A 72089-nucleotide genomic window follows, 5' to 3' on the forward strand; every position below is an offset into this window, starting at 1 on the left:
ACTCGATGCGCATAAATAGACTATTGAGAAAAATCAGGGTGCAATTTTGTTTTAAGAACACCAGATCACCAGATGGCGCATGGAACAGCAGTCAGTATTGGTGATGGAGCCACTTCATCCCATTGCTATACTGAGTGCTATAGTGATTCTTATAGCGATTTGCAGAGCAGTAGTTATGATTGCGATATTATGTCCCAGCTGTATATTCAGATTGTTACACCAGGGTGGAGGGGGGAAGCTTGGACATAATATCGCTATCATAACTACTGCTCTGCACGCAGCCAAATCGACAGAGTGAGACGTGGAGCCGGACACTGCCATACGGTATGTGCCAGTAATTACTGTATATATCATTTTGGCAGAACATGAAATGTTGATCCCGCTCCATTACCAGTGACTGACCGGCTATTAATGGCAAGAGAATACAGAAAGTTTCCTTTCAGCCTGGACGGGGTTAAATAAATAAAAAAGACTTAATGAAAATAGTAATGCACTCCTCCTTCTGGTTTTGGTTGCATATAGAGCTATAGATATATTGTACATTTATAAATTAAAAATACAGATAAAAATACATATACAAGTAAAATAGGAATGGATATAAAAATAAAAATTTGAAATAAAAAATATATCGCAAAATCCATGTGTGAGATTCTGCATTTATTGTATAACACATATTAAAATTAAAAATAAGAATAAAAATATATATAAAATATATACAGTAGAAGTAGATATATGTACACCAACTAGATGCCGATTAATCAATTGATATCCATTTGATCTTGTAAATGAATAAAAAATATTAATTGGTTTGATAACTATATATTGATTTATATAGAGAAAAACAAATAATAATAAATAAAAATATATATGGAAAACTGTATCAAGATAAAAATAAATAGATATCAATTAATCAATATCCATAAATATATATACAATCCCAGTGAAGATTGATGGATATGATACTATTTAGGTACCAATAAAATGATAATAAATGCTGGCAAATGTACAGTATTTCTTCTTATATGGTCCGGACCGACAGTACAGTATTTGCGGAAACTTTTCATGGAACATTTTTGAATCACTTGTGTCGGCACATTGAAAGGAAAAAGCAGAGCATCGCACTTGAATGTGGACCAGCTACCCCTGCTCTCAGCGACTCTAAACCATATATCACCCTATAGTAAAACAACTCTTATAGAAAGGGGTCACAATTTAACTTTGTGCAGTTAAAGAAAATTTTTTCCTAGAATAAAAATAAAAACCCAAAAATGCTAAAATAAATAAATTACATGAAAATAAAGCCCCAATAAAGCAAAAAGCGCCAGCTCTGCCATGCAGGTAAAGCCACCGAAGGATATGTCTCTGTAGAGAGCCATGGGGGTCACTTACAAACAGATACAGTAAGTCATTTATTTAATGGGCAGTAGACAAAAGCAGTACTTTTAATGACTTGCACTATTTTTTTTTTTTTTTGAACAATAGTTTTTATTGAAAAAATTTTATAACAATAGGTTACATAACAAATGACAGCATTCACATATACATCTTGGTATAGGTAATAATATGGCAGATACGTAGCTAATACAAAAATACAATATTTTTCACAGCATACGGTTGTAAATGTTGAGCTTGAGTAGGTAGAAAAGTTGTATGGGTACATATATATACAGGAAGGTTTGGAGAAAAGACAATATAAAAGTAGATAACTGGAAAGGCTGTCATGAAAATCATCATAAATCCATAGTAATCTTACATTCTAATGGAGGCACTAGGCGGCAAATTACATCTTTTGTGGTTCAACCAGACTTCCCATCTTTTCAGGAATGTAATTTTCGAATTGTTAGAAGATGCCCATAAACCTTCATATAAGCAGCTATTATCTAGAGATCTGCAAATCCTATTAATGTTGGGGAGGTCCCCAGATTTCCAGCAGGCAGCTATTTTTAGTCGGGTTATGAATATTAAATGACTAGCTATGAATCTGAAATGATAGGGTAGGTCTATCAGTCCTACAGACAACAAGGCCATCTTAGATGAAGGTTCAATAGGGAAACAAGCTAATGATGATATAAAACTAAATATTGAGCACCATAGGACTTTAACAGTCGGGCAATCCCACCACATATGTAAAAAACTACCTATCGCTTGACCGCATCTCCAACAGTCTGGGGATGAATCAGGAAAGATTTTGTTAATATATATGGGTGTTCTATACCATCTATAGAGAATTTTTCTCGCCCCTTCTAGATGATCAGAGCATTTAGACAGCTTGGGTACAGAGGTGAAGGCTTCAGACCACTCTGTGTCCGATAGGTCAGAACCTAATTCAAGATTCCATAGGTCTAGGATATGTTGTAAGGGATTAGCGCATGACTCTTTCAGTAAGGTATAGCCTTTAGTAATGCCTTTATCTAATTTTTGGGTCATGTGTATCCATTGTGAGAAAGTTTGATTGTTTGTAGCATGTGAGAAAATTTTTGAGGATTTCAGTAAGTGTCTTAACCTTAGGTATTTGTAGAAATCTGAATTGGGGATATTGAATTTTTTATGAAGATGGGCAAATTCCACAAACACCTCATCCTTCCATAGTTGTTTGACTTCAGTAATGCCCAGCCTTACCCAATTGTCTAGTCTAATGTCTGGGATAGCTAGTTCACAAACCTTCAGGGGCATTGCGAAAATTGAGGTATTAATTAATTTATCTATCCTAGCAACAGAATACCAGGTGTTTAGAATTGTTGTCAGGGTTAATAATGGGGAGTTATGTTTGATACCAAAAGCCGCTACAGCAGAAAGACGCAAGTTTATATTGCAGGGACCCATAATAGTTTTTTCTAGTGCTACCCATTTTTTTGTAGAATCATCCTTAAGTAAATATCTCAGTTGGTCAAGTATAGAAGAGGCATGATAATGCTTAATAGAAGGTACATTAAGACCTCCTGTTTTGAGAGGTTTATTAAGTATAAGGGCTTTCACTCTGGGTCTGAGTTTACCCCAAATGTGGCGATTGATTAGAGATTGGAGCTTGTTTATATAACTAGAGGGAATAGATATAGGAATATTACGGAACATATAGATAATTTTGGGTAGAATAACCATTTTCAAAGCAGCTATTCTCCCTAACCAAGAAATATGTTCTAACCTTAAATTGTTCAAGGAATTATTAATTTTATCATATAAGGGCCAAAAATTGACCTTGAATAGTTTGTTAGTAGGAAAGGCAAGTTGAATACCCAGGTATGTCAAGGACTCGTTTGCCCAGGAAAATTTATATAATCTGGAAATTAGACGTTTAGTAGATGGGGGTAAACCCAAGTCCAGAATTTGAGATTTATTTACATTTACCTTATAGAAAGAAGCTTTTCCAAACTTAGAGATGATGTCATTAATGGCAGGCAAAGCTATATTTGGGTTTGATGTAATAATTAAGACATCGTCTGCAAAGAGACCTATGCGGTGGTCTACTTCCCCTACTTTTATCCCTTTAATAAGTGCCGAAGATCTGATGTGTTCTGCGAAAGGTTCCATTGCAAGCGCAAATATCAAGGGTGACATAGGGCATCCCTGCCTGGTTCCATTGTTAATATTAAACGGGGTGGACAGAAAACTAGACGAATATATAGAGGCGCTTGGATTGGAGTATAAAGACATTACTGCCGATAAGTAGAAGTTCCCAAACCCAAACTTTTTCAATGTTGCGTAAATATAATCCCAGTGAATTCTGTCAAATGCCTTCTCTGCATCCAGGGATAGGAGCAGAGAAGGAGTTCGGGTATAATGTGCCACATCTAGTAAGTCTATAAATCTTCTGGTGCCATCTGATGATTGCCTGTTAGAAACAAATCCTATCTGGTCATTGGAGATTAATGAGGGTAATATATTGGACAACCTTTTTGCGAGAATTTTCGCAAAAATCTTTATATCAGAATTTAAAAGTGATATGGGTCTGAAATTAGCTGGAGTGTCTGCTGGTTTACCAGGTTTTGGTAAAGTTATGATCAGTGCACTTAACATGTCCTTTGGAATTGACTTTTGTGTTGCTATTGAGTTAAAGGTTCTATTTAGGAAAGGGTTTAAAATATGCGAAAGAGTCTTATAATACTCATTTGTGAGGCCGTCTGGTCCAGGGGATTTGTTATTTTTGAGGGAGTGGATTGTTTCTGAGATTTCTGAATGTGTAATTTCAGCATTTAGGGATTGATTTTGAGTTGGCGTTAATGATGGGAGAGACACACCCTCGAGGAACTCATTAATGTATTCAGAAGTGGGTTGAAGAGTGTCTGTTGAGCTACTTAAGTTGTATAACTTTGCATAGTATTTTGCAAATTCATCTGCTATTTGTTTGGGGTTGAATAATTTTTTTCCTTGAGAATCATACAAAAAGGGAATTCTAGTTTTGACTTCTCTTTTTTTTATTCTATTTGCTAGGATTTTTGAAGCTTTGTTGCCTTGTGAGTAATGATCTGCTTTGATTTTACGTAGGTGAAATTCATGCCTTTCATGTAAGTGAAGGTAAAGATGGTGTCTGGCCGTTTTTAACTTGCTAAGAATTTTCGGGTCTAGAGAGGATTTAAGTGAATCCTCTAGGGACTTAATATCAGTTAATAGTTTATCCAAGGTTTTCTTTCTATTTCTTTTTTGGATGGCCACGTGTTTTAACAAAATCCCTCTTATGAACGCCTTGTGTGCACTCCAAAGTGTAGTATCTGAAGTCAGGTTGTTGTCATTAGTCCTAAAGTATTCTTTAAGCGAATTTTCCACATCTATACGAATACTCGAATTCTGGAGTAGTGAGTTATTGAGTCTCCAAGGGGAATAAACTCTATTGTTGTACATATCATCTAATATAAGGGTTATAAATGCATGATCTGACCATGTTATATTAGAAATGGATACATCCAATACTTTTTGGAGAAGCCATTTATCTGAGACAAACAGGTCAATTCTAGAGTATGTGTTGTGTGGATGTGAAAAAAAAGAAAAATCTTTTTCATTTGCATGGTGAACTCTCCAGATATCATGTAGACCTTCTTGAAATAAAAAATCTTGTAGATAAGAGGAATTATTGGAAGGAGGATGAGCTGGGAGCCTGTCAATTGATGAGTCAGGGCACATATTAAAGTCCCCACAAACTAACAGAGACCCTTGTTTGGCTTCTTGAGCCATTCTAATAGTGCGCTTGATAAAATTTATCTGATCAGAGTTTGGAGCATATAGATTTACTATCGTGTATCTGGAGTTGTTTATGTCACAGGTGATTATAATATATCTACCCTCATTATCTAATAAGATATTGTGACACTGGAATGCTATAGTGTTTTTAAAACCTATAATCACACCTCTCTTTTTTTTTGTGGCTGGAGATATAAAGATGTGTGGGAAAGAGGGGTGACAGAATCTATGGGAATCCTCCTCATTAAGGTGAGATTCCTGAATGCAAATAATGTCAGCTCTCTGTCTTTTCACTTCGTTCCAATATGTGGAGCGTTTAAAGGGGCTGTTCAAACCTTTAACATTTGTTGATAGGATCTTTATGCCATTGTTAGCCATCTTGAGTCTTCAGATGAAGTAACCCTGTAGACTTCAGAATCCTGAGAAAATTGTGAAAAAGAGACAAAGTGAACAGGTGAAGAAAAAAAAAAAAAAACAAAGTACCCCAATGTTACCATTTGGTGAGTGAGGGGACCGTGGAAATAAATCCTTGTTTTCATATTTGTTATGAGCTGAAAATAGACCCCCTGTATGTAACCTTAAAAAATAATAAGTTAAAATGTAAAACATAACATAAATAATAAATAACAATAACATATTAAGGGTCCAACAGTGACCGTAAAATTAGTGATGTCTATCACTTAGTATAAGAGGCGTAAAGTGAACAATGGATTAGGGAAAGTAAACACCTAGATGGAAAAAGTGTTCTGTAAAATAGAACAGCAGGGTGTGGATCCCCGCAAGGCTTGAAAAAACATAGCAATTTAATCAGAAGCAAAGGTAGTTATATTTACTGTCCCGGATTGAAGTCATGGTGGGATTCTTCCAACTCTTGTCCATTCTGGAGTTAAGTTGAGATGACTCTTATCAGCAGGAGGTTTATTAGGAGAGGCAGTCGTAGCTTTGTCTTTATCTTTGTCTTTGGTGCCCTCTTGTGGTAGAATAATGTTCCATTTGGAAAAAGCTTCTGATGCTTCTTGAGGAGAAGTTAGGACATGTGAAGAGTTTTGGTGTCTCACAATAAGTTTGACAGGAAAACCCCATTTGTAGGGGATATTGTTATCTCTTAGCGCTCTGGTGTAAATTTGAAATTCCCGTCTCCTGCTTAGTGTCGCTGGGGATAAATCTGTGAATAGGAGTACAGTACTGAATCTCTCAGGAATATCTTTTTTCTTTTTTTGAGCTTCCCTCATCAGGGAATCTTTCAAGTGGTAAAAATGGATCCTAGCAAGGACGTCCCTGGGAACAGAGGCAGGGAGAGCTTTTGGTTTAGGAACCCGGTGTACCCGGTCAATGATTAGCTCTGACTCAAGGGTATCTGGAAGATATGATATAATAAGATCAGAAATAAATTCTTGCAGCTGAGAGTCTGAGACGTTTTCAGGAATATTTCTAAATCTTATGTTGTTTCTTCTGGAGCGGTCTTCCAGATCCGCAATTTTGAGCTTAATGGCTGCTATATCATCCTCAACCACGTTGTGATTATCAACTAGCGAATTGTGTGCTGTGACAAATTCCTCCATTTTTTCTTCTAGATGCGCAGTTCTTTCTCCTATGGCTACTATATCAGCATGGATGACCGAGATTGTCTCTTTGAAATCTCCATGAATGGATCTTTTTAAATCTGCCAGCATGTCCTGCATTGCATTGACAGTGAGACCAGGATCTATGCCTGGTGAAGGAGGGTAAGTATCAAGGGGAGGAATAGATGTATGATGTTCACTCACCCTTTTTTGTTTTTTAGGCTCCTGTGAAGCTGAAGGACTGGAGCTTGCTGAAGATGGAGTCCCTGAGGAGCGCTGGTCGGGTGTCGCTGCCGGAGAGACACGGAGCTCTCCCTCTGTGTGGCGGGAGCCGGCGCCATCTTGGATCGAGCCTGGAGCAGGGTGGAAGAACGCAGTCATTTTCTGTGGCTGCGTTCCCTTCTTCTTCCCCCTCGTCATCATCAGCCGAGCTATGGGAGCAAGTACCGTCGCGAGACAGGTAAGTTTTGAACTAATTGCTTGTTTTTTTTTGTCGCTTTAGGCCGCTGTGTGGGGATCCACGGACGGAGCTCAAGCTCTAAGCGTCCTCTCCTCCCGGCATCCGGCCACGCCCCTGCACTATTTAATAAACATATATATTGTATACTGTACTGTACATTGTAACAAACTTTCAGAACAGGAGAGAGACTTGTGCTGCTGATGTGCTTAGTTTACAGAGGATTGTGAATATTGCATGCAATTGTAACAAACCCTCATCTGTGAGAAGTATTAGGTCACTCTTTACAGTCAGAAGCTGAAAACCCCTAGAGACCGAATACTTCTTGCAGTTGAGGGTTTGTGACAATTGTATGCTATTACTATTGTGCCTAAATGTGTACTTGGGGGAAGGGAGCACAGATGGAGGAAAGCCAAGGAGCGGGCAGAGATGAAGGGATGTGGGGATACTTAGTAGGTGCATTTGTGAATGGATGATAATTGCTGATAAATAATTAAAATAATAATTGATAAATTATAACAATTAATAAATTGACTGCTTTTTTTTTTTACTTTTTCTATTTTATTATTATTAATAATATATATAAATATATATATATATATATATATATATATATATTATTACTATTATATAATTATATATTAGATATATTTTGTTGTATCCTTGGACATAAATATGTTACATAGCTAAGTAACTCAGCTCTGCTACACTTGCATACATGTTATCAACAGCACTGTTCGACTAAGCAAATCCAAGCAGGCAATTTATAAAAAAAATTTTTTTTTATCAAGAATCAATTATTATTTCTATTATTTTATGAAATACCATTCATCCATATAGTTAATTCACTATCCCTCCCCAATGCATCTACTGTATATATCAACAGTCCATCAATTCATCACTCTTCTCCCCTTCACCGCAATATCACTTCTCCATGTCATGCTCCAATACAACCTGACATCGGTAATCTAACATCACAACAAACCTCTTATAACCCGGCATCAGCGATCTGACACCTTCCTCTGGAGCGCTGTGAATCCTCCGCTCTCACACTCCTTTATGCAGCATGCGGCTGCTTCCCCAGGCTGTCAATCCAAGTCGCCCCCTCCTCACCCTTCTATCCACAGCAGCTTATCAGTCATTTATAATCATTGCAATGAGGTATCATCTGTGTATCATGCTTAACATGGTTTGCCTCAAATATTAAAATCTATAAGTGTGAATACAGGTGTGAGTGTCCCTCTATATGGGTGTGTGCGAGCTGCTGTAGCACTGTGATGGAAGCACGGGGATGAAAGGGTTAATGGGCATCATGACAGGAGGTCAGGGGGCGCTCCAGAACATCCAGGGTCAATAAAAATAAAGGACAGTATCTCTGCCTCCCAAAAAATGTAGACTGCCATTTTCTTTTCTGACTGGTCCTTATATACCCGTAGGTGTGTTTTCATTGGTTCCAGGAGTCACACGTGCAGCGTCCCACTACCTGTGTGTGGGCACTGCTTAAAAGCATTTTTTACCTTGGCAACAGTATTAGGTTTGTAATGTTTGATTTTGTATTTATGTATCTGCAAAATCCCTGTTAACAGGCAGATTAGGTATAATTTATACATCCCACCACTAGATGGGGATAAAGCTTAGGTCTTATATATATACCTAGGTCAGGCCTAGTTAGAGGTCTCTCTGAGGAGATCAGATCAGAGTAGAGGATAATGATAGTTGAGTAAAAATGTAGATCAGAAAAGAGCAGATCTGAGGAGGTCAGATCAGATTAGTGGGAGAAAATGTAGTGAAGACTTCATTACACAGATTAGTGAGTGGAGCCAACTTCGCTAGGAGGTGATACTAAGATGTTAGGCGCAGAAGAGTGTTTTCCTTCTGTGGCCGGACTATAGACTTGCATCCCTGACCAGTAGGAGAAGAGTTTGCCTCCCTGGAATAGAAACAAGCTTCCTAAGGAATCATCGGTGATAAGAGCCATTATTGAGGGCCACAGACACCTTTGCATGGTGGAGGTTTTATAGCTTCTGGCAGCCACACCAAACTTCTGAGAGACAGTTGAGTTTTCCTGTCAAAATTTTCAGCTCGTAGGGAAAGACAAGGAATAGGATCCAGCACATCAATAGGAACCAGGTACACCTAACCCACTGCTCCAAAACTAAGAAACCTGAAAAGCCTAGAAACAGTGGATTTGCAGAACCAACTCTGTACCATCAAGAAACTGCATTTTTGTACTGCTGTAACCTAAGACACCTAAAGTAAAAGTTGTGAGTTGCATCTTACCACTGTCTACCTCCTTATTACCATTATTGGTTGTACCACCATTAACGGTACTGGCGTCACGACAAAAAACACCAAGGGAGTCAGCCGCAACAAGCACCCCTAACATCAAGGGCACCTCAACCACCATCTTGGCTGATGCTTCCCTACCACAAAGCGTGCCCCGGAGGATTTCGTGCTGTCCACTAGGGATGAGCTTGAGGTGCCATATTCGATTTCGCGATATTTCGCGAATATTCGTAAGAATATTCGTATTATATTCGCCGAAATCGAATATTCGTAAATTTGTCAATATAACGTGAATATTATGCGATTTATTATTCGCGTGTTGCGAATTTCTAAATGTCTTTAGTGTTCACTGTTCAATTTATACAATAAAGGTTTCGAATATTCTCTATATTGCAATATAAAATCAGACGAATATTATAAAACACAATGTTATTGCAATATAGCCTAGCCAATATTAGTAAAAATTAAATTAAAGATTTAGAAAATACTAAAGCACTATATCCGCTGTGTTTTTTACGAATATTATCGATATTGTAATATATCATTGATTTCGACTAATGCGAATATTCTAAAACCTGATATATCATCAATATTTTGAATATTCGTAAAAAAACAAATAGCTGAAACGGCACTGACATTTTCGTATGATTATGCGCATGCGCGTGATTTGTTCCTAACCGGAAGTAACCGCCGGTTTCATCCAGAATCCAGCGTGCGTCTGATTAGTTTACATCTCATGCGATTGGAAAGATGGTGGCGAGCAAGTTTTCCAAAGCTGAGAAAGAGATTCTCATCATAGTAAGTATAATCAAATTGAACATTCGATCGCAAACACGCTTGTTTGGCATATCTTAGTAATATTCTTATGTAGGTTTATTGAATTGAATTTTTCGGATGTATTTGTATGTGGAAACTATTTTCGTATGGCATTCAAATTCGGATAGCACATACTTTGATTACATATAAATGATAGGTTGAAACAAGTATTGTTGACATTCAAAAGTAATAATTTTTTCATATAATCATTAACATCTACTCATACTAGATAAAATGTGATTTTATCTATATTACTAAAATAAATAGTTAAGCATTTTTGATCTGACAAATGGTTGGTCTGTCATCAAAACACTATCTCACTTGCATCTGCTATATATTTATATGCTATCCATACATACATGTGGCCGACGTGTCATTATGTATGGATAGCAATGCATACAAATATATATATCAGATGCACATTGTACATCTAATTTCCTGCCTCAGACAATATACCCACACTGCATACCAACAAACCCCCCCTCAAACGCACCCCCCCACCCCTGACCACCCCGCACCCCCAACACACAAACACACACACTCTATTCAAACAGCGGTCCTCCAGTTGTTCTTAAACTACAACTCCCATTATGTCCTTCTATAGGATGATAGCTGTAGGTTGTCATGGAATGATGAGAGTTTTATTTTTGCCACAGCCTGAGGGCTGGTGGTTTGGTGGTTGAGATAATGATGAAATGGTGGTGGTCAGTTACTGCGGCATCAAGGCAGCGCACGGCGAGCGGTTCCCTGTAATTAAACTACAACATGCAGAGCTTTTAGTTAGACTGCCTCTCGCCGTGTGCTGCCTTGCTGCTGCTGGAACGTTTCCCTCGCCACCAGTGGTGTAGATGCAGGCCCGGCAGCTGTTCCATCAGTTTTGTTAACTGTCTATACTGTCACTGTGTTACATAATTTCATTGTGTAATACTGCCGAGGGGGCCATAACAAAATCTTTTAGTCCTCCTTCTTCTGTGGGATGGGCCTTTTCTGGGTCAGGACCGCAAAGCAGACGCTTCTCCTGCTTCCCGGATAGTTACACCCCTGGCCGCCACCATTATAGTAAATGTTGACGGATCGTCATTCTTGTCGCTGTGGCGTATTTACAGGGGCTGCTTGGGGGCCCTGACCCAGAAGGGGCCCATCCAGGAGGAGGAGGTCTAAAAGATTTTTTCAGGGCCCCCTCAACAGTATTACACAATAAAATTATATACAGTGACAGTATAGACAGTGTATAAAACGGATAGAACAGCTGCCGGGACTGGTTTGAGGATGAGGACGAGGAGGAAGAGGATGATGACGGGGTAGTCACCACCCCACACAGGGCGGGTAAATATGTGCTTTTGTTGTTTAAACTTATTCACACACACACGTATTAGTTTAGTTATATTGGATAACATAAAGTCCCACACTTACAGTTCATTACAAGCAGGGTAACAAGACAGTACTATCGCAACACACTACAGTCTGTCACCATTCTGGTTCCCTTCTCAGATTGTTCTGCGTTGGGATGGCCTGTCCACACTTTATCTTAACAGCCTTTTTAACAGCACCGTTATGAGAACATAGGATGGAGTACGGGTGAGACATGTCCCACCCAATGTCTATGTTAACTATTTAAACCCCGTTCAAAAATCAATATTAAAGACAAAACTCCAGAAACAAAACAGGTGTGCTTATTCCAGACGTACTGATTAACGTAAATTTGTTTATATTTTTCACACTTTTCAATCTTGTCGTTGCAATATTATTTAAAAATAAAATGATTATAAAATGTAAAAAAATAATAAGAGCCCTATCATTTATACCAATAAATAAAAATTTATGATACCAATCAAATATCATATGTAAATTATGACCTCAATGACATAGACTATTCATGGACTAATGTTAGGTAAAAAAAAATTTAAATCTGATTTTATATAGACGTTCAATCGGAAAAATGTATTTTTCATATTATTTTTTTCACCTACAATCGCCAATAGTCAACAGCTTTATACAATATTCACTAAATTGCATTTAATCTGATGTCAAACTAATAAACCCATATTTAAAAATTACATTATATATATATATTATATATAATTTATATTTTTTATTTTTAACAGTAATTAAAGCCGTGAAGGTGAAGGTCCTTCAGAAGGGACCATGTGGCACTACTGCGGCAGTTCAGGGAGCAGCACTGCCGCAAGATCAGGGAGCTGAGGGTGCAGTACTCCCACCAGATGGCGGTCTTGGAGGAGCAGCACAGCAAGACAGTGGAGGAAATCCTCAACCTCATCAATGTGCTAAAGGCCTTGCCTTAAGGCCAATTGTTAATTTATTTTATTTATTTCTGATTTTATAAATATATTATTTTATTTGTTAATATATATATTGTGTGTTTGTTTTTATTTTATTAATTAAGTTTTCCTATTAATTTCAAAACATTAGTTTACAGTAAGGCCCCTATACTCCATCACAAACTCATCAGTACACTGACAAACATCACCTGCATGTACATATAAAATTGGCATTATTTGTCCTACACAGAAGTTCAATGCATATTGATAATAGCAGTAGTCCTTGATAATCGTTGAGTATATTGCCTACACATAATTATTAAGCAATTGGATAATATCAGCATTTATGGTTGGTGTAGGCCTTATAATCCACCGTTAATCTCTTATTTAGAAATAATTGTGGATACCCCACAAAAAAATAAAAATAAAAATCAGTAATTATAAGTAAAATGGTAAAGGCATGTTGTAAAAACTAGACAGCACGGATCCTTTATAGCGCACTTATTACAACAAAATTTAAATGTCCTGGCATTGCTTCCGCCAAACAGACCGAAAAATGTGATTACATGACTCAGAGTATAAGAATTCTCCAACTGGTGAGGAACATTATATAGTACGTATTTTTTAATAATTTTTTTTTAAAGCTGTGTCTATATATATTTTGCATGTGCAAATTATCATTAGATTATTGTCAATATTTAAAAAAAATATATAAAAGTAAATATCCCTATATACATGTGTCATTCAGGCTTCATTAACAAAACCGGATTGTCACATGGATGAGTATAACGCCAGTCAGACCCAACCATGTAGATAGGCCAACACGGAAGTCAGCCATCCCTTCCAGGACAACAGACAACACCATGTTAGAACCTTAATCCGTAGAAGAAAAAAAAAACATAAAAAAAAAAATTAAAATTTTTCATTAGGTTCATCAATAAGTCGAGTACTATTTTTATTGCACAAGACCTTTTGACAAGGGAAAGCCACATGCGGTCCACAACTTGCTACATCGTGAACCACAACACTGGCGGCCCAAACCCAATTTTTTAAAATAAACAAAAGATAATAAAATAAAATAAAGTAAAATAATAAAATTTTGTAAATGAAGCCAAACAACACAGGATTTTTTTTTTTAAATAGTATTATTTATATACATATTTTTTAGTCTAAATATTGACAATACATAATTAACACAGCACATGCATGAATATGAACAATCCAAACCATGTTTTGAGAATTCTACACTCTAGACTTGTTATAGTGCAAAGTAGAAAATGTGATCCATGCTGGTTGCCTACGCACGATTAAGAACCTTCATGTTTTACAGTTAACACTGTAGTAAAATGCAGACTCAAAAGTTATGATTCATAACTCTGCAGAATAATTGAATTAAATAACCCTTAAGTACACTGTTATTAAAAAAATATATAAGGTCGTAAAGGTCTCAAATATCTTGTTTGTACATGGATTTAAATTAGGTCTAATGCTCCCTGAACCACTAGTTCACATTTGATACAAGATGCATGATGCCATTGTCTTCTTCTAGACTGCTCATGGCATCACGGAAGAAAACATTAATTAATGTATTAATAACCCGGTCACTTGATCTGTTGATTTAGTCTTGTGACCTGATTCTTTCAAAACATAATGTTGCTCAATGCTGAACATAGACTTGAACAACTCTAGCAACGCCAGAATATAGCACTGGACCAACAGGCTTGTACAGTAGACACTAGGCATGATGGGTGAATCACTTCATCTTCATCTTTTTTTTGTTGAGCCTATCACTCTGGAACATGTTAAATCTTGAATCATTCAAAATCATAAAATTCTGACATTGCTCCAGAGTCCGATCTATAAGCTCCCTAGCATGAACATTTTTTAAATAACAAAATCAAAATAATATTATATGTTTTTTCATAAGGGTATTGTCAACAAATGTTCAGTACCAATGTCTTGAGTTCCCTTTTCATTGTGTTTTTAACAAAAACACCTACTTTCAGCAGCAGCAGCAGTAGATCGAGTGTTATTAGGCCCCTAGATGACTCAGATAGATCAGGAGTCAGAACAGGCGGCAGCATCCACCAGAGGTTTTTTGAAAATGGTATTGAATGAGGCCCACATATAGCTAGGCCCAAATCAGCAGGACATGAAGCAGCAGCAGTAGATCGAGTGTTATTATGCCCCTAGATGACTAGGATAGATCAGGAGTCAGAACAGGCGGCATCATCCACCAGAGGTTTTTTGAAAATGATATTGAATGAGGCCCACATATAGCTAGGCCCAAATCAAAAGGACATGAAGCAGCAGCAGCAGTAGATCGAGTGTTATTATGCCCCTAGATGACTCAGATAGATCAGGAGTCAGAACAGGCGGCATCATCCACCAGAGGTTTTTTGAAAATGGTAATGATTGAGGCCCACATATAGCTAGGCACAAATCAGCAGGACATGAAGCAACACCAGCAGCAGCAGTAGATCGAGTGTTATTATGCCCCTAGATGACTCAGATAGATCAGGAGTCAGAACAGGCGGCATAATCCACCAGAGGTTTTTTGAAAATGGTATTGATTGAGGCCCACATATAGCTAGGCCCAAATCAGCAGGACATGAAGCAGCAGCAGTAGATTGAGTGTTATTATGCCCCTAGATGACTAGGATAGATCAGGAGTCAGGACAGGTGGCAGCATCCACCAGAGGTTTTTTGAAAATGATATTGAAGGAGGCCCACATATAGCTAGGCCCAAATCAAAAGGACATCAAGCAGCAGCAGTAGATCCAGTGTTATTATGCCCCTAGATGACTAGGATAGATCATGAGTCAGGACAGGCGGCAGCATCCACCAGAGGATTTTTTAAATTGGTATCAAATGAAGCACACATAGGAAGAATACGTACCTGGTATTTTACTTTCCTTGAGTACGGAGGCAGCACATCACGGGTTAATACCATTCCCTTCAGATTGTAGGACCGCCCACCTAGATAAATCAGAATAATTAATTAATTAATTAGCTCCCTAATATAGGGCGGCAACCAGAATGCATCCTTGTGTTAGAAAAATAGATCCAGACACAAAAAATTCATAATGAAAATATTTATTAGGGAGGGTATTGATGTGCTGCCTCCGTACTCAAGGAAAGTAAAATACCAGGTACGTATTCTTCCTTTCCCTTTTCGTACTCCGGCAGCACATCACGGGATTTGTATAGATCCCAAAGGGGGGGCTTCCGCATCTAGTACTGCACTCAAAACCCCAGTGCCAAAGGCTGAGCTCTTGGTATAGATGTCCAGGCGGTAGTGGTTCGCGAAGGTCAGAGTTGAAGACCAGGACGCTGCGTTGCAGATGTCTTCTAGAGAAACTTGCGCTTTTTCCGCCCAGGATACTGCAGTGGCTCTTGTGGAGTGTGCCTTGATTGGAAACGGAGGAGCAATCCCGTCAAGTGCATATGCTTCCATAATCGTAGACTTAATCCACCTTGCAATGGTATCTTTGGATGGACATTGCCCTCTTCTTGAACCGGCATATAACAGGAGCAGGTTCTCTGCCTTTCTGAACTCCTTGGTTCTGAGAAGGTAAATTTCAACCGCCCTCTTAACATCTAGTGTGTGTAACGCACTCTGTTGTTCATCAGAAGGATCAGGAAAGAACGCTGGAAGGAAAGACTCTCTGTTAATGTTAGAAGAAGATGAGACTTTTGGTTGGAAGAAAGGCATGGTACGAAGTAGCACTCCGTCTTGAAGAATCCTCAGGTACGGATGTTTAGAGGAAAGGGCTCGCAACTCTCCCAACCGCTTTGCTGATGTAATTGCGATTAGAAAGGACACCTTATAGGTAAGCCATTTGAAATCAGCTTGCTGGAGAGGCTCGAATGGAGAAGTCGTTAATCTTCTGAGTACCAAGGACAGGTCCCAGACCGGTATGGGTTCTCGAAAAACAGGTCTTAACTTCCTTATTGCTTTAAAGAACCGGACGATGAGCGGGTGATGAACAAATTTACTTTCGGTCATGGCATTGATCGCCGTCATATGTGCCCTTAGTGTATTGGGTTTGAGACCCTTTTGAAAACCGTCTTGAAGGAACTGCAGTATAGAAGAGATGTCGATGACTGAACAATTCAACTCACAGAGCCATTGTGAGAATTTATTCCAGATCTTGGCATACTTCATATTTGTTGATTGCTTCCGAGAGCAAAGAAGTGTATTGATTACTGAGTCTGAGAGTCCTCTTTCCTCTAGCGCAGATCTCTCAGCCTCCAAGCTGTGAGGTGTAGTCTGTCCAGATGCTGATGATATAGACCCTCTTGAAGCAAAAGATCCGGAACTAGAGGGAGCTTCCAGAATTCCCCCTTGGAAAGATGGAGAAGAAGGGGAAACCACGACCTTCTCGGCCAGAATGGCGCTATTAATATCGCCTGAGGCCTCTCTGCAAGGATCTTCCGAAGGACTCTCACAATGAGAGGGACCGGAGGAAAGATGTACACGAACAGGTGTCTCCAACTGAAGGAAAAAGCGTCCAGCCGTGTGGGTTCCTCCCACCTGTTCAGAGAGCAAAACCTTGGCAGCTTTTTGTTCCTTCTGGACGCCATCAGGTCCCATGCTGGCAGACCCCATTTGGCCACTATTTGCTGGAATATGTCTTGATTCAGCTCCCATTCTGCCGGTTTGATCATCCTCCGACTCAAGCGATCCGCTTGAATATTGCAGCAGCCTTTGATATGCATGGCTCTCAATTCTAAAAGGTGGGACTCTGCCCAGGAGAAGATCTGCTTGCACAAGCCTAGGAGAACCGCATTCCTCGTCCCTCCTTGCTTGTTCAGATAAAATACCGCCGGGAGGTTGTCTGACCGCACAAGCACTGGTCTTCCCTTTGTCTCTGCTGCAAACTGGTGGAGAGCCAAGTGGACCGCTTTCAGCTCCCTGAAATTTGAAGATTGCTTCTTCATCTGTGGGGACCAGAGGCCTTGAACCCATCTGTCTTGGAGGTGTGCTCCCCAGCCTTGGCCAGATGCGTCTGTTGTGATTATGACCGGAGACATGAACTGGAAACTCTTCCCAGAGGAAAGATTCTTGGTCTGCAGCCACCAGTTTAGACTCTGAATTGTTGAAGGCTTCAATCTTACTTTTGCTTTCAGACTGTGGTGGGTGTGATGCCACGTCTGGAGCATATCCTGCTGTAAGTCCCTGGTATGGATCATGGCCCAGGGGACGGCATCCGCTGTCGCTGTCATATGTCCCAGCGTCTTCATGACTCTGCGCACTGAAGAACGATGTAAGGATAATAGGGTTCTTATCTCTCTCTTTAAAGTCCCAACCTTTACAGCTGGCAGGAAAAGTGTCATGCTGCGTGTGTCTATCCTGAATCCTAGGAAAGACTTGGAGGTAGTAGGAATGATTTCTGACTTCTTCCAATTTATTAGGAATCCTAGGGATTGAAGCAGTTTTATCGCTTTCTGGAGATGAATCTGCAGAAGGTGTTCGGATTGGGCGGCCAGAAGCCAGTCGTCCAGGTAAGGAAAGACTTGAATATTCTGGAGACGAAGAGTCACCGCTACTATAACTGCAATCTTGGTAAAGATTCTTGGTGAAGAGCAGAGGCCAAAAGGAAGAGCCTTGAACTGGAAGTGGAAGATACCTTCTCCCCTCTGCATAGCCAGTCTTAGAAACTTTCTGGACGACTCTTTTATGGGGATGTGTAGATACGCGTCCTTTAAATCTAAGGATACCATGTACTGATCCCTTGTGAGTACTGCTGTTATTGATCTTATAGTTTCCATTTTGAAATGAACTTTCTTCAGGTACTGATTTAAGTAACGCAGATCTATGATAAGACGGCTTCTTCCGTCTGACTTGGGTACATGGAATACTCTGGAGTATACCCCCTTTCCCCTCTGGTGGTAAGGAACGGATTCCAGTGCGCCTTTTTTTACAAATTCTTCCAGTAAACGAACTAGTAGAGGATCTCTTCCCCTGTTTGTCAGAAATCTGTCCCTTGGGAAGTGGTCGAACTCCAGTTCGTAACCTTCTCTGACGATCTGGAGACCCCAATTGTCTGAGGTAATCCGCAGCCATTCTGGATAGTAGTTTGACAGGCGGCCTCCCACTTCCTGACCTGTGGCGTCAGAACTCCATGTTTGGTTGCTTGGAGTCGTCTGGCTTTTTTCCTGGCTTTTCAGGAGCTGGTCTGAATCTACGGTCAGATCTTCCCCTGGTTGAGCGTCCTCTAAAACTTGACCTCCTATACTCCTGTCCTCTATAGGGACGAAAAAACTTCCGTTTGTCTCTACGTCTGGTCTGAGGAAAATTCAAAGTCTTCTCCTCCATATTAGCTTCCAGAAGCTTATCCAGCTGAGAGCCAAAAAGTCTTCCAGGCTCAAACGGCAAGGAGCAGAGATTACTTTTAGACGAAGGATCACCGGACCATAGCTTCAACCAGAAGGCTCTTCTAACGGAGTTTGATAGAGCCATATTTTTCGCCGTCAACCTCAACGTATCCAGAGGAAAATCACAAAGGAACTCCGCCGCCATTTTCAAAGATGGTAGCTGTTGAAGCAATTCCTCCCTTGGTACTCCATCCTCTATATCCCTACCCAGCTGGCTTAGCCATACCCTGAGAGCCCGAGCTACAGGGACTGTAGCCATAGCAGCCTTGCTTAGGGAGGCCAGGTAGGTGTGCAGTCTCTTTAAGAGCCCATCCGCCTTCTTCTCCATAGGCTCCTTGAGCAAGGAGGAGTCATCAGTAGGAAACAGAGATCTTTTAGCTAAACGGGTAACCGCCGGGTCTACTCTTGCTGGGACTTCCCAGCTGGTGGATTCAGCAGGATCTGTTTTGTACGCTGCTCTAAATCTGGATCCCAGATTTATCTTTCCCACTGGCTGTTCCCATTCTTTGCGCATAATGGAGCTCAAGACAGGGTGACTAGGAAACACAGAGGCTTTTTTCTTAGGAAAATAAAAAAGATTTTCTTCCTCTCGCTCTGATGTCTTTTCTTTTTTAGACTCCATGCTCCTTTTTACTTCCTTAATCAATTGGTTAACGTTACTTTTATTAAACAGAAAGTTATCCTCCAGAATCGGTGGCTCGGACTCAGAGTCTGAAGAGACTTCACCTTCAGAGCGTGAAGACTGCTCAGAAGACGACTCAGAAGATAACTGATCTCTCCTGTTACTCTTCTTCCTAGTTTTAGCAAGAAATTTCTTAAATAGAGACATCATTTTCCTGGTTTCTGCATCAGAAGCCTCATCTGAATGAGAACAACTCTTACATATATTGGTGGAGCAATTAGGAGGTAACGGCTGAATACAAGATATGCACAATGCTTGTTTGGATTTGCGTTTCTTAGCAGATCTAGATGGGGAGACCTTAGGAGGATTCCCACTACACTGCTCACAGCGATCCTCTGGATATTCATCAGGCAGAGGCTGATCACATGAATGGCACAACCTGTGCCTGCTCTTCCTGGACCTCTTCCCTGTTCTGCTTGAGGAGCTGGACATCTGTAACACATAATACAGGAACCAGTAAACAAGGGAAGCTTATAGGAGGATTTGCCTGACACAGGACAGGCAGGAATTACCTTTACAATACCAGAGCTCTGCTGCCAGGCACATGCGGCAGCGAGCACTACAGGCAGCTAGTTTAAATACTCACAGCTGTATCAGGTAGGCGGCGGCATGCAGGATGACGTCAGACGCCCAGCGCCTGCGTTCCACCAGGCGCTACTTGCGCTCCACAGAACCGGAAGACCGGAACCGGAATACTGCTGCCGCCGAAGGAGGCACACGGGGTGACGTCAGACGCCCAGTGCCTGCGTTCCACCAAGCGCTTCTTGCGCTCCACAAACCGGAAGTTCGGCTGACGAGGAGGAGGCATGTGAAAAGACGTCAGACGCCCCGCGTCTGACAGAAAAATACACCCGGTAGTTGGTGCGGTAAGCGCTGCCTCCAATGCAGAAAGCGCGTCCTGGAAAAACACAGGAGCAAACGCTAGGGGCCAGGAAATATACATGGCCAAAAAGAAAGAAAAGAAAAAGAAAAAAAAGGTCAATCAGGCTACCTGATCCAGGTAACCAGCCGCTAGGTGGGCTTACTGAAGGACAATAAAAAAACACAAGGATGCATTCTGGTTGCCGCCCTATATTAGGGAGCTAATTAATTAATTAATTATTCTGATTTATCTAGGTGGGCGGTCCTACAATCTGAAGGGAATGGTATTAACCCGTGATGTGCTGCCGGAGTACGAAAAGGGATAGAGCTAGTCCCAAATCAGCAGGACAGGCAGAATCAGCTAAAGGTGCATCCAAAATATATTACACAGAATGGCCCCACGAACAAACAGGTGCAGCACCAACACTAAAATAATACACCTCAGATTGTATCATTTTCTAACTATGTAGCACGAATGTGAATTTATGAATTCACCACCCATCAGACCATGAATACAACAAAAAATGTAATAAAAACACGTTAAATTTAAAACTGTAATGTCGTAACATATATAATTTATGAAATATTTACAATGAAAAAATGTTTTTGTAAAACAATTTGAAATTTTGAAAACACTAAATTTTGATTAAATCTATCAGGTATCCTCTACACCTGCAACATTCAACTATAATTTTCGATATAAGGTGCATCAATTCTGTAGCAGACCACTGCGTTAACGCAGCATGACTCAACGTGTTCTGATTCCTCTGAGCCAGAGGGATGAAGCACTGCAAGGGTCTAGTAGTGTCTCTGTTGCCCTCCGTTTGTCTGTGAGGAGGGATGTGTAACACAGGTCTCCAAACCCATACACGATTGTCGTTGCTCACATCCAGCGCTAAGGACATGTGCACGTCCACACCGTCCTCAGATCAAACAGAGCCCAGAAGTCAGTGAAGACGTTGCTTGGCCTGGGCCAGTTGTGTTAGTGTCCATGTCTCCACCACCTGGGTCAGTTCTCATTCCCCTAAGGCCTAGTTCACACGAACGTGTGTGTGATCCGTGGCTGTATTGCGGCCAGCAAATTGCAGACCACAATACACGGCTACAGTTCCGCGTGCATTATGCATCACGGATGCGGACCCATTCACTTCAATGGGTCCGGAATTGCGGAACGGGCGCACGAAACTGGACCTCTCGGAAGCACTACGTAGTGCTTCCGTGGGGTTGCGTCCCGTACTTCCATTCCGCAAAAAGATAGGACATGTTCTACATTTTTGTGGAATGGTTGCGGAGACCCTCAAATGCCAGGGCAGTACAAACACCCCACAAATGACCCCATTTTGGAAAGAAGACACCCCAAGGTATTCGCTGAGGTGCATATTGAGTCCATGAAAGATTGAACTTTTTGTCACAAGTTAGCGGAAAGGGAGACTGAGGAAAAAAAAAAAAAAAAAAAAAATATTTCTGCTAACTGCCAAAAAAAGAAAATCTTCTATGAACTCGCCATGCCCCTCACGGAATACCTTGGGGTGTCTTCTTTCCAAAATAGGGTCATTTGTACTGCCCTGGCATTTGAGGGTCTCCACAATCATTACATGTATGCCCAGCATTAGGAGTTTCTGCTATTCTCCTTATATTGAGCACACGGGTAATGAGATTATTTTTTTTTCGTTCAGCCTCTGGGCTGAAAGAAAAAATGAATGGCACAGATTTCTTCATTCGCATCGATCAATGTGGATGAAAAAATCTCTGCCAAAAAATGTGCAAAAAAAAAGGAGGGGAAAGGCGTCTGCAAGGACATAGGAGCTCCGCCCAACATCCAAACCCACTCAGCCCGTATGCCCTGGCAGACCCGATTTCTCCATTCACATCAATCGATTTAATAAATCATTTCCGGAATTTTTTTTATTTTATTTTTTATATACAAAGTGTTTGCCAAAGCATATGAACACCGCCCCTCAGCTCATAAGCCTCGGCAAACGTATCTTTTTTACTGCAGAGGAGAAATCTCGTCTTGCAGCGCTGCATACACCGACTTTTGTGTAATCCGACAGCAGCGCAATGCTTCTGTCAGAATGCACATCAGTGCTGCAGCTGGTTCATTGGTTGGTCCACCTAGAAGGTTAAAAAAAAAAAAAAAAAAAAAAAAACAGGCCGCAATGCAATCAATTTATTAACATTAACTTTATATAACATTTGAAACAGAACATTAACTTTTATAAACTTTATTGAACTTTTGGAACATTAACTTTTTTGCTTACCTGTGTTTTTTTTTAATTTTTTTAACCTTTATAGGACAAACCTCTCCTTCCCCATGGGACAATGTGCAAAGCGCAAATCGCCCAGAGATGTGGCGAAGTACATTATGCACTTTGTCCCAGGTGAAAGGAGAGGTTTGCAGCATTTCTGTGTGAAAGGGCCCTAAGACCCCTGTCCTGTGTCACGCAATCCCTATACTAAGTGTACCTGTGTGTGGTACTTCCGGAAACACTCCCCTAAGCATAGGGCAGGGTGGTCAGGGCAGTCAGGACAGAAATAGCGGGTGTAACGCCTTATTCCACTCCTGCTACAGACACAACATCTTTTTCGGGGTGGCGCTTGGTTTGAGGTACCAGCAACGACATTGGGGAAATGTCGCTCGTGTAGACGGCTCACTACACTGGTGGATGGGGCCACGGAACCTCCTGGACACAGGAGGTTCTCGATGATCTCTTCCTGAAATTTGAGGAAGGATCTTGTTCTCCCAGACTTATTGTAGAGAACAAAACTATTATATACAGCCAATTGAATTAAATATACAGACACCTTCTTATACCAGCGTCTGGTCCTGCGGGAGAGTAAATAAGGAGCCAACATCTGGTCATTGAAGTCCACCCCTCCCATGAGCAAATTATAGTTGTGGACACAGAGGGGCTTTTCAATGACTCCAGTTGCTCGTTCAATTTGGATTGTAGTGTCTGCGTGAATGGAGAAGAGCATGTAAACGTCACGTTTGTCTCTCCATTTCACCGCGAGCAGTTCTTCATTACACAAGGCAGCCCTCTCCGCCCTTGCAAGACGGGTGGTAACGAGCCGTTGGGGGAAGCCCCGGCGACTAGGTCGTGCGGTGCCACAGCAGCCAATCTGTTCTAGAAACAAATGCCTGAAGAGGGGCACACTTGTGTAGAAATTGTCCACATAAAGGTGGTACCCCTTGCCAAATAAGGGTGACACAAAGTCCCAGACTGTCTTCCAACTGCTCCCCAGGTAGTCAGGGTAACCGACCGGCTCCAGGGTCTGATCTTTACCCTCATAGACACGGAATTTCTGCATATAGCCTGTGGCCCTTTCACAGAGCTTATACAATTTGACCCCATACCGGGCGCGCTTGCTTGGGATGTATTGTTTGAAGCCAAGGCGCCCGGTAAAATGTATCAGGAACTCGTCTATGCAGATGTTTTGTTCAGGGGTATACAAATCTGCAAATTTGGTGTTAAAGTGGTCTATGAGGGGCCGAATTTTGTGGAGCCAGTCAAAAGCTGGGTGGCCTCTGGGACGAGAGGTGCTTTTATCACTAAAGTGCAGGAAACACAGGATTGTCTTAAATCGTGTCCTGGACATGGCAGCAGAGAACATGGGCATGTGATGAATTGGGTTTGTGGACCAATATGACCGCAATTCATGCTTTGTCAGGCCCAGAAAAGTTTTAAATTCGGAAACTTAGACGGGTTTCCACCGGAAAGACTGGGCATAAAAACCTTCCCGGGTTAGCGGCTATAAATTGAGTGGCATACCGGTTTGTTTCTGCCACGACTAAGTCTAAGAGCTCCGCAGTGAAGAACAGCTCAAAAAACCCCAGTGCCGATCCGATCTGACTCAACCCGAACACCAGACTGGGCGGTGAAAGGGGGAACTACTGGTGCGGCTAAAGATGGGGGCTGCCAATCAGGGTTTGCCAGCACCTAAGGGACTCTAGGAGCTCTATGGGCCCGTCTGTGCGGTGGCTGCGACGGGGGAACTACTGCACGTGCCAGCTTCAACTGCTCGCCACTTCACCATGTTCTACGGCGGTGCTGGTACAAGGTCCAGGATGGGATGCGCTGCTGGTGTATGCCTCACCACGTAATCAGACCGCGCCAGCCCCACTCTGCTGCCCTTGAAGCAGATCCTGCGCAACCTGTGGTCTAGCAACACGGAGATTGGTACGCCTGGTGGTATCAGGGACCTCATCGTCCGAACTTTGGGTCAGACTGCCACTGCTTTCTACAAGTTCGTATTCTGACCTGCTGGATTCATTAGATGAGGGTTCCCATTCCTCATCTGACTGGGTCAGAAGCCTGTAGGCCTCTTCAGAAGAAAACCCCTTACTTGCCATTTGGTCAACTAAATTTAGGGGGTATTCCCTGAGACTACCCAAGAAAAAAAGCAAGCCCGTCTTACAAATGGGAGGCTAGCGAAGTACAGGAAGCCGCTGCGATTGATAAACAAAATATAAAAACTTTTTTTTATCGCCGCAGCGCTTGTGTAGTGAATGTGCAGGGATAAAAAAAAATAATTTTGTCACTGCGGCAGGACGGGCGTGGGTGAACGCACGTGTGGGCACCCGATCAGGTCTGATCGGGCAAACACTGCGTTTTGGGTGGAGGGCGAGCTAAGGTGACACTAATACTATTATAGATCTGACCGATCACTTACAGATACTATAAAAGTACCAATGCTGATTAGAAACACGCTAATCAGCGAATCAGTGATTGCGGTGCGGTGGGCTGGGCGCCAACTACCAAAGGGGCCTAAACTAATCTAAACCTAACAGTCAATACTGGTGGGGGAAAAAAAAAAAAGTGACAGTTTACACTGATCACTTTTTTCCCCTTTTACTAGTGATTGACAGGGGTGATCAAGGGGTTAATTGGGGTGATGGGGGTGTGATCTGGGGCTAAATGTGTTGTGCTTGGTGTACTCAGTGATATGTGCTCTCTGCTGGGACCAACCAACAAAAAGGACCCAGCAGAGAGCACAGAAGCCATTTAACACATTATATTTATTTATAAATATGTGTTAAATGGCTTGTGATTCGATTTTTTTAAAAATCACCAGCCTGCCAGTGATGATCATTGGTTGGCAGGCTGGTGCCGAACTTCTCCTGTAACTTTTACTGGCCCGCACTGTGCGGGCAGGCTATGCACGTAATCTCGCGTCTCGCGAGATGACTCGCCTACGAGGAACAAACCGACTGCCCGCAGGACGCATCCCTGCGTTAGGCGGTCGGGAGGAGGTTAAAGTGTAACTGCCATTCTATTTTTATTTATGTAATGTGTAGGGACAGTGATGCTGACCATTTTTGTAATATACTTTACTGAAATTGTACATTTTTATTAGAAAAATAGCGCATTTTGAGCCTCAGCAACGCTCCTGTCTTCTGTTTACATAACAGTCAGTGGTAGCAAGTCTCCACAGTTATGTAAACAGAAGACAGGAGCGCTCACCCGAGCACAGTTGCCCCTTCAAACAGCTGATTGCCAGGGGTGCTTAGAGTTCGGACAGCCACCTATTTGATATTGATGACAGGTCATCTATATCATGAAAACATAACCCCTTTAAGTTGGACTAACCATACTCAATGCATTCTGCTCCAGTCCACCAGTCATTACATTCACACATAGAAAGTTTCATTCAATTCCAACAACTCCTTGATACGTTACTCTGGTTAACGAGTGTACATTAAGATCTACTAGACACATTTACTTGCGTACCTTTGGTTTATGTGTCCAAAGAAAATGACTCAACTTCTGCTTCCGATTAGTTGGCAGGCTGTGCATCACACCATAGTAATGTCAGTCTCCCACAACTCCCTCAAAACTAGTGTTACCTGCAGTGAAAGAAAGCAAGTACAGCTTCTGTGCATGCACAGATGAGCATGTACACATGCTGCAATGAAGAGGGATACAAGGAGATGCATTGTAAAAACAGTAGGTGCAGCTCTCCACCTGCGTGCCCACCGGTGATGCAGGTGGAAGTTACCTACAGCAAATGCTTTTATAAAGTGCAAAGTGATGGGGGGGGGGAATTCACCAACTTTTTAATAACATTTTCTCAGATTACATTTAATGACCTATATGTTTATGTGCATAAGATCTTCTTAATGAGCCAGTTATATTAGTGTGAAAACCCGCTTCAACACAGAAAAGCTATTTAATCAGCACGGCAAACTCCAGTCCTGTGGGCTGTTCCACACGAGATTTGGACGCAGGAGGACCAGCTCTTCACTTCGCTGGAAGACAAAGCCAGTGCTTGGTACTTATGTCACACTTTTTTAAATAACGCCTGCACACCCACCCCTCTTCTACTATGGAGCTCATCAAAATGCTACAGTCTCCACCCTGGACAGGCGCAGTCTCTACATTAGTATGTCGGCTGTCCCCACTCCACACACCATTATCCTTCCACTATACTCCTTGTGGAAAGAGGTTTTCTTTATGTCTTGGCGACCCTTAGACTGACCTACGTAGCACCGATAGGATCACATAGCATTATATTGATTTATGATGTACTGTCTAACACTGACATAATGCTGTAGGTCAGGACAAGAGCCCTCAGACGCACACTGCAAGTTCAATGCACTGAACTCGCTCATGTGAAACCAGCCTAAGGGCCCATGCGGTTTTGTTTCGGACCGCAAAATACACATCTGCGTTGGATCCGTATTTTTGCAGATCCATTATAAGAATGCCTGTCCTTGTCTGCAAAACAGAGACATGTTCTATTTTTTTTGCAGAACGGAATGCACACAAGTCATTTCAGGTTTTTTGTGGACCCATTAAAATGGTTCCACATAGATCTGTAAAAAAAAAAAAAACTGTATATATTGTCCTTATACTCAGTTTCTGTGGGTGTCACAGCAGGACTCATTTGCCATAACCCCAGAATTGAGAAAAAAAAAAGTTATTTTTTGCAACTCTTGGTTTGCAGATGTAGCAAACGTGCGAGTCGTGTTGTGGCCCCATTCATTTCTACATGAGTACTGCTACACTGAATACTAACACATTCTAACAACCCATTGTAGGCAACCATACTGCCGATATGGCCCTCGGTAAAAAGGCGTTTGACACCAGATCTAAATCCATTCGGGGAAGATTAAAAAAAAAAAAAAAAAACACACACCACCACCTTTCAAAATATTTTATTTTTAAACAATCCAGGAGAGACCAGTAATAACTATTCACAGCTGATATCTAGTAACAACCTACAGTTACATGGATTGTAAAACTATCAGAGGTGCCAATAAAATTCTCTTTAGGACACATGAGGGAGAGTGGCAGTAGGCACATCTACGTACATTACTAGAGTCTGACTTTACGGTTTTATTGTAGTCTGGATTCATAACCTTTTCCACTTTCCTCAATGCTCACTGCTTGCCATTGCCATTGATTGGTCTCTTCTTGTGGGCATCACTGGAGAGATATGCTTCAAGCTTGGGACGGCTACTAATGCGTGTGACATAGGCACAGAGGAGTGGGAAGCCTGAAAGGCAGTCTGGTGCCAGAACAAGATGGTTGTGCAGAAGATCCACCAGGTTGTAATCGGCAAAGGAAATCTACAAAGCAATAGGGAAATAATGCAGTTAGATATCACAACTTTAGGAGTCAACGACTTAATGGGTATTCCGGCCCAACTAGTTGCTCTGTTCATTTCAGGAGGGTACAGGCCCCCCAACCCCCTGCATTTCTTAATTGTTCAAGTCACCCTGAATTCATGGTCAGTTTGCAGAAAGGTCTATGAAGAGGGGAACCAGTATGGAGAACATAATACAAGTACTGAGCAGATTTACTGTCAGCTGGACTATTAAACAATGAATGGCCCTGATAAGTGAAGGAGGCATTTCTCTATCTCTAACATATACATTTCTCCTCCTCACTTGTACTATGGATTTATACAAAGTTGTTTATAAACCAAGGTACACGTCAATGCGTTTCCATGGTAACAGACTACAAACAATCATCCTGCTGTCATACAGTTTTCCATGTGTCCCTTACTTGCTGCTAAAGTACTGGAGCTACAAAGTTGGTTGTGAAGGTGTGCACAGCTTTTAGATCTTTATGAGCACGAGTATTCCTATGTGGACTTTCCATTTCTTGCAGGCTCTCTAACAGCAGCCTGTGTCAGTGACAGAATTCCTTTTTTTTTTTAAATCAATTTTCAGATCAATGGCCTGTCAATTAAATAGTCCTAGTATAACTAAAGCAAATCAATACTCACATGAGCTCCTACCACAAACCCCTTCCCCTCATTATTAGAGGCAAGCAGACGTTCAAAGTGACCAAGGTCAGTGAGCAGAGCCTTAACGTAATCATCTTTTCCATTCTCCTAAACAAAAAAGGAAACATGAATCTTCTGAAGAGGAAGACATTTCTCTGTCAGACTTCTGGGTGTCACTCACATAGTTCTGATAGATCATCTTCAAATACTTATGCCGAAGATCTTCCACTCCGTCATTAACCATGTCTATGAGGCTTGCCTCACGAGGATTTTTCCCATACAGATCTACAACCCAATCATATTTCAGAATTAGTAAATATATGCAGAGGGATCCACATGCTCAGTACATAAAAGAACAAAAGAAGCTCCGACACCCGAGTTGCTCCTGATCCCCCAGTCGTGTGGATTAAAACATCTGGCAACGGGGTGGGGGAAACAGCCAATAGCAGGCCATGACAGGGACTAGCCTCCCTAGAGTCACCAGGAGATGCAGCTGTGTGGGGGATCAGGAGCGGTGCAGGTGCTGGGGAGGTGGGCAAGTATAATCTATACGAGGGGCCTGGGCATGGGGGGGGGGGGGGGGGGTTGCATATGTTAGACTTTGTATAACCCCTTTAAGTTGTAATACCATGATTCCTGGCAAGAAGGCGCAACATGGCATTGGACTGATACAGAGTGAAGTCTCCATCTTTAAATCCTGGAAGTTGGCCATACACCTACAAGGAGAAAATAAGACAAGGAACTGTAAGATAGTTTGACAGCACTGAATGTGTTAACTACAGCAAAATTCCTGGCATCGATGGGATCTGATTGATGCAGAAGACAACAAAAAAAAACCTGTGTAAAGAGTACTGGTCAGGTCCCCACATCCACAGTGATGAAAGCGCTCCTTCCATGCATACAATCAATAGGGATGAACGTAGGGAAAATAGAGGAAACATGGGTACTGGAAGTGGAGCATCTAGGGCAGGGGACAGGAACCTTTGGCACGCCAGCTGTTGTGAAACTACAACTCCCAGCATGCTCCAATCATTTCTATGAGAGTTCTGAGAAGAGTAGAGGAAGCATGCATGCTGGGAGTTGTAGTTCCACAACAGCTGGAGTCGCCCTACTCCTGGTTTAGGACAGGACGGAACACAGGAGAGGTGAGAATTGATGACCAAACCTAATGATAAGCAGGGTGTTCTAGTGGTGATAAAGGGCCTTAGACTGAGAACATAATATATTTATTAACATTTAAAAAAAAAAATACATAAAATTACTCAAATATTAACCACATTCAGGAACGTCCTTTCAGAGATGGCAGCTGCCGAGCGGGTGGCCTGCTGTCAGTGACAGCAGGACACCCCAGAGAGCAGGCAGGGACCATTCCTGTAGGTCCCTGCCTTCTAGATCACTATATACACAGCACTCAACGAGTCCTGTCCAGGCCCGGTGGTGATGTGACTGCCAGGGGAGTGCAGGAGCTGACGGGTCTTCCACAGATCACGATCAGCCCTGCACTGAGGCCATGACGAACTTGGTCTATAGGGCAGGCAAATACCCGGTGGAACACCTTACCTTCCTTATGGTGGGGGTGATCAATGCATGGAACCAGTTTGTGGTGGTGAGGGGACAAAAAACGTATGGTCCCCAGTTTTGCCCTTATGGAGAAACCCTAAACTCCCAGAATTGGCTTCTCTCTCAGACTGAGTACTGGCTGCAGAGGGGGATTAAATACCTCACCCAATTGTATGATGAGGGGGTTTTTAAGAGTCTCTCAGCTCTACAGGCCGAATACAATATAACACGCTCATCCCTCTTTAGGTTTTTCCAACTGAGGCATGTATGCGAGTCTCAATTTGGGGTGGGACCTTTGCGGCTGGAATATGGGGAGATAGAGAAAATTGCCAGGCGAGTAGAACATGGTAAAATGGTCTCTGCCTTCTATGGGACACTAATAGCCTATCAACCTTCGCCTATAACTAAAGCTTTCGCCAAATGGAAAGAGGATATCACGAATTTAGACCTGCGGCAGGAGAGGGAATTAGCCTCTACATTGAGATTGGTGATTTGTGTGCGGGATTAGCCGATTCAGGCTAAGTGGATACAGAGTATATTTGACTCCTGTGCGTCTAGCTCGCATATACAAACTCAGATATCTGTACCAGATGTGGCATTGGCAAGGGAACATTAATGCACATGATTTGGGAATGTCCAGTTATTGCAGACTTTTGGGAAGACGTGCACAGATCTCAATTCCAGACTGGGTCTCCCGGCAGTTATATCCCCAGAAGTTAGTCTACTGGGCCTTGTCAACGACATCATTCCTACCAAATACACTACAATCTTTTATAGGTTACTACTATTCTATGCTAGGAAGTCCATCCTGCTAAATTGGAAGCCTCCAAAGAGTCCCTCCTTATCCCACTGGACTTGGACTCCACTCATCATCGCAACTTTACCCATGTACAAATGGACCTTTGAAGCTAGGGGTACACCAGACAGGTCTGAAAAGATTTGGGGCCTCTGGTTGAGTGCCAACTCTGTATCGGAATAACCCAGACACAACTCTGGTGTCTGCAGGTTGCTGCCCGAGTGAATGCGGTGTGAATGTCTGACAGCCTTCGATAGCGACCAATTATATCCAGGACAACTAGGATTAAGAGTTAAAGGTGAAATGTACGGTTTCAACATCTTAATGCTACATAAAGCCTTCTCCTGACTGTCAGTTAAGGTAGATGAAAGTAATTGTCCTTTTTATTCTGTTTTGAATGTTATTGTGTTGTTGTAAACTTGGGGGGGGTATACTGAACTCCAGGTGGCAGCCCTACAATCTGCTCTATAGAAGCGGGGGCCCTCTTCCCAGGAAGTAGAGACTGATCTAGTAGAGTGAGCCCTGATGGCAGAACAGCTCCCTTGGATGAGTTTATGCCAAGTAAATAGCTTGCCTTATCCATCTAGCAATAGTCTGGGAAGATGCAGCAGAGCCCTTCTTAGCACCCTGAAAGGAAATCAACAAACAGGAAGAGGACCTCCAGGGCTGTGTGACCTGCAGATATTGAATTCAACATCTCCTCACATCTAAACAATGGAACTCCGATTTTTTTTTTTATCTTTTTAGAGAAGCACAGAAGGAAGGAAGAACCATCTCTTGGGAACTGTGAAAAGAGGAAGACACCTTTGGTAAAAGAAGGATCAGGAGAAATAACCACCCTAGCCAAGATTTTTAACCACCTCAGCCCCCAGTGCTTAAACACCCTTAATGACCAGGCCACTTTTTACACTTCTGACCTACACTACTTTCACCGTTTATTGCTCGGTCATGCAACTTACCACCCAAATGAATTTTACCTCCTTTTCTTCTCACTAATAGAGCTTTCATTTTGTGGTATTTCATTGCTGCTGACATTTTTACTTCTTTTGTTATTAATCGAAATTTAACGATTTTTTTGCAAAAAAATTACATTTTTCACTTTCAGTTGTAAAATTTTGCAAAAAAAACGAGATCCATATATAAATTTTGCTCTAAATTTATTGTTCTACATGTCTTTGATAAAAAAAAGTTTGGGTAAAAAAAAAATGCTTTGGGTAAAAGTTATAGCGTTTACAAACTATGGTACAAAAATGTGAATTTCCGCTTTTTGAAGCAGCTCTGACTTTCTGAGCACCTGTCATGTTTCCTGAGGTTCTACAATGGCCAGACAGTACAAACACCCCACAAATGACCCCATTTCGGAAAGTACACACCCTAAGGTATTCGCTGATGGGCATAGTGAGTTCATAGAACTTTTTATTTTTTGTCACAAGTTAGCGGAAAATGATGATTTTTTTTTTTGATTTTTTTTCTTACAAAGTCTCATATTCCACTAACTTGTGACAAAAAATAAAAACTTCTATGAACTCACTATGCCCATCACGAAATACCTTGGGGTCTCTTCTTTCCAAAATGGGGTCACTTGTGGGGTAGTTATACTGCCCTGGCATTCTAGGGGCCCAAATGTGTGGTAAGGAGTTTGAAATCAAATTCTGTAAAAAATGACCTGTGAAATCCGAAAGGTGCTTTTTGGAATATGGGTCCCTTTGCCCACCTAGGCTGCAAAAAAGTGTCACACATCTGGCATCTCTGTATTCAGGAGAAGTTGAGGAATGTGTTTTGGGGTGTCATTTTACATATACCCATGCTGGGTGAGATAAATATCTTGGTCAAATGCCAACTTTGTATAAAAAAATGGGAAAGTTGTCTTTTGCCAAGATATTTCTCTCACCCAGCATGGGTATATGTAAAATGACACCCCAAAACACATTTCCCAACTTCTCCTGAGTACGGAGATACCAGATGTGTGACACTTTTTTGCAGCCTAGGTGGGCAAAGGGGCCCATATTCCAAAGAGCACCTTTCGGATTTCACAGGTCATTTTTTACAGAATTTGATTTCAAACTCCTTACCACACATTTGGGCCCCTAGAATGCCAGGGCAGTATAACTACCCCACAAGAGACCCCATTTTGGAAAGAAGAGACCCCAAGGTATTCGCTGATGGGCATAGTGAGTTCATGGAAGTTTTTATTTTTTGTCACAAGTTAGTGGAATATGAGACTTTGTATGAAAAAAATAAATCAAAAAAAATCAGCATTTTCTACTAACTTGTGACAAAAAATAAAAAATTCTAGGAACTCGCCATGCCCCTCACGGAATACCTTGGGGTGTCTTCTTTCCAAAATGGGGTTACTTGTGGGGTAGTTATACTGCCCTGGCATTTTCCAGGGGCCCTAATGTGTGGTAAGTAGGTAAATGACCTGTGAAATCCTAAAGGTGCTCTTTGGAATATGGGCCCCTTTGCCCACCTAGGCTGCAAAAAAGTGTCACATGTGGTATCTCCGTACTCAGGAGAAGTTGGGGAATGTGTTTTGGGGTGTCATTTTACATATACCCTTGCTGGGTGAGAGAAATATCTTGGCAAAAGACAACTTTTCCCATTTTTTTTATACAAAGTTGGCATTTGACCAAGATATTTCTCTCACCCAGCATGGGTATATGTAAAATGACACCCCAAAACACATTCCCCAACTTCTACTGAGTACGGCGATACCAGATGTGTGACACTTTTTTGCAGCCTAGATGCGCAAAGGTGCCCAAATTCCTTTTAGGAGGGCATTTTTAGACATTTGGATACCAGACTTCTTCTCACGCTTTGGGGCCCCTAGAATGCCAGGGCAGTATAAATACCCCACATGTGACCCCATTTTGGAAAGAAGACACCCCAAGGTATTCAATGAGGGGCATGGCGAGTTCATCAAAAAAAAATTTTTTTGGCACAAGTTAGCGGAAATTGATATTTTTCATTTTTTTCTCACAAAGTCTCCCGTTCCGCTAACTTGGGACAAAAATTTCAATCTTTCATGGACTCAATATGCCCCTCATGGAATACCTGGGGGTGTCTTCTTTCCGAAATGGGGTCACATGTGGGGTATTTATACTGCCCTGGCATTCTAGGGGCCCTAAAGCGTGAGAAGAAGTCTGGAATATAAATGTCTAAAAAATTTTACGCATTTGGATTCCGTGAGGGGTATGGTGAGTTTATGTGAGATTTTATTTTTTGACACAAGTTAGTGGAATATGAGACTTTGTAAGAAAAAAATAATAATTCCGCTAACTTGGGCCAAAAAAATGTCTGAATGGAGCCTTACAGAGGGTGATCAATGACAGGGGGGTGATCAATGACAGGGGGGTGATCAGGGAGTCTATATGGGGTGATCACCACAGTCATTGATCACGCCCCTGTAAGGCTTCATTCAGACGTCCGTATGCGTTTTGCGGATCCGATCCATCTATCAGTGGATCCGTAAAAATCATGCGGACGTCTGAATGGAGCTTTACAGGGGGTTGATCAATAAAAGGGGGGTAATCAATGACAGGGGGGTGATCAGTGAGTCTATATGGGGTGATCAGGGGCTAATAAGTGACGGGGGGGGGGGGGGGGGTGTAGTGTAGTGTAGTGGTGCTACTTTACTGAGCTACCTGTGTCCTCTGGTGGTCGATCCAAACAAAGGGGACCACCAGAGGACCAGGTATATTAGACGCTGTTATCAAAACAGCGTCTAATATACCTGTTAGGGGTTAAAAAAAAACATCTCCAGCCTGCCAGCGAACGATCGCCGCTGGCAGGCTGGAGATCAACTCTCTTACCTTCCGTTTCTGTGAGCGCGCGCGTTCACAGGAAGTCTCGCAAGATGACGCATATATGAGTGACTGTGCGCAGCGCTGCCACCTCCGGAACGCGATCCTGCGTTAGGCGGTCCGGAGGTGGTTAAGTAAGGCTGGTCAATGGAAAGAGCAGCAATCTCACTAAGGACACTTTCACACGGGCGAGTTTTAAGCACGGGTGCAATGCGTGAGGTGAACGCATTGCACCCCCACTGAATCCGGACCCATTCACTTCAATGGGGCTGTTCAGATGAGCGGTGATATTCACGCATCACTTGTGCATTGCGTGAAAATCGCAGCATGCTCTATATTCTGCGTTTCACGCAATACAGGCCCCATAGAAATGAATGGGTCTGCATGAAAAATCGCAAGCAAATGCTGATGCGGTGCGATTTTCATGCATGGTTGCTAGGAGATTATAGGGATGTAAGCAACTTGGACCCCATTAAAGTGTATACACTATTATTTTCCCTTCTAACATGGTTATAAAGGGAAAATAGCATTCTAATACAGAATGCTTACTAAAATGTGGATTGAGGGGGTAAAAAAAAAATAAAATTACTCCCCTCATCCAATTGATCGCGCAGCCGGCATAGTCTTGCTTCTTTCAGGACCTTTGACATAAGCGCAGGTCCTGCTAAATGAAGATAGGTCCTTATGCAGGTCCTGAAAGAAGCAAGAAGACTATGCCGGCTGCGCGATCAATTGGATGAGGGGAGTTCATTTTTATTTTTTAACACCCCCCTCAATCCACATTTTAGTAAGCATTCTGTATTAGAATGCTATTTTCCCCCCTTTATAACCATGTTAGAAGGGACAGCAAACAGACAGCAATTGCATGCCTACTCGCGCGGTTTTCCCCGCAATGCATCCGTAGCAAATCCGGGATGCCCGCGTGAAAGAGGCCCAACTCTTCTAGCAGAGGTCATCGCTAGGAGAAAAGCCAGCTTTAGGGAGAGCATCTTAGGGGAAATGCTGTCTATTGGCGCAAAAGGATCTGACATCAGGGCTGAAAGAACCAAGTTTAAATCCCAAGGAGGGATCCTATTTCTGCAAACTGGGGATAACTTAGAAACTGCAGTGATGAATCCTTAGGACAGAAAACATAACTGGAGGTGGAGGGTGGTCCCTCTTTTAAAGGGTTTCTGTCACCTAAAAAATGGTATTAAGCTGGCTGACATTAGCGATGTGCTAATGTCAGCTGAACATACCTATACATACCTATATTAGAGCCATCTCACTGCCTGAAGCCTTTATTGACATCCATTGCACACCTCACCGACTTGCACATCCAGGAACTCTGGCGAGTCTCCTTGGGTTATAGTCACACCAGGATGATCCTCCATTTTCCGGAACACTAGTGCTTTACTCAGCAGTCTGAGGTGTCAGTACTCAAGATACTTGCATTAACCCCTGCTGCACAGTTACTTTACCTCCAAGGAGGTCATCCCCTGGTCCATCACTGGTTCTGTACACCCTTCCAGCATAGTCACCACACATCAAGTTTGCAGACTTGACCCTCATGCCACCTGTAGGTACAGTAGACTCCTGGTTGCCACTAGCTGTTATGGTGACATCCTTGTCATCAACCATGAACTCTAGGAGCACACATGAGCAGTCCCCTCATCTGAATTAAAGGCATTCTGTCACCACTAGTGAGCGTATACAACTGCTCATATGGCACTGTAGGTCTCCTTGAGGGCATTCTAACCAGAACTGTAGAGGCAATCTAAATTTGTGCCCCTCAAAAAACGATTTCATAAATATGGCAATGAGCTTGTAAAAGAGTCCAAGGGGCGGAACTTATCGCTCATGGAGCCCGGCCGCACCCATTCTTAGCGAGCCCTGCTCCTTCCCTCATCTGCTATTCTTGATGATGTGCGGACATCACCCTGCCGCAACAGTAAAAAAAAATAAAAAAATCTCGCGCATGCGCATCTACTGCGTTTGCCTGTGCGCGCTGAATAACTCAATAACTGAACTGTGCAGTTTTTGCAGTTGTGTGTATGGAGCGATCTGCACTGAGTTTTTTTGTGGGAGGAGAGAAAAAAAAGCTAGGTCAGTCACTGACTTTTACCCCATCTGTCCGTTTGCCATACGGGATAAATATTTTTATATTTTAATAGTACAGGTGGTTTTTCTATCTTGGGGGGGCGACTTAGAATTTTTTTTATGGTTCCCATAGGGAACTATAACAAGCAATCATTAGATTGCTTCTTTCAAAGACTCCAATGCATTATACTGTGTCCCTATGGACCCCTGCCACATGCACCTCTGCCCATCCTTCCCTCTAGAACTCTAACCAGGGCAACATGACAACATTTGTCACACAACTTATTTTGTGATAGTTAATGGTGGCAGTCACACAAAATTCCATCCAAGACTTCAAGTCAATATCTATTCTCTTAGAAATTGTGTGGGACCTGGGTGACTTTGGTTTTATAGCGGCAGAGGGTGTGTGGGAAGGGGGGGTTGCGGTGTCCCCTCTTAAACTCCATCAGCACCCTGGATAGCATTTAAACTCCCCCCACCACCAAAAATAAGGGCCTAATAGGGGATCTGAACCTGCGCTCCTCTAATCACTCATTCTGTTACTGTAAATCTGACAGTCTATTAGGGTGAGAGGAAACACTGAATGCAGCAGTATACCAGAGCTGGCATCCACAAGTGATGGAGCGGGCACAGACCCCGATCCCACGCCATCACCTGATCTACATTTTACCATTATACTTTGCCCATGAGGGGTTTCATCTTACCGCAGCTTTCTTCAGATCCCCCTTCTGCCAGTCATCAGACGTTACGACTTCCTCCTTCCATTGAGCTCCCTGGTCAGCCATGAGCATTCGCATAGCTTCACAACGACCTGACAAGGAAATCAAAGAGAAATAACTCACCCCAAACCCCTGCAGACCACAATGCAGTTCTCCCCCAAACATTACAGAAATGAAAATCCAGTCATCTTCTATTATAGCCTCTTCCTTACAGCAGCCCGATATCCTGACTAGGGCCAAGCTGCAGTACCAGACACGCGTTTGGATGTCGCTCTGAGGAATTCTGCCCCTTTCACACCAGCGGATGCCGCGCGGGTAATCTGCTGTGTGGAAGACCGCCAAGCCCCGCTCCCGACAGCAGAGACACGGAGCAGTAACATGATTGATAATGCTCCGTGTCTGACCTTTTTACTACAGAATCACGGTGACAACTTTATCTTACCGTGATTCTGTAGTAAAAAGATCAGAGGGGCACGGAGCATTATCAATCATGTTACTGCTCCGTGTCTGCTGTCCAGTGCGGGGCTTGGCGGTCTTTCACACAGCGGATTACCCGCACGGCATCCGCTCGTGAGAAACAGCCCTTGGAGGTGCAGCTGACCGTAGTAGACCATCAATGTAAAAATGCTTTAAATGGTTTGGTCCTAAGGAAGAAAACCTCTACTCACCTCTGACATTAAAATAAATGATGGTGTATTCAGGCACTAAAGAGCGAGAAGAGAGACAGGCGGTATTAATTGGTGGTAATGCTACATGACTTCTGTATATGCCGGTTGTTACAAGTTATCCCTAAGGGGTCATGCACACAGCCGTTGTAGTTTTTGTGGTCCGCAAAACACCGATACCGGCCGTGTGTGTTCTGCATTTTGCAAAACGCAACATCCAGCCCATAATATAATTTGTCTGTTTTATGGACAAGGATAGGACATGTTCTATCTTTTTTTAGGATGCCACACTCGTACGTGGCAGTGCCGATGGCTGACTGAGGGAGTCCCCTTCCTCTGAAACCACTTAGACGCTGTGGTTGCCATCAACTAGCATCTAAAGGGTTAAACTGCCGGGATCAGCGCTTCCACCATTCGGGCGGGACTACTGCTCTCCACTGTCCAGGAGACCCATGCAGCACTTACATCTTAAAGGGTTTCTACCACCACATTTTGACCTAATTAGCTGTCAGACACTAGCGATCTGCTAGCGATCTGCTCTACCTAACCATGCTATTGTAATTCCTTTCTGTGCAGCGGTTACCCTAAAAGACTTACATTACTCTTACTGGTAATCGTTTTTTCCCTTTAGCCTCCACAACGGCAGTAAACATGGAGATTATCCCGCCTTCTCAGGGACAGGAAAACCACTTTGTGGATCAGCCCATATAAGGCCCCCTCCCTCTTACCTCTCCAGTTAGTAACCTAGTACTCAGAGATAAATGCAAGGAAGGTTTAATAAAGAACAAAAGTAACAAATATCAGAGCCAGCATGCTCTAACTTACAGGATTAGAAGAACATATATTTCACCAATAGAATATAATTATATATATATATATATATATATATATATATATATATATATATATATATATACACACACACACACAAAAATATTTTTTATTTTTTTTGGGGGGGGGGGGGGGGGGGGGGAATTCCTCCTGCCATTGTGGAGGCTAAAGGGAAAAAACAATTACCGGTAAGAGTAATGTAAGTCTTTTCCCTACGCCTCCACAACGGCAGTAAACATGGAGGAAATAACATAGGAAAATAGCCTAGGGTGGGACAACTGCAGATAGGACCCTACGCCCAAAAGCTAAATCCCTATTTGTAGAAACATCTAATTTGTAATGTCTAAAAAAAAAAAAATGTACATGGATTGGACCATGTGGCTGCACGGCAGATGTCCTCTAAGGAAGCTGAAGCACCCTCGGCCCAGGATGTGGCTAGGGCCCTGGTAGAGTGAGCTTTGAGAAACGGTGGAGGAGGAACACCCTCTGTCTGGTAGGCTAGATAGATACAGGACTTGATCCATCTTGATATTGAAGTCTTGCTGGCCGCTTTTCCCTTCAACATGCCCGGGTATTGAATTAGAATTTGATTAGTCTTCCTAATCTCCTTAGTGGCTTCCAGGTATTGGAGGACACATCTCCTGACGTCCAGGTTATGAAAAAGTCTTTTTTGTTCTTTGCCTGAGAACAAAAGGAGGGAAGGATAATTTCCTGTTGGCAGTGAAATTTAGAGACTACTTTCGGAAGGAATTCAGGAGCATGTTTTAGCATGATCCTGTCGTCTGAAACAGAAAGGTATGGATGCAGGATAGAAAAGGCCTGTATTTCGCCTACTCTTCTGGCCGTAGTGATGGCTAGCAGGAATGATGTCTTAGGGCTCTTTCACACCTGCGTTGTTGTGTTCCGGCATAGAGTTCCGTCGTCGGGGCTCTATGCCGGAAGAATCCTGATCAGGATTATCCTAATGCATTCTGAATGGAGAGAAATCCGTTCAGGATGCATCAGGATGTCTTCAGTTCCGGAACGGAACGTTTTTTGGCCGGAGAATACTGCAGCATGCTGCGCTTTTTGCTCCGGCCAAAAATCCGGAACACTTGCCGCAAGGCCGGATCCGGAATTAATGCCCATTGAAAGGCATTGATCCGGATCCGGCCTTAAGCTAAACGTCGTTTCGGCGCATTGCCGCATCCGACATTTAGCTTTTTCAGAGTGGTTACCATGGCTGCCGGGACGCTAAAGTCCTGGCAGCCATGGTAAAGTGTAGTGGGGAGCGGGGAGCAGTGTACTTACCGTCCGTGCGGCTCCCCGGGCGCTCCAGAGTGACGTCAGGGCGCCCCAAGCGCATGGATCATGTGATCACATGGATCACGTCATCCATGCGCATGGGGCGCTCTGACGTCATTCTGGAGCGCCCGGGGAGCCGAACGGACTGTAAGTATACCGCTCCCCCGCTCCCCCCTACTACTATGGCAACCAGGACTTTAATAGCGTCCTGGGTGCCATAGTAACACTGAACGCATTTGGAAGACGGTTCCGTCTTCAAATGCTTTCAGTACACTTGCGTTTTTCCGGATCCGGAGTGTAATTCCGGCAAGTGGAGTACACGCCGGATCCGGACAACGCAAGTGTGAAAGAGGCCTTAAGAGTAAGAATTCTTAAGGGTATATCTGCAATTGGCTCAAATGGAGGGTACATAAGCTTGGACAGTACCAAGTTTAAGTACCAGGGAGGCACTAGGGATCTTAACCTAGGGCGAATCCTGATGGCCGCCTTAAAAAAACCTTTATTATTTCCATGTTAGCCAGTTTACAGTCCATAAATACACTCAATGCTGCTATCTGAACTTTCAATGTACTTACTGCAAGACCAACCCTGCTTGGGGGAAGTCCAGTATGAGGGACATTTGAGGTTCTCCTGATGGATCGTATTTGTTTCCCCCAAAAAGTAGAAAGGATTTCCAGGCCCTCAGATATATTTTCGAGGTGACAGGTTTCCTACTAAGTAGTAAGGTGGAGATCACTTTCCCGGAGAAACCTTTGTTCCTCAGGATATTTCTTTCAGCCTCCAGGCCGTCAGACGGAGTTGAGAGACTTGAGGATGAGAAACCGGACCCGAAGTAGAAGGTCTGGGCGAGGGGGGGGGGGATCCAGAATTCTTCTCCTGCCAGAATCTTCAGGATCGGAAACCATGATCTGCGGGGCCAAAATGGGGTGATCAGGATGATTTGGACTTTTTCTTCCAAAATTTTTGCTATGACCCTCTGTATGAGGGAGAATGGCGGGAATGCATATAACAGGATTGGTGGCCAGGGTACCGAAAGCGCATCCACTCTTAAGGGTTGATCTTCTACTGCCAGAGAGTAGAAATTCGGAACCTGTCTGTTCTTTCTTCTGGCGAACAGGTCGATCTTCGGCGTTCCCCATCTGGAACAGATCTGCTTGAATACCTGGGGGTTTAGCATCCATTCTGCTGCGTTAAGCTGGTCCCGGCTGAGGAAGTCCACCACCCGATTCTTTTTTCCTCTCACATGGGCTGCTGAAAGAGACAATATTTTTTTCCGCCCAACTGAAGATTCTTCTCACCACCAGGGCTAGCGATAGGCTTCTTGTGCCGCCCTGCTTGTTCAGATATGCCACTGTCGTAGAGTTGTCAGACAAGATCTTTACATTCCTCTGCAGGAGGGAGGGTGCGAATGTTTTCAGGGCTTCCCAAACCGCAGACAATTCTCTGTTGGAAGAGGCTTCTTGCAGAAAGAGACCCCACTGGCCCTGAGCTAGTTTCCCTTCCATGTGGGCTCCCCATCCTTGTTGGCTGACCGAGGTCTTCAAATGGAAGGGCAGTTTTTTTGGAGATTCTTGCTACTGGGGCATCTACTTTAGGGGTCTTATCCAAGGCCACAGAATTTTCTTCCGCGACAGGGTATTTTCTTTTTAACCACTTAGAGGCGGATTGTTTTTTCTCAGGGTCTCTCCATTCTGAGTGTATTAATGCCCTGATGTTAGGGTGGACGGGAAAAACTCGTTTTTTCTTGTCCCCTAATCCAGCAAACAATTGGTCTTGTACCGAAAGGGGTTCTCTGGGTTCTTCCAGATTTATTGTAGCCCTAATTGTTTTCAGTAGGGAATCCGTCTCTTCAACTGACCAGAGGTTTACCGCCTGCTTGGTCTGAAATATCCGAATCAGACTTAGGAAATTTCACCTTCATCCAGGTCAGAGTCCTGCACATTAGAGACTATGGCTCCGGAGGTAGATGGTCTGGGAGACAATGTAGATAATTAAGCTTCTACAGCTGCACCCACTTCTTCTCCAATTATGGTTTTCAGACTTTCTATTAAAGATGGGGTCTCCTCTGACACAACCTTGTCACAACACATCTGGCACAAGGATTTCCTGTATGCACTAGATAGCGATTTTTTGCACATTACACATTTTTTCTTCAAAGGTGGATCTTTTTTTGAGGATTCTTTACCCTGAGAGACAAAATTGGAGAGGAAAAGTTTATCCTTAGTCTCTTTAAGAAAGGGCAAAGAACCACCACCAAGGAGACCCAAGTGCAGGATAAGCAACCTGTCATTTAGTAACGGGAGGAGGCTTATCGGGCTAGAGGGCCTGGAAGTATCTGTGGGCCGCCTGGGCGAATAGTCTGCTTGTTGAGACATCTTTCTCAGGAGAGGAGCGCAGGAGCTGCATCGGAACGCCGGCAGCCACGCTCCTTTACTTCCTGGTCCCCAATGATGACGACATATGCTCCGCCCCCCCCCCCCTGCGCCACGTGCCGGCCACTGACGTCATCCTAGGATCCTGCCGCCGGCGCGCGCGCACAGGGGAAGATGTGGGGAGCGTTCCCAGGTCCAGGAACGCTCCCCAGGCTTGCAGAACAGGGCCGGTCTGCACTGGACGCGGGTCCATAGCCCGGGGTGGCCAGCTTCGCTGGGCTTAAACCGCAGGGAAGGAGGAACTTTAACAGAGTTCCGCGACCCTATCCCCTGCCTCAGCCCTCCGGCAAGAGCCGGGATAACAAGCCAAAAAGGCTGGGTGCGTGACTGATCCATCCGGCAAGTCCTGATCTTCTGAGGGACAGGAAAACAACTGGAGAGGTAAGAGGGAGGGGGCCTTATATGGGCTGATCCACAAAGCGGTTTTCCTGTTCCTGAGAAGGCAGGATAATCTCCATGTTTACTGCCATTGTGGAGGCGTAAAGAAAAAACGTAGTTGCTATGATAAATGAGCCTCTAGGTGCTATGGGGGCATCTTTTCAGCACCTAGAGGCTCCGTCCACTGACTATTTCTGCCGCCCAGCGCGCTCTAGCCCACCCCTCTCCGCTAGATTGAAGGACTACTTCTCTGCATCTCGGCCAAATTCTCACACCTGCGCCGTGTGCTTCTGTATTCAGCGCAGTGACTGTTGGACTGCTCCCTGCGCCGTAATCGGCGCAGTGAAGATGCCGGCGCAGAAAGACAGTCACTGCGCCGAATACAGAAGCACACGGCGCAGGCGCGGGAATTCGGCCGAGATGCAGAGAAGTAGTCTGTCAATCTAGAGGAGAGGGGCGGGCTGGAGCACGCTGGGCGGTGGAAATAGTGAGTGGACGGAGCCTCTAGGTGCTGAAAAGACGCCCCCATAGCACCTAGAGGCTCATTAGCATAGCAATAAAACTACGTTTTTTAGGGTAACCACTGCACAGAAAGGAATTACAATAGCATGGTTAGGTAGAGCAGACACTAGCAGATCGCTAGTGTCTGACAGCTAATTAGGTCAAAATGTGGTGGTAGAAACCCTTTAAGGACCGCTGTAAAAAGGCATATCGGCGGTAAGGCAGTTTCCTTTTTTTATTTATTTTTATTTTAGAAAATCATAAAATAGGGGTCGTATTTTTCCACGAGAGAATATATTCTTTGATTACTGTGATGCTCAGAAGGATGAGAAGGTGAAAATATCTAGATTATATGCTAAACTCCGAATGGCACTGGCAACTGTAACACCTTTTAAAAGCCCAAGTAAATGGGAGCAAGAGTTGAATTGCCCTCCTTTACAGTGGCCCACTATCTAAAGCAGGGCTGGCCAACCTGAGGCTCTCCAGCTGTTGCAAAACTACAACTCCCAGCATGCCCAGACTGCCTACAGCTATGAGCCTACAGCAGGGCATGGTGGGAATTGTAGTTTTACAACAGCTGGAGAGCCACAGGTTGGCCATCCCTGATCTATAGGAACGTCAGAAAGGCGACAGTTTCCAGTGCTCAGATTAATTCAATTTAAGATCCTCCATAGACTGTACTATACACCTAAAACCCAAGGAAAATTTCCCCAAAATAGGGACCGGGACTGTTTCTGCCCTAAATGTGGATATGTTAATGCGAACTATGTCCATTTGCTTCGGAGTTGCAGTAAAATAAGAAAATATTGGGATGAGGTTTTTTCTGCCCTACAAAAGGAATCCTCAATGAACTATAACCCAGGGATCTCGATAGTGATCTTTGGAGATTATGGTTCAGAAACGGAAGCCCCCCCAGGTTAGACTGATCTGGATGAGAGGATTGATGGTAGCGAAAGCTATATTGGTCAAGTACTGGGGTTCTGTCTCCCAGCCCTCGTCAAGGGAGGGGGGTCTATAACTTCAACAAATTAAAATATATGAGGATATTGAAAGGAATCGGAGAGTTGCACGCAGAGCCACGTAGATATATCTAATGTATTTATTGTATGTTGTACTTGATTGAACTGAGGGGAACGACAGCCAATGGGGGGGGAGGGTTATAAGGATGTTTATGACGGTTATATTATATACACTGAGGTAAGGCAGTTTCCTAATGTTTTTTGCACCCTTGCCAGTTCTGAGATGGCAGCTTTCACTGGGTTTAACGTTTTCCCATAATAAAACATGACTTTCATAAGCAAGTCTGGCAGCTGTCTAAAGTTAACCACTTCACTGCCAAAGCGCTGATACTGCAGGGAACAGGTGTGTAGGAGAAGCAGACAAGATGGAGAACCGCCATTGTGAGTAAGACATCCATGGAGAACAGCGTGCAGTGATTGGCCAGAAGCTCCGTTACCCCCTCTGCACAGACCATGAGCAAAAGAGTGAGCGCCATCTAGTGGCTGCTGACATGTAGCTTCCTTGTCGGATGCACTGTACAAGTACTGGGGGACTTTAGGAGTACAACTGGAAACCATATGACTTCTATTGAACGCAATTTAACCCCTTAAAGGGATTGCCTAAAAATCTCGGACAACCCCTACAAGGTCTTTAAAAAAAAAAAAAAAAAAAATTATATTAACCCCTTACTCCAGCGCCATTCTCTGTACCACTTCTCTGGTACTCCCACTGCATGTCACCGAGTACCAGGATGTTCCTGGATCCAGTCACTGTCCTCAGCTGTAGACCACCAAGGACAATGATTGGCCAGACGGTCAGGTACAGCAGCAAAGCGCGCTGAAGTAACGGGTGAGACATTATATGGTTTTTAGGTCATGCCTGCTGATGTTAGGAGCGTACATCCCAGCACCACACAGCAGGAGACCAGAAGACCCCCGTTACATCACAGTATTCGGCCCCATGCACACAGCCGTATCCAGAGGCATCCTGCCTTCTCCCCTACGTCCCACCATATGCCTATTTTCCCGCAAAACTGACAATCGGACGTTCTATTTTTTGCAGGCCATGGAATGGACATTGTTGAGGACAGTGCGCCGTCCCCATTGAAATAAATAATTCTGCATCTGATTGTCAAAAAAATGTGGAGCGAAACAGGTCTGCTGCCCAGAGACTGTCGTCCAACTTTCCAGTGCCAACTACAGTCCATAGGAGGGCACAGAGCTGCGTGCTCCTCAAAGCATTCCTAAGGCCTCATGCACACAACCGTTTTTGTCCGCAGCGAGCAGCAGTTTCTGCGGCTTGGAAGCAGAACAATTCACTTCAATGGGGCAGCAAAAGATGCTGACAGCACTGCGTGTGCTGTCCGCTAGGGGTGGGTGATATGGCCTAAAGTCCATATTGCGATATAATTTTAAGCATGTGCAATATATTGTTTTCTATATTGGGGGGGGGGGTGCTTAAACTTTTTTTTACTTTATTTAATCACCATTAGCCTCCTTAAGGGCTAGAACCCTTGTCATATTCACCCTAATAGAGCTCTATTAGGGTGAATAGGACTTTACACTCTCCCTGCTGCCCTGTGCTTTGTGCACACAACAGCAGGGAGCCGACCATGGCAGCCAGCCTCTCATGTGCCCCCCAGCCTCTGCCTCTTATCAGCCCCCTCTGGTAACTCAAACCCCCCTCCCTTCCCAGTATTAATCATTGGTGGCAGTGGGCAGTTCCGATCGGAGTCCCAGCAGTGTAAGGCTACTTTCACACTTTCGTTCGGGGCTCCGCTTGTGAGTTCCGTTTGAAGGCTCTCACAAGCGGCCCCGAACGGATCCGTACTGCCCCAATGCATTCTGAGTAGATGCGGATCCGCTCAGAACGCATCAGTTTGGCATCGTTTGGCCTCCGCTCAGCAGGCGGACACCAGAACGCAGCTTGCAGCGTTTTCGTGTCCGCCTGGCCGTGCGGAGCCAAACGGATCCGTCCAGACTTACAATGCAAGTCAATGGGGACGGATCCGTTTGACGTTGACACAATATGGTGCAATTTCAAACGGATCCGTCCCCCATTGACTTTCAATGTAAAGTCAGGAGTCCCCTATTAATATACCATCAGATCGGAGTTTTCTCCAATCCGATGGTATATTTTAACTTGAAGCGTCCCCATCACCATGGGAATGCCTCTATGTTAGAATACACCATCGGATTTGAGTTACATCGTGAAACTCAGATGCGACAGTATATTCTAACAGAGGCGTTCCCATGGTGATGGGGACGCTTCAAGTTAGAATATACTGAGAACTGTGTACATGACTGCCCCCTGCTGCCAGGCAGCAGGGGGCAGTCATGTACACAGTTCTCAGTATATTCTAACTTGAAGCGTCCCCCCCGTCCATTTAACTTATTGGTGGCCAGTGCGGACCCCCCTCCCTCCCCAGTATTAATTGTAACCAGTGCAGCCTCCCTCCCTATATACACACACACACACACACGGGTGGCCAGTGCGGATTCCCAGTATTAAATATGACCAGTGCGACCTCCCCCTCCCTCTATATTCATTGGTGGCCCGGCCAGTGCGGATTCCAAGTATTGTGACCAGTGCGGCCTCCCCTCTTGCCCCCCCATCATTGGTGGCAGCGGAGCGTACCGATCGGAGTCACAGTTTAAATCGTTGGGGCTCCGATCGGTTACCATGGCAGCCAAGACGCTATTGCAGTCTTGGCTGCCATGGTTACTTAGCAACAAATACAAGCATTATACTTACCTGAAGAGCTGCGATGTCTGTCCGGCCGGGAGCTCCTCCTACTGGTAAGTGAAAGGTCTGTGCTATAGGCAATGCACCGCACAGACCTTTCACTTACCAGTAGGCGGAGCTCCCGGCCGGACACAGACATCGCGGGGGGGGGGGGGGGGAGGCCGCACTGGTCACAATACTTGGAATCCGCACTGCCCGGGCCACCAATGAATATAGAGGGAGGGGGAGGCCGCACTGGTCATATTTAATACTGGGAATCCGCACTGGCCACCGATGTGTATATATAGGGAGGGGGGCTGCACTGGTTACAATTAATACTGGGGAGGGAGGGGGGGCCACCAATATGTTAAATACAGGAGGGGGGGGGCAGTCATGTACACAGTTCTCAGTATATTCTAACTTGAAGCATCCCCATGGGAACGTTTCTGTGTTTAGAATATACTGTCGGATCTGAGTTTTCCGAAGTGAAAAATCAGATCTGAAATAAACAGTTATGCAAACGGATCCGTTCTGAATGGATGCAAGCGTTTGCATTATAGGAGCGGATCCATCTGTGCAGACACCAGACGGATCCGCTCCTAACGCAAATGTGAAAGTAGCCTTATGCTGGAGATCCGATCGGTTACCATGGCAGCCAGGAGTCACGCTACTGAAGTCCTGGCTGCGATGGTATGTTAGTGAGCAGCATTATACTCACGTGCGCCGTGGCCGCTCCTTCTCATAGGTCTGTACGACGCATTGTTAATGCTATAAGCATTAGCAATGCGCCGCACAGACAGAAGGAGCGACCGGCGGCCACGAGTATAATGCTGCTCACTAACATACCATGGCAGCCAGGACTTCAGTAGCGTGACTCCTGGCTGCCATGGTAACCGATCGGATCTCCAGCATTACACTGCTGGGACTCCGATCTGAACTGCCCACTGCCACCAATGAGGGGGGGCCCTGTGGGATATGGAGTCACATTTACTGGTGGCGCAGTGGCCACAGTCCCTCCCCTCCTACTCTGTTCTAATTGGTGGTCAGCAGTAGCTGCGCACAGTGGGGAGGGAGGGACTCCCCCCCCCTTCTCCACTGTGCCGGCTCAGGAGAACATGGTTCGCGCCAAGAGCGCAATCATATCACGGTCCAGCGATATAGGAGATATGCACAAAATCCATATCGTGGCACAAATTTATATTGCATGTATCGCCTACCCCTACTGTCCGCATCGGCAAAAAATAAAAATTGTATATAACCGGTCCTATTCTTATCAGTTTTGCAGACAAGAATAGGAAGTTATATTAATGGCTGTCCATGCCATTCGACAAATTGTGGAACGCACAGACGTCATCCGTGTTTTGCGGACCGCAAAACACACAACGGTCATGTGCACGTAACCTAAGGAAGCTCCACATAAAACTACAAATAAAGCCGTCATATAGCCCCAGCCATTGGCCTAGCAGGGCTGAGTGAGCGCAGGGGTCTCATACTACACAGCCATATGGTGGATATATTCTCCCAAGGAAGCATTTTCCCTCCTATGGTTCCCATTGTGAATGGCACAGCACCCTCTGGACTGCCCCACCATGACACATGCCTGGAGCACAGCGCCCCCTCTAGGTTACATCTGTGTAATGGAGGGCTGGGATCACAGCACAAGTGGCTGCTATAGGCGTCACACCCACTTAAAGGGGAACTCCTGCAGTGGTAAAACAAACTCCAGGAGCTGATGCCGGTGACCACTGTATACACAGCTCATCCTGTACAGCAATGCAAAGTCACCCATGGAAAACGGGACGCAGAAAACTACAGCACTTATCCTTAGTTTCTAGTCCATAAAAGTGTAGGGAGTCTACAGCAGACATCTTCCATTACAGATTCCACTTCCCTCTGATAAGCCGTAAACACCCAGACTCAGCGATAAGAGCCCGCGCCCTATCGTGCAATGCAAGCGCTGAGGCGTCTTACTGTTGTCTTGCGGAGAAATCCTCAGGCACAGGAGTCACAGCCGGAGAACTGCAGCCAGGTGAGGCGGAGGCTTTATAGGCGGCGGAGGGGGCGGAGCTGAAGGCGGAGGCAGACTGCGCCTGCGCGGTGGCTCCTGTCAGTCACGGCGGCAGCCTCAGGCTCGGCTCCTCCCACTGCAGGAGGGCAACCAGGCTGTGCTGCCCACCTAGTAAGAGCAAGCCAGGGCGGGGCAGTGGTCTGTGCCCCCAGCAGCCGCCATCAATCATGCAACAAGGTCTTGCTTACATGAGACAGTTTTGTCGCGTTTTCTTTTTTAATACAAAATCACTGAGTTTTTTTCTGCTGTTTAAACTATTCTAAAAATTGTGACAAAAATACACTACATAGCTATGGGCCATTAAAGGGGTATTCTGCTTGCTAGAAGTTATCCCCTATCCACAGGCTGGGGCATAACTATCAGATCGGTGGGGGTCCTACTGCTGGGGACCCCGTATCTCCTGCAGCCCCCCTGAAATTAAGGAAGTGGCCGGTCACACATGCTGGTGGCCGCTCCATTCACTTCTATGGTAGTTCCGGAGATAGCCGGTACAGCGCTCCACAGTCTCCGGAATTCCCATAGAGATGAATGGATAATGTCTAACAACTGGAATACCCCATTTAACCCTTTTGAGGACCAAGCCATCTTTGACAGAGAGGTTTTTGTTTTTTCCAACAGTCTTACCTTTTTTTATTTTTTCGGCAGCATAGACGTATTAGGCCTTTTTTACATGAGCGAGTTTTCCGTCCGGATGTAATGTCTGCATACCTCCCAACTTTAGAAAATTGTAAAGAGGGACAACGTGTGCATCGCGTGTAGCGCTCCGCTGCAATTTGTTTCATACCAGGCCACGCCTCTAACTCTGCCCAAAGCATAACTATACACACCCATTCCCCATTGTGCCTCCACATAGTATAAATATTGAGTTTTGTTTGGCTGTTAACCCTTGCTTTGTAACTGGAAAAAAATTATTAAAATCTAAAATCTGCCAAAAAAGTGAAATTCTTAAATTTCCTCTCTATTTCCCATTATTTCTTGTGGAACACCTAAAGGGTTAACAAAGTTGGTAAAATCAGTTTAGAATATCTTGAGGGGTGTAGTTTCTAAAATAGGGTCACTTTTTGGAGTTTCTACTCTAGGGGTGCATCAGGGGGGCTTCAAATGGGACATGGCAGCTTAAAATTATCCCAGTGAAATCTGCTTTCCAAAAAACCATATGGCGTTCCTTTCCTTCTGCGCAATGCTGTGTGCCCGTACAGCAGTTTACGACCACATATGGGGTATTTCTGTAAACTACAGAATCAGGGCCATAAATATTGAGTTTTGTTTGGCTGTTAACCCTTGCTTTGTAACTGGAAAAAATGGATTCAAATGGAAAATCTGCCAAAAAAGTGAATTTTTTTTAATTTTACCTCTATTTTCCATTAATTCTTGTGGAACACCTAAAAGGTTAATAACGTTTGTAAAATCAGTTTTGAATACCTTGAGAGGTGTAGTTTCTAAAATGGGGTCATTTTTGGGTGGTTTCTATTATGTAAGCCTCGCAAAGTGACTTCAGACCTGAACTGGTCCTGAAAAAGTGCGTTTTAGAAATTTTCTGAAAAATTTCAAGATTTACTTCTAAACTTCTAAGCCTTGTAACGTCCCCAAAAAATAAAATGGCATTCCCAAAATGATCCAAACATGGAGTAGACATATGGGGAATGTAAAATAATTTTTGGAGGTATTACTATCTATTATAAAAGTAGAGAAATTGAAATTTGGAAATTTGCAAAAGATAGTCAACATCAGAGAAAGCTTCAGTGCGCAGTCCCCACAGACCCTCTACACAACTGCTCAGTCCTCTTCTCCCAAAACCCACTTCTCCACCATTACAGAAGAAAAACTCTCCACTCTACTCTCCAGATCACATCTCACCACCTGAGGACTTGACCCAATCCCATCCCACCTCACCCCTAACCTCACCATAGTGTTTATCCCAGCCCTAACTTATCTCTTCAACCTATCACTAACCTCTTCAATATGGAACAAAGGAGGAATAATCCAGCTTCATCTCAAATGTGGCAGTTTTATTGATCAAAGTAGTGCCTTAAAATCCATACAGACAGTTCATGTCAATGCGTTTCGGATTTCCTTAATGCTAATCCTTAATCATGACCACAAGAAGACAGTGTTAACACAGGGTTTTTATACATAGTGGATAACTGCAGGCATCCTCAGGTGGCCGCAATTATCCAAGTCACACCCTTCTCTGGTCATCAGAAAACATTCAATCTTACATAAATAGCTAAAAATAACAACTAAAAAATCAAACAAATATATATATGCTAGGTCAATAGTAAAGAATCAAGTCATGTCTTCGATTTAGACCTTTTGGCATACTAGATTCCATACAGAAGATCCAGTATGATTCCCTATTTAGAAGCTTTCTTCTGTAGTCTCCACCCCGTATGGGGGAATTAACCCTCTCTAATCCCTGAACTTGCATGCCCGCGATATCGCCTCCATGTATTGCCACATAATGTGCACTGACTGCAGAGACATTTCTAGTTCTAACATGAGGAATGTCCGAAATATGTCTGCAGATCCTGGTCTTTAACCTATTGGTAGTACATCCAACATATTGGAGGCGGCATAGCGAGCATGTAATGCAATATACAACAAACGTTGTATTGCAATTGATGTATTGTTTTAAATTGTACGATCTTTGATTGGCATATGAAAAAAATATGACTGCCTGTTAACATGACTTTACAGCATCTACAAATTTTATGTCCACATTTAAAGTTTCCTCTATATGTTAACCAAGTGGGTGGACTTTGTTTAGTGTCCAGAAAAAGTAAAGGACTATCTTTTTGAGCTATTGTTGGTGCCCTGCATGCTATACACTTAATACCAGAACACACTATGTCCTTCCACTGTTCATCATATTCTAAAATAGAAAGATGTTTTTTGACAATTTGACATATTTTCGAATATATTCCAGGCTATAGCCTGTCACAATAGCCGGGGGAGAAGAATGACTCAATCTATGAGTTTTTCTATTTTTATTATTATTTTTATTCTTACTCGAATAAATCAATTCTGCTCTGGTTTTTGTAAGGGCTGACTCCTTGGCCGTATTCAAAGAATGTTCTTGATATCCCCTATTTGCTAATCTACTTGCAACATTATCCATTTCCCTGCTACATGTCGCATCATCAGAACAATTGCGACAAACACGTATAAATTCCCCTTTGGGTATATTTTATATAACGTGTCGAGGATGGCAAGACGTAGCAAGGAGGGTAGTGTTACCTGATGTTTCCTTCTGGTAAGTACATGTATCAACCGTGGAACTCTCCATTTTACCCTCAAGTATAAGATCAAGGAAGGGAATACTATGGTTACTGTGATTTAAAGTAAAATTGAGATTGCAAACATTGCAATTGAGGTAATCCCCAAACCGCGGTACGGCCGCCACATCGCCCGACCACACAAAGAGTAGGTCGTTGATGTAACGGCCATACCACCGGATCGAGGAGCCCCACACATTGCCATCAGAAAATAAATATTGGTGCTCCCACCAGGCCATATATACATTTGCCATTGATGGGGAAAATTTCGCACCCATTGACACTCCAGTACATTGAAGATACACTCACCTAAAGAATTATTAGGAACACCATACTAATACGGTGTTGGACCCCCTTTTGCCTTCAGAACTGCCTTAATTCTACATGGCATTGATTCAACAAGGTGCTGATAGCATTCTTTAGAAATGTTGGGCCATATTGATAGGATAGCATCTTGCAGTTGATGGAGATTTGAGGGATGCACATCCAGGGCACGAAGCTCCCGTTCCACCACATCCCAAAGATGCTCTATTGGCTTGAGATCTGGTGACTGTGGGGGCCATTTTAGTACAGTGAACTCATTGTCATGTTCAAGAAACCAATTTGAAATGACTCGAGCTTTGTGACATGGTGCATTATCCTGCTGGAAGTAGCCATCAGAGGATAGATACATGTTCTCATTCTGTTTACGCCAAATTCGGACTCTACCATTTGAATGTCTCAACAGAAATCGAGACTCATCAGACCAGGCAACATGTTTCCAGTCTTCAACAGTCTAATTTTGGTGAGCTCGTGCAAATTGTAGCCTCTTTTTCCTATTTGTAGTGGAGATGAGTGGTACCCGGTGGTGTCTTCTGCTGTTGTAGCCCATCCGCCTCAAGGTTGTGCGTGTTGTGGCTTCACAAATGCTTTGCTGCATAGCTCGGTTGTAACAAGTGGTTATTTCAGTCAACGTTGCTCTTCTATCAGCTTGAATCAGTCGGCCCATTCTCCTCTGACCTCTAGCATCCACAAGGCATTTTTGCCCACAGGACTGCCACATACTGGATGTTTTTCCCTTTTCACACCATTCTTTGTAAACCCTAGAAATGGTTGTGCGTGAAAATCCCAGTTGCTGAGCAGATTGTGAAATACTCAGACCGGCCCGTCTGGCACCAACAACCATGCCACGCTCAAAATTGGTTAAATCACCTTTCTTTCCCATTCTGACATTCAGTTTGGAGTTCAGGAGATTGTCTTGACCAGGACCACCCCCCTAAATGCATTGAAGCAACTGCCATGTGATTGGTTGACTAGATAATTGCATTAATGAGAAATAGAACAGGTGTTCCTAATAATTCTTTAGGTGAGTGTATATCTGTTGATTAAATGTAAATATATTATGTTGCAACAAAAATAATACCATATTTTTCGCCGTATAAGACGCACCTAGGTCTTTGAGGAGAAAAATAAGATAATTTTTTTTTTAACCAAAAGGTGTGCTTTTGGTGGGTTTTGAACTAATGATGGTCTGTGCATGACACTGCTATGGGGGATCTGTGGATGGTAATGTTATGGGGGGATCTGTGGGTGGCACTGTTATGAAGGGATCTGTGGATGGCACTGTTATGGGGGATCTGTGGATGGCACTGTTATGAGGGGGATCTGTGGATGGCACTGTTATGAGGGGGATCTGTGGATGGCACTGTTATGGGGGGGATCTGTGGATGGCAGTGTTATGGGGGGGATCTGAGAGGGGCACTGTTATAGGGGGGATCTGTGGATGGCACTTGTAATGGCATACAAGGGAATGCTCCAAACTCTGAACGGAACCTCACAAATAGCTGCTAGCAGACAAATAGGAAACACACCCAAACGGCTTACACTCCTAGCAATCAGTCTCTAACAGCATACAGTGAATCCCCCCAAGAACGAGACGAGGCTCCGTGTTGAGGGTCAAGCAGTGGTCAGCCAGAGCTGTGTGTTTATTGGTCTTATATAACATTTTTACACATTAGTACCACCCACAGGGTTTTTTAAAACAACCAATAAACACGTACAATACAGTAAAACACTCCCATACAAAATCCTCCCCTCTGCCTGTGATACAATTACCTTACACAATGGGTTGATGTAATTACCACAGGCAGGAGAATACATTGTTTTTAAACAATGTCTTCTGTCCTGGAGACAACCGAGGAGTAATTCAATTATCTCTCAGGACAAAGGGAAATCGCCAATACACACGTGGGGACAATAGGACAGAAATCACTATTCAAATATACAATGTCCCGACCATTACAGTAACATAGACATTTAACATATCCCCAGATGGCTTGGATCTGAGCGCTCAATATATCCAAACAGCGCTCAGATGCCACAAACAGTCAAATCGCCATGGTGTTTAAGTTTAGCATGGGCTGATAAGAGGGTCCATAATCCTGGGGCAAGAGGCTGGCAACCAGGCTTCTCCACCACCCAGTGGCGAGGTTTGTTTCGCCACAGCACTGTTATGGGGGGTGATCTGTGGATGGCACTGTTATGGGTGGGTTATCTGTGGATGGCACTGTTATGGGGGGGGAGATCTGTGGATGGCACTGCTATATATGTGTCACCCACAGATCCCCCACCCCATAACAGTGCCATCCACATATCCCCCACCCCATAATAGTGGCATCCACAGATGCCCTAATATACCGGAGCTAAACCTGTGGGAGGGAGGAGGGGCCGGTGTCATGCAAATGCGGCGGGGCCGGTGCGGTCACTGTACTGCGACCCCGCCGATCACTCACTGCTTTATTGCCTAAACCTTTTATAATAATAACTTTAATTGAAGTTCCGATTCCCCAGCCCCATCTGTACTACTTACTAAATGTCCTGTAGCAGGCAGAGCAGGGCCGTAACTCACTGAATGAAGTAGGCGGCGCAGGCACGTGACCTCAGTAAGTTACGGCTGGCCGCCCGCCCTGCTCTACCTGCTACAGGACATTTAGTAAGTAGTACAGATGGGGCTGGGTATCGGAACTTCAATTAAAGTTATTATTATAAAAGGTTTAGGCAATAAGGAAGTGAGCTAGCGGCGGGGCCGGAGTACAGTGACCGCACTGCCCCGCCGCATTTGCATGACCCCGGACCCTCCTCCCTCCCCCCTCCAGCTGATACATTGCAGTCTGCGATGCTGCAGCATCGCAGACTGCGATGTAAAATGGCAGCATTCGCCCCATAAGACGCAGGGGCATTTTCCCCCCACTTTTGGGGGGGGGGGAGTGCGTCTTATGGGGCGAAAAATACGGTATATAATCCCGAAAGGCCGCAGAATAATCAGAATAAACACTGAGAAACTATCTTAGGGCAGTAATTGCTAAATTATGAGGTATCACTGTATAGAGCGAAGTGACATCTGCCGTGATCCAACTATATTTCGGCCTCCAGGTGAACTCCACACAATTTTTTTAATACAGTTTTAGTATCCAACAAGGAATAGTTTGGACCATGGGTTGCAATATACTGTCTACCCAAGCTGATAGTCTCTCAGTGGTGGAAAACCTCCATTATGCAATTTTGGCAATGAATGGATGGGGTTACTGGATGGGGAAAAAATATAAAATCAATTAGTTTTTTTTATCTAAATAGCCCGTATCCAGGCCTGTGGAGTGAATAGAGAGGAGCTGTTGCTGATAGAGAGGGGTGGGGTTCTGGACAAGTTTTAAATAGGTGTTTAAATCATCCAGCATTACTATATTTTGTTTCTTATAAATTAACTTGTCCAGGACTACCACTGCCCCCCCCCCCCCCCCCCCCCCCCTTATCAGCCCTTTTAACTACAATATCCTCCATTTTCGCTAGATCCCGTAGGGCCCATTGTTCCATAGATGTAAGATTGCATAAGCACATATTTGCGTTGGATGTTTTTAAAGACACATTGAGATTAAATAGATCCCGCTCCACCTGTTCCTGAAATCGATCCAAAATCAAAGTACGCGATTGAATTGGATAAAAATCGTGATTTTTTTTGTAATAAAATCGAAATCGAAATCTTTGGATGGATCGACGTCAGGGGCAGTGCGGGATTCTTGCATACATGAAATGTTAACAATTTCCTGAAAAGAAAAATTAGTTAAGCATAATGATGATATTGTCTCAATGTGTGATAAATCTGACATCGCTTCATCCCCCTGGGAATGAATAGATTGCAATTGCGATGTAGTAGATTCTCCCACCTCATGCGAAATATGAAAGTGTCTCTTCAGGGTTAGATCTTGTGCCAGTTTATTAACATTAATATGATAAATGTTAAAATGACATGTCGGGGAAAAAGAAAGTCCACGGGCCAATACATCAATTAGCGATTGTGTCAGGATTTTTGAAGACAAATTCACCACCTGCAGGTTGTCTACTTGGTTTTGTTTCGGGATGGATATGCTTGCGCCCTCCACAGCGTTTTTTGATCTCACTACCGGATCGATGTTGCCACTAGCAGACATATTCTGTGCAAATATTCCTCTATCCACAGAGGCATTGGACACAAAGTCTGTGGCAGAATTGGAAGATTCCGGATCTGTCGAACTGAAAACCACTTTAGCATTTTTGTTTCTGTTCTTATATCTGTTGGATCTCTTCATTATAGATCGTGGGGTATTCATTTTGTTATCAGTCCATATATAGACTGAATGGCTTTTATAATCCTGAAGAACTCAATTGAATTTTTCCAGTTTAAAGGGAGTCTTTCACGCAGATTCACCCTATTAACCTAATAACAGTGCAAATGAGTCTGTGAAGGTGCCCAGGGGCGGCGTTACAACGGCCGGTGCCCATGCCCCTGGGTCATTTTCATACGAAGGCACTCACCCTCCGCCGCGTCTGCCCGCCCTTAGTGTCTGTTCTAACCTCCCTCCTCCCGTCCGTAATCCCGCACATGTGCCGATGAACGCGATATCGGCGCGTGCGCATTGAATGAGCACTGTCGGGCCGTGGCATCACAGTTTAGCATGCGCATGCACGGGATTACGGACGGGAGGAGGGAGGTTAGAACAGAGACTAAGGGGCGGGCAGACGCGGCGGAGGGGGAGTGCCTTCGTATGAAAATGACCCAGAGGCCTGGGCCCCCGCCGTTGTAACGCCGCCCCTGGGCACCTTCACAGACTCATTTTCATGCGGATTAAATGTGTTTTTCTCCACAACGATGCTAGCAAGGAACAAACGGTAAGCACCGTTTTAATAGGGGGGGATGCCGTGGACATAACACTGTTATGAGGTTAATAGGGTGAATCTGCGTGAAAGACTCCCTTTAACTGAGATAAGGCTATTTTCAACTTTAACAAGATTTTCCTGCACTTTGGTATCCATGTCCACAAAAGCTTGTATAGCCTTGATTTCTTCCCTCATATTCGAGAGAGCTTCCATTTCATGTGAAATGATAAGATCCATGAGTTTAAAGGGCTTCTGTCACCCCACTAAACTCATATTTTTTTTTTGTGTACTCAAAATCCCTATCCTGCGATATATCTATACATTATGTTATTAATAATTTTCGTTCAGTAGATTTGGCAAAAAACGTACTTTTATGATATGCTAATTACCTTTCTACCAGCAAGTAGGGCATCTACTTGCTGGTAGCAGCCGCAGAAAACCGCCCCCTCCTCTTGTTGATTGACAGGGCCAGCAGCGATCTCCTCCTCCGGCTGGCCCTGTCAGCATTTCAAAAATCGCGCGCCTGTGTTGATTCGGCGCAGGCCCTCTGAGATAAGGAGGCTCGCCTCCTCAGCACTCCCTCAGTGCACCTGTGCCGATGACGTCACCGAAAGAGAAGACGTCATCGGCAAGATTCCCAGCAAATAAAGCAAAAAAAAAGTTATCCCTACTGGGGTCATCTCCATTCTTAATGGAATTGTCTCAAAAATAACAATTATCACCTATTAACAGGGTACAGCTGGGAAAGTACCAGGGACCGAAGGAGCATTACAATGGCAGCGGGGGGGGGATAAGGAGAGGTGAGAAGTCATTATTTTTTATTTTTTTAAACCACCCTAGTCCTTTCTACAAAAATGAAATTGCTTGGAATTGAAGGCTCAAAATAGGCTGGTCCTTAAAGGGGTTGTCCGGGATCAAACTCATTTTTTTTAAAGTAGCTTACTCACCATTAGTAGCCAAGTTTATGTTCCCAAGATATTTTTAGGTAGCTTTGACACTGCTGCATTGCTCCTACAGTCCCCACAGACTGTTTACATATCTGTTTATGTATGCCATCACTTCCTGCTGCAAAGCATTGAGTGTCCCAGTGCAGCTCAGCAGCAGGCGGTTTCTACAGTGTAAGATCACCTCCCTGCATCCGCCCCCCTCATACATATTCAGCCTCCTGCACATTATTCACTCCTCCATAGATCCGCCCCCTCATACATATTCATCCTCCATAAACTCCTCCTTGCACATGTCATGTGCTCAGTACTTGCAGAGCAGAGAGGCAGACAGTGAATCCACATACAGAATGGTACATCATTTATACTGCATTCCTTTTATGTTTACATTCATCATTACAATAACCAATTTATAGTAATCTATCCAAGCCAGGGGCGAACTGAGAACCCTCAGGGCCCCCGGGCAAAATAAATCAAGGGCCCCCTTACAGGCCCCACCCATGTTCTGCTGCAAGCCCCACCCTTGTCCCGCCTCCAGCCACACCCTACACAATCTTTAATAAGATTTCAAAGTTAAAGCGACACAAAAGGCACCCAGACCCCTTCAGCTCATTGAAGTGGTCTGGGTACAGTGTCCCTTTTGCAAATCGAGCTGCAATGTTCTAGAGAAACTGCCTTGTTTACGTTCCAGCAATAAGTCGGCCTCTAGTCGCTGGCAGCCACCTGAGGGCTTCCTGGAGTAAAACAGACCTTTGGTCCGGTATCTGACGCTGGAAGTCCTCACACTCTGCATGATGACCCCCAGGGTCAGATTTTTCCCCATAGGAAAGCATTGATTCAATGCTTTCCTATGGGGTGATCTAATCTCAGCGTCCATTAGTGAGCCTCTGTTAGAAGCAGTGTGGGCATAACTACTGTGAAGGGGGCACATATCTGGGCATAACTACTGTGAAGGGGGCACATATCTGGGGGGAGGGCCCTTCACAGTAGTTATTAATCCCTTTCAGCAGTCCCCCCTTCCGTGAATGGGGGACTGCTGAAAGGGGTTAATAACTACTGTGAAGGGCCTAGCCGTCTGGGTAACCCCACAGATCATCCCCCCACCCACCTTGTACTTGTTCCACTGATCTGCTACTTGCGGGCTACATGGGCATGAGTTCAGTCACTTCGGTGCGCAATCCCATCCTGCGGCGCGTGATCCCGCGAGACCCGTGACCTACAGCGGCGGGTCTTGAGGGATCACGCGCTGCAGGACGGGATTGCGCACCGAAGTGACTGAACTCATTCCCGTGCAGCCCACAAGTAGCGGAACAATTACAAGAAAGGTAGGGAAAAATATTTTGAACCAAAAGGTGTTATGGGGGCTCTGTGGATGGCACTGTTATGGGGGCTCTGTGGATGGCACTGTTATGGGGGCTCTGTGGATGGCACTGTTGTAGGGGCTCTGTGGATGGCACTGTTATGGGGGCTCTGTGGATGGCACTGTTGTGGGGGCTCTGTGGATGGCACTGTTATGGGGGCTCTGTGGGTGGCACTGTTATGGGGGCTCTGTGGGTGGCACTGTTATGGGGGCTCTGTGGGTGGCACTGTTGTGGGGGGGATCTGTGGGTGACACATATATAGCACCTTATGCTATATATGTGTCATCCACAGATCCTCCCATAACAGTGTCCCTGTGAGTGAATGATCCCCAATACAGGGTCTGGTGTTGTAATGGCAGCAGGGCCCGGTGCAGTCACTGTATTCTATTACACCGGGCCCCGCTCACTGTAATACTAATATTCATATGTGAACAACTTGAAATCCTCTGCGATCCTCTCCCTCTGAGCTCTCTGTACTCACAAACTCAGTAGCAGGCCGGGCGGCAGCGCAACTCACTGACGTCACGCGCCTGCTCCTCCCACTTTATGAATTAAGCAGGCGGAGCCAGTGGCACAGTGTAGAGGTATGCTGTATATTGTGGGGCACAGTGTAGCGGTATACTGTATATTGTGGGGCACAGTGTAGCGGTATACTGTATATTGTGTGGCACAGTGTAGCGGTATACTGTATATTGTGTGGCACAGTGTAGCGGTATACTGTATATTGTGTGGCACAGTGTAGAGGTATACTATATATTGTGTGGCACAGTGTAGAGGTATACTGTATATTGTGTGGCACAGTGTAGAGGTATACTGTATATTGTGTGGCACAGTGTAGCGGTATACTGTATATTGTGTGGCACAGTGTAGTGGTATACTGTATATTGTGTGGCAAAGTGTAGAGGTATACTGTATATTGTGTGGCACAGTGTATAGGTATACTGTATATTGTGCGGCACAGTGTAGAGGTATACTGTACATTGTGTGGCACAGTGTAGCGGTATACTGTATATTGTGTGGCACAGTGTAGCGGTATACTGTATATTGTGTGGCACAGTGTAGTGGTATACTGTATATTGTGTGGCACAGTGTAGAGGTATACTGCATATTGTGGGGCACAGTGTAGCGGTATACTGTATATTGTGTGGCACAGTGTAGAGGTATACTGTATATTGTGTGGCACAGTGTAGTGGTATATTGTATATTGTGGGGCACAGTCTAGCGGTATACTGTATATTGTGTGGCACAGTGTAGAGGTATACTGTATATTGTGTGGCACAGTGTAGAGGTGTACTGTATATTGTGTGGCACAGTGTAGCGGTATACTGTATATTGTGTGGCACAGTGTAGCGGTATACTGTATATTGTGTGGCACACTGTAGAGGTATACTGTACATTGTGTGTCACAGTGTAGAGGTGTACTGTATATTGTGTGGCACAGTGTAGCGGTATACTGTATATTGTGTGGCACAGTGTAGCGGTATACTGTATATTGTGGGGCACAGTGTAGAGGTATACTGTATATTGTGTGGCACAGTGTAGGCTATATGTGTATAACATAAACATATTTCATATGAAAACTTACAGTTACTTGGCTTGGCCCTTGGGGATCTCGGACACCAATAACACTTTGGCCGGGGGCTCGGCGGAGCTGATGTGTTTCATCCTAATGAGAAAGATTTCATAATAAGGATTTGGAGAAGGGGCAGAGGGATAGCAGAGCAGGGAGAGGATGGTGCTGCTACTAGGGGGTCATACCATGGGGGAGTAATAAAGCCCACCATAATGCCCCCCCCCCCCCAGTAGAAATAATTCTCCTTTTAATGTGACAGTGCAAAAAATACCCCCTTGTAATGCCCCCAGTTGAGCTAATGTCCCCATAGTGCCTCCATAATGTCCCAGTATAAAATACCCCTATATAGTGCCCCCAGTAAATTCCCCCATAGTGCTCCTCTCCCCCCTTCCTGCTAGTGCCCCCCATAATGTACCAGTATAAAATGGCCCATATATAGTGCCCCAGTAGATGTCCTCAGTGTCCGGCCTCTGATAGGCTGCCGGCCTAGTGTCCCCCATAATGCCCCCCAATAATGTGCCAGTAAGTGTCCCCATAGATGCCCCCCCATCATGTGCCAGTATCTAATGCCTCTCTCCTCACCCCCACATGTCCCAGTATCATAGTGCCACCCCCCATGTGCCAGTATCAAGTGCCTCTCTCTTCCCCCGTGTCCCAGTATCATAGTGCCATCTCCCCCCCCCCCCCCAAAAAAAGTGCAAGTATCAAGTGCCTCTCTCCTTCCCCCCATGTGCCAGTATCATAGTGCCAACACCCCCCCCCATGTGCCAGTATCAGGTGCCAACCCCCCCCCCATGTGCCAGTATCAGGTGCCTCTCTCCTTCCCCCCCCATGTGCCAGTATCCTAGTGCCAACCCCCCTCCCCCCATGTGCCAGTATCAGGTGCCAACCCCCCTCCCCTCCCCATGTGCCAGTATCAGGTGCCAACCTAACCCCTCTCCCCCCATGTGCTAGTATCAGGTGCCAACCCCCCCCCCCCCCCCTTCCCCATGTGCCAGTATCAGGTGCCTCTCTCCTTCCCCTCCCTATGTGCCAGTATCAGGTGCCAACCCCCCTCCACCTCCCCCCATGTGCCAGTATCAAGTGCCTCCCGCTCCCCCCATGGCAGTAACAGTCGGGTATTAAAAAAAAACCAAAAAAAAAAAACTTACCTCCATGTCAGTGATGCGATGCAGCCTCTTCCTGTGTCCCGCCCTGTATGTCCATATATGGAGTCCGTGCTTGTATTTCAGAAAAGTTTCTGCTGGGATTCGAACCCACGACCTTCTGTATCACAGGCAAAGCAACTAACCACACGACCATAAGAGCTGCATTAACACTGACTGAAAAAATATGAGACTTCTACTGTTATAGCTGGCTAAGTGTACATCTATACACATGACTGTGCCCTAACACACCCAGCACTGCTATATCTCTATATGACAGCTGTCCCAACACACTCAGCTCTACTATATCTCTATATATGACAGCTGCCCCAGCAAACCCAGCTCTGCTACATCTATACACATGACAGCTGCCCAAACGCACCCAGCACTGCTATATCTCTATATGACAGCTGTCCCAGCACACTCAGCTCTCCTATATCTCTATATATGATAGCTGCCCCAGCACACCCAGCTCTGCTACATATAATACACATGACAGCTGCACCAGCACACTCAGATCTACTATATCTCTATATATGATAGCTGCCCCTGCACACCCAGCTCTGCTACATCTATACACATGACAGCTGCCCAAACACACCCAGCACTTCTATATCTCTATATGATAGCTGCCCCAGCACACCCAGCTCTGAAACATCTAATACACATGACAGCTGCACCAGCACACTCAGCTCTACTATATCTCTATATATGACAGCTGCCCCAGAAAACCCAGCTCTGCTACATCTATACACATGACAGCTGCCCAAACACACCCAGCACTGCTATATCTCTATATGACAGCTGTCCCAGCACACTCAGCTCTGCTATATCTCTATATATGATAGCTGCCCCAGCACACCCAGCTCTGCTACATCTAATACACATGACAGCTGCACCAGTACACTCAGCTCTACTATATCTCTATATATGACAGCGGCCCCAGCACACCCAGCTCTGCTACATCTAATACACATGACAGCTGCACCAGTACACTCAGCTCTACTATATCTCTATATATGACAGCGGCCCCAGCACACCCAGCTCTGCTACATCTATATATCTCTAAGTATTGCTATACAGTAGATATATAGAGATATAGCAGAGCTGAGTGTGCTGGGGCAGCTGTCATGTGTATAGATGTAGCAGAGCTGGGTGTGTTTGGGCAGCTGTCATGTGTATAGATGTAGCAGAGTTGGGTGTGTTTGGGCAGCTGTCATGTGTATAGATGTAGCAGAGCTGGGTGTGTTTGGGCAGCTGTCATGTGTATAGATGTAGCAGAGCTGGGTTTGCTGGGGCAGCTGTCATATATTGAGATATAGTAGAGCTGAGTGTGCTGGTGCGCTGGTGCAGCTGTCATGTGTATTAGATGTAGCAGAGCTGGGTGTGCGTGGGAAGCTATCATATATAGAGATATAGCAGAGCTGAGTGTGCTGGGACAGCTGTCATATAGAGATATAGCCGTGCTGGGTGTGTTAGGGCAGCAGTCATGTGTATAGATGTACACTTAGCCAGCTATAACAGTAGAAGTCTAATATTTTGTCAGTCAGTGTCAATGCCTCTCTTATGGCCGTTTGGTTAGGTGCTTTGCCTCAGGATTTCAAGTTGTTCACATATGAATTACAGTGAGCGGGGCCCGGTGTAATAGAATACAGTGACTGCACCGGGCCCCGCTGCCATTACCAGGCCAGCATAACACATAATGTTAATGTTAACACATAATGTTATTTTGCGGCGGGCCCCCATTCCGGCTGGGCCCTTGGACCATGTCCGAAGTGCCCGACCGGTCAGTCCGCCCCTGATCCAAGCAATGATAAAGTTGTTTTACAATGTCCCCAATTTTGCTCTGCTACACAGATAAGGCTACTTTCACACTTGCGTTTGGTGTGGATCCATCATGGACGGATCCGCATCTATAATGCAACCGTCTGCATCTGCTCAGAACAGATCCGTTTGTATTATCTTTACCTTAGCCAATACGGATCCCTCTCGAACACCATTGAAAGTCAAAGGAGGACGGATCCTTTTTTTATTGTGCCATATTGTGTCAGTGAAAATGGATCCGTCCCCATTGACTTATATTGTGTGTCAGGACGGATCCGTTTGGCTCAGTTTCGTCAGACGGACACCAAAACACTGCAAGCAGCCTGCAGAGCAGAATGGAGACGGAACGGAGGCAAACTGATGCATTCTGAGCAGTGGCGTTGCTAGGGCTGGTGTCACCCGCTGCGGTAGAAAATGGTGTCACCCCCCCTCCCCGAAGCAATAATTTTTTAGCCATATATGGGGGCTATGGTGGTGCTACTGCCATAGGGGGCATCCGTTAGCTCAGCAGACCCCCCCCTAGCAGTCAGAGGCTGGTCTCGGGAGGGGCGCTTCCAGATTATTTTCTGTCCGCTGCCACAAGACAATGGTGCTTATAGCACAGACTACACAGTGTAGCGGTATACTGTATATTGTGAGGCACAGTGTAGAGGTATACTGTATATTGTGTGGCACAGTGGATGGGATGCTATATGTGTATAACAAACATATTCCACATGAAAACTTACAATTACTTGACTTGGCCCTTGGGGATCTCGGACGCCACTTAAACACTTGGCTGGGGGGCTCGGTGGAGCTGATGTTGTGCTTTATCCATTCCTAATGAGAAAGATTTCATAATAAGGATTTGGAGAAGGGGCAGAGGGATAGCAGAGCAGGGAGAGGCTGGTGCTGCTACTAGGGGGTCATACTATGGGGGAGTAATAAAGCCCACCATAATGCCCCCCCAGTAGAAATAATTCTCCTTATAATGTGACAGTGCAAAAAAATACCCCCTTGTAATGGCCCCAGTTGAGCTAATGTCCCCATAGTGCCCCCATAATGTGTCAGTATAAAATACCCCTATATAGTGCCCCCAGTAAATTCCCCCATAGTGCTCCTCTCCCCCCTTCCTGCTAGTGCCCCCCATAATGTACCAGTATAAAATGCTCTATATATAGTGACCCAGTAGATGCCCTCAGTGTCCGGCCTCTGATAGGCTGCCGGCCTAGTGTCCCCCATAATGCCCCCCAATAATGTGCCAGTAAGTGTCCCCATAGATGCCCCCCCATCATGTGCCAGTATCAAGTGCCTCCCCCCCCCCCCCCCCACATGTCCCAGTATCATAGTGCCATCTACCCCCCCCTCAATGTGCCAGTATCAACTGCCTCTCTCCTTCCCACCCCCCATGTGCCAGTATCATAGTGCCAAATCCCCCCATGTGTCAGTATCAAGTGCCTCTCTCTTCCCCCCCATGTCCCAGTATCATAGTGCCATCTCCCCCCCCCCAAAAAAAAGTGCCAGTATCAAAAGCCTCTCCCCCCCATGTTCTAGTATCATAGTGCCTCTCTCCCCCCCATGTGCCAGTATCATAGTGCCAAACCCACCCATGTGCCAGTATCAAGTGCCAACCACCCCCCCCACTTGCCAGTATCAAATGCCTCTCTCCTCCACCCCCATGTCCCAGTATCATAGTGCCATCTCCCCCCCCCCAAAAGTGCCAGTATCAAGTGCCTCTCTCCTCCCCCCATGTGCCAGTATCATAGTGCCGTGCCATCTCCCCCCCCCAAAAGTGCCAGTATCAAGTGCCTCTCTCCTCCCCCCCAAAAAGTGCCAGTATTAAGTGCCTCTCTCCCCCCATGTGCCAGTATCATAGTGCCATGCCAACCCCCCTCCCCCCATGTGCCAGTATCAAGTGCCTCCCGCTCCCCCCATGGCAGTAACAGTCGGGTATTAAAAAAAAAAACACTTCTACTTACCTCCATGTCAGTGATGTGATGCAGCCTCTTCCTGTGTCCCACCCTGAATGTCCATATATGGAGTCAGTGCTTGTGTATTCTAATTTAGCCTGTATTTCAGAAAAGTTTCTGCTGGGATTCGAACCCACGACCTTCTGTATCAGAGGCAAAGCACTTACCCACACAGCCATAAGATCTGCCTTGCTACTGACTGAAAAAATATGAGACTTCTACTGTTATAGCTGGCTAAGTGTACATCTATACACATGACAGCTGCCCTAACACACCCAGCTCTGCTATATCTCTATATATGATAGCTGCCCCAGCACACCCAACTCTGCTACATCTAATACACATGACAGCTGCACCAGCACACTCAGCTGTAATATATCTCTATATATGACAGCTGCCCCAGCACACCCAGCTCTGCTACGTCTATATATCTCTAAGTATTGCTATACAGTAGATAGATATATAGAGATATAGCAGGGCTGAGTGTGCTGGGGCAGCTGTCATGTGTATAGATGTAGCAGAGCTGGGTGTTTTTGGGCAGCTGTCATGTGTATAGATGTAGCAGAGCTGGGTTTGCTGGGGCAGCTATCATATATAGAGATATAGCAAAGCTGAGTGTGCTGGGACAGCTGTCATATAGAGATATAGCAGTGCTGGGTGTGTTGGGGCAGCTGTATAGATGTACACTTAGCCAGCTATAACAGTAGAAGTCTCATATTTTTTCAGTCAGTATCAAGGCAGATCTTAAGGCTGTGTGGGTAAGTGCTTTGCCTCTGATACAGAAGATTGTGGGTTTGAATCCCAGCAGAAACTTTTCTGAAATACAGGCTAAATTAGAATACACAAGCACTGACTCCATATATGGACATACAGGGCCGGACACAGGAAGAGGCTGCATCGCATCGCTGACAGAAGGTCGTGAGTTCGAATCCCAGACACATCTTTCCCTGAGGACGGCAATACAAATGACTCGTAAATGCCGGCCCTGATGGTGTCACCCGGGGCGGTCCGCACCCCCCGCGAATCCTTATCTATTCAGAATGCATTAGGGCAAAACTGATCCGTTTTGGACCGCTTGTGTGATCCCCAGAACAGATCTCACAAACGGAAACCAAATCGCTAGTGTGAAAGTAGCCTTAGGCTACATGCACAAAAAAAGTTGTTTGTTGCTGTCTGCAAATCGGGGATGAGCAAAAAAAAAATCCCAGTTTTTTTTCCGTAGGATCAGATTTTTTCACAGATCCCTTTTAATAAATGCCTATCCGCAAATAAGAAAAAAGTCGGACATGTCATACACTATTTTTTATTTTTTTCTTATGGAAGCCACTGACAATGCAGAACACCTATCATAATTTTTTTACTGACCCATTGAATTGAATGGGTCCCCATCCTATCCGAAAAAAAAAACAGAACGGACTCCGGGAAAGGCAACTGTCCACATTGGCGGATCTGCAATATATACGAGCACCGTTCCGTGTGCATTCCACATCACGGATGCAGACCCATTCACTTCAATGGGTCTGCAAATCCGGAGATGCGGAATGGAGCGGAACAGAAGCGCGGAATGTATCACTAAGGAAACACTATGGAGTGCTTCCTGGGGTTCCATTCTGTGCCTCAGCACCACAAAAAGATAGAACTTGCTCTATCTTTTTGCGGAACAGATGGATCGTGGACCCATTTAAGTGCATCATGGTGCATTGTGGACCTAGATTTTCGGTCTACAGCACGAGCACGGGTTGTACCAAGTCGTGCAAACAAGGCCTTATGCGGGCCTTAAATTGCGGTTCCTCAAAATACAAATGCCGTCTGTGTGCCGTCAGAAATTTGTCTAAACAAACGGTCAGTCCATTAGGGCTCATGTACACTGCGGCTGCCCAGCCATGGCCGTATTGTCTCCCACATAACAATGTTTTGCACTCGCGCGGAAAAATTGCGCATGTTCCCGCAATGCACCCGCACCTTTTCCCGCAACACCCGCGTGAAACCAGCCTAAGGGCCACGCTACCACATCTATCCATAAACATCACTGACAGCTTTGCACAATAATATCATTTTTTAAACCAAAAAATTGTTTTAGTGTCTCGATAGTCTGAGAGCCCTAGCTTTTTTATTTTTTGACCGATTGTCTTAGTAAAGGTCTAATTTTTTTGCGGGATGAAATGACGGTTTGATTGATACTATTTTTGGGGTCATCCGCCTTTTTGATCGCTTGGAGTTGCACTTTATGTGATGTTAGGTGCCAAAATAAAAATGGCTTTCTTGGTACTGTTCTTATTTTATTTGTTTCACAGTGTTCACCGGAAAGGTTAGGTCATGTGATATTTTTACAGAGCCGGTTGTAAAGGACGTTGCGATACCTAATATGTCTACTTTTAAGAATTTATTTAACTTTATCACAATAATAGCATTTTTTTATTTTTTATTACGTTTTGGAGTCTCCATGTTCTAAGAGCAATATATATATATTTTTTTTAAGCAATTTTCTTATATAGGGGCTCTTTTGCAGGATGAGGTGACGTTTTTATTGGTACCATTTTGTGGGACATACGCCTTTTTGATCGCTTGCTGTTAAAACTTTGTGAAAAATTTCCTTTTTTTTTGTGGTGTTTATCAGACATGGTGGATCATGTGATATATTTATAGAGCCGATTATTTCGGACGTGGCAATACCTAATATGTGTAGTTTTTAAATTTATAAAAAAAAATTAATGGCGTAAAATGAATGGATATGAGAAATGACCATTTTTATAAAATTTTTATATAAATTAAAAATTTTATTTTATTTTTTTAAATACAGTTGAGCGAACACCTAGATGTTTGGGTTAGAGGAGTTCGGCCGAACTTAAAAAAAAAGTTCGGGTTCGGCACCCGAACTTGATCCCAACTTGGAGCCGAACCCGAACCCCGTTGAAGTCAATGGGGACCCGAACTTCACTTTATTATTTTCCGTTTTAACATGGTTATAACGGAAAATAATAGTATTAGCTTTTTCAGATCTGAGTTTTCAGGATCGTGAAAACTCAGATCCGACAGTATATTCTAACACAGAGGCGTTCCCATGGTGATGAGGACGCTTCAAGTTAGAATATACTAAGAACTGTGTACAGTCATGGCCAAAAGTTTTGAGAATTACATAAATATTGGAAATTGGAAAAGTAGCTGCTTAACCACTTAAGGACCACAGGTTTATACCCCCCTAAAGACCAGGCCCTTTTTTACAAATCGGCACTACACTACTTTCACCGTTTATTGCTCGGTCATGCAACTTACCACCTAAATGAATTTTACCTCCTTTTCTTCTCACTAATAGAGCTTTCATTTGGTGGTATTTCATTGCTGCTGACATTTTAACTTTTTTTGTTATTAATCGAAATTTAACGATTTTTTTGCAAAAAAATGAAATTTTTCACTTTCAGTTGTAAAATTTTGCAAAAAAAACGAGATCCATATAGAAATTTTGCTCTAAATTTATAGTTCTACATGTCTTTGATAAAAAAAAAATGTTTGGGTAAAAAAAAAAATGGTCTGGGTAAAAGTTATAGCGTTTACAAACTATGGTACAAAAATGTGAATTTCCGCTTTTTGAAGCAGCTCTGACTTTCTGAGCACCTGTCATGTTTCCTGAGGTTCTACAATGGCCAGACAGTACAAACACCCCACAAATGACCCCATTTCGGAAAGTACACACCCTAGGGTATTCGCTGATGGGCATAGTGAGTTCATAGAACTTTTTATTTTTTGTCACAAGTTAGCGGAAAATGATGATTTTTTATTTTTTATTTTTTTTTCTTACAAAGTCTCATATTTCACTAACTTGTGACAAAAAATAAAAACTTCTATGAACTCACTATGCCCATCACGAAATACCTTGGGGTCTCTTCTTTCCAAAATGGGGTCACTTGTGGGGTAGTTATACTGCCCTGGCATTCTAGGGGCCCAAATGTGTGGTAAGGAGTTTGAAATCAAATTCTGTAAAAAATGACCTGTGAAATCCGAAAGGTGCTCTTTGGAATATGGGCCCCTTTGCCCACCTAGGCTGCAAAAAAGTGTCACACATCTGGTATCTCTGTATTCAGGAGAAGTTGAGGAATGTGTTTTGGGGTGTCTTTTTACATATACCCATGCTGGATGAGATAAATATCTTGGTCAAATGCCAACTTTGTATAAAAAAATGGGAAAAGTTGTCTTTTGCCAAGATATTTCTCTCACCCAGCAGGGGTATATGTAAAATGACACCCCAAAACACATTCCCCACCTTCTCCTGAGTACGGCAATACCAGATGTGTGACACTTTTTGCAGCCTAGGTGGGCAAAGGGGCCCATATTCCAAAGAGCACCTTTCGGATTTCACAGGTCATTTTTTACAGAATTTGATTTCAAACTCCTTACCACACATTCGGGCCCCTAGAATGCCAGGGCAGTATAACTACCCCACAAGTGACCCCATTTTGGAAAGAAGACACCCCAAGGTATTCCGTGAGGGGCATGGCAAGTTCCTAGAATTTTTTATTTTTTGTCACAAGTTAGTGGAAAATGATGATTTTTCTTTTTTTTTTTTTTTTTCATACAAAGTCTCATATTCCACTAACTTGTGACAAAAAATAAAAACTTCCATGAACTCACTATGCCCATCAGCGAATACCTTGGGGTCTCTTCTTTCCAAAATGGGGTCACTTGTGGGGTAGTTATACTGCCCTGGCATTCTAGGGGCCCGAATGTGTGGTAAGGAGTTTGAAATCAAATTCTGTAAAAAATGACCTGTGAAATCCGAAAGGTGCTCTTTGGAATATGGGCCCCTTTGCCCACCTAGGCTGCAAAAAAGTGTCACACATCTGGTATCTCTGTATTCAGGAGAAGTTGAGGAATGTGTTTTGGGGTGTCTTTTTACATATACCCATGCTGGGTGAGATAAATATCTTGGTCAAATGCCAACTTTGTATAAAAAAATGGGAAAAGTTGTCTTTTGCCAAGATATTTCTCTCACCCAGCAGGGGTATATGTAAAATGACACCCCAAAACACATTCCCCACCTTCTCCTGAGTACGGCGATACCAGATGTGTGACACTTTTTTGCAGCCTAGATGCGCAAAGGTGCCCAAATTCCTTTTAGGAGGGCATTTTTAGACATTTGGATACCCCAAGGTATTCCGTGAGGGGCATGGCGAGTTCCTAGAATTTTTTATTTTTTGTCACAAGTTAGTGGAATATGAGACTTTGTATGAAAAAAAAAATTAAAAAAAAAATCATCATTTTCCACTAACTTGTGACAAAAAATA

At 44.1% G+C, this 72089-nt stretch overlaps 1 protein-coding gene across 1 annotated transcript; it reads right to left on the minus strand.

Annotated features, from left to right (window-relative positions):
• Positions 1 to 27705: 27705 nt before the first annotated feature.
• Positions 27706 to 49556, minus strand: LOC121003080 (glutathione S-transferase P 1-like). Its single transcript, XM_040434651.1, has 7 exons — positions 49474 to 49556; positions 38357 to 38392; positions 37674 to 37780; positions 29360 to 29447; positions 28913 to 29016; positions 28732 to 28839; positions 27706 to 28069 (listed from the first exon to the last, which is right to left on the minus strand). Coding segments are annotated over exons 1-7 (633 nt in total). The 5' UTR covers positions 49475 to 49556; the 3' UTR covers positions 27706 to 27880.
• Positions 49557 to 72089: the final 22533 nt, after the last annotated feature.

This window comes from Bufo bufo, chromosome 6 (genome assembly GCF_905171765.1).
Source record: "Bufo bufo chromosome 6, aBufBuf1.1, whole genome shotgun sequence".
In the NCBI taxonomy this organism is placed as follows: domain Eukaryota; kingdom Metazoa; phylum Chordata; class Amphibia; order Anura; family Bufonidae; genus Bufo; species Bufo bufo.

Coding starts and splice junctions, on each gene's coding strand:
- LOC121003080 (XM_040434651.1), bottom strand. Junction 29,448..37,673: donor GGGATCTGAAGAAAGCTGCG/GTAAGATGAAAC, acceptor TTCTCCTTGTAG/GTGTATGGCCAACTTCCAGG. Junction 29,017..29,359: donor CCTTCTTGCCAGGAATCATG/GTATTACAACTT, acceptor ATTGGGTTGTAG/ATCTGTATGGGAAAAATCCT.